We start from the raw sequence: 72,089 nt of genomic DNA on the forward strand, positions 1-72,089 counted from the left end.
TGAAGATGCAAGCGTATATGATTGCATCTAGAGAGACACCCTCACTTCGCATCCGCCAAAAACAGCCCAGACCTTCTTGACCCTGACCCTGTTGGGCATATCCCGCAATAAGTGCACTCCATGAGACAACATGCATTTGAGGAGACACCTGTGCTTTGCATCAACTGAAAACAACCCAGATTGTATGTGATTGCATTTGGAGAGATACCCTCGATTCGCATCCGCTAAAAAACGCCCAAAGCTCCTTGGCCCTAACCATGTTGCGCATAGCTTGCAATCACTGCATTCCAAGAGACGACATCCTAGACACAAAGCTCCTCAAGAACTTTTTGTGCTTTATGAATTCTTTTGCCCGTATCAAGATCTTGTGTACTGCCATATGCCTTCAAGGTGCAAGTCAACATCATTGCATTTGGAGAGATGCCCTCTCTTTGCATCTGTTGAAAATACCTCTCTCTTCCTGACCTGGCTGTATTCAACATATCCTGCAATCAATGAACTACTTGAGATAACATAACCTCGCTTCGCATCCGCCAAAAACAGCACAGAGCTTCTTGCCCAAGCATATGGAGAAACACCTCGCTTTGCACCCACCCAAAATAACCCAAAGATTCATGCTGCAAGCATATGTGATTGCGTCTGGAGAGACACCCTCGCTTTGCACCCGTCGAAAATAGCCCAAAGCTTCTTGAAACTGACCATATTGGGCATATTCCGCAATCGGTGCACTCCATGAGACAACATGCATCTGGAGAGACACACTCCCTTCACATCAGCTAAAAACAACCTAGAGCGTATGTGTTTACATCTAGAGAGACATCCTCGCTTCGCATCCGCTCAAAAACGCCCAGAGCTCCTTGGCCCTAACCAAGTTGGGCATATCCTGCAATCAATGCATTTTAAGAGACGACATCCCAAACATGAAGCTTTTCAAGCACTTTTTGTGCCTTATGCAATCTTTTGCTCATATCAGCATCTTGTGTAATGCCACATGCCTTCAAGTTGCAAGTGTACATCATTGCATTTGGAGAGATGCCCTCTCTTTGCATCTGCTAAAAATACCTCTCTGTTCCTGACCTAACCCTACTGAACATATCCTGCAATCAATGCACTCGTTTTGCATCAAATGAAAACAGCGAAGAGCATATGCGATTGCATCTGGAGAGACACCCACGCTTTGCATCCACCCAAAACAGCCCAGAGATTCAAGATGCAAGCGTATGTGATTACATCTGGAGAGACACCCTCGCTTCGCATCCACCCAAAACAGCCCAAAGATTCAAGATGCAAGCGTATGTGATTACATCTGGAGAGACACCCTTGCTTCGCAAGCTACTTCGCTTTGGTATTTATCCACCCACACTCAATCAATCCATCCACAAACTGACCCTCACACATGTTACCATTCAAACACTGAGAAGCCATGCTGATATTTGATATCTGCAAAATGTAAGAAACATACACACAACCATAGACATATCCTGTAACCAATGCAGTCCTTGAGATGACATTGCATCTCAAGAGACACACTTGCTTCAAATTCACCGGAAATAGCCCAGAGCATATGTGATTGCATTTGCAGAGATACCCTCGCTTTGCATCTGCCAAAAACATCCTTGGCCAAGCGTATGGAGAGACACCCTCATCGAACATAGCCCATAACTTCTAGATGCAAGCATATGTGATTGCATCTGGAGAGACACCCTCGCTTTGCATTTGCCCAAAACAGCCCATAGCTTGAAGATGCAAGCGTATATGATTGCATCTAGAGAGACACCCTCACTTCGCATCCGCCAAAAACAGCCCAGACCTTCTTGACCCTGACCCTGTTGGGCATATCCCGCAATAAGTGCACTCCATGAGACAACATGCATTTGAGGAGACACCTGTGCTTTGCATCAACTGAAAACAACCCAGATTGTATGTGATTGCATTTGGAGAGACACCCTCGCTTCGCATCCACTGAAAAACGTCCAGAGCTCCTTGGCCCTAACCATGTTGTGCATATCTTGCAATCACTGCATTCCAAGAGACGACATCCCAAACACAAATCTCCTCAAGCACTTTTTGTGCTTTATGAATTCTTTTGCCCATATCAGCATCTTGTGTACTACCATATGCCTTCAAGGTGTAAGTCTACATCATTGCATTTGGAGAGATGCCCTCTCTTTGCATCTGCTGAAAATACATCTCTCTTCCTGACCTGACTCTATTGAACATATCCTGCAATCAATGCACTACTTAAGACAACCTAAACTCGCTTCGCATCAGCTGAAAACATCTGAGATCATATGTGATTGCATCTGGAGAGACACGCTCGCTTTGCATTCGTCGAAAACAGCACAGAGCTTCTCAGCCAAGCATATGGAGAAACACCATCGCTTTGCACCAGCCCAAAACAACCCAAAGATTCATGATGCAAACGTATGTGATTGCATATGGAGAGACACCCTCGCTTCGCATCCGTCGAAAATTGCCCAAAGCTTCTTGAACCTGACCCTACTGGGCATATTCCGCAATCGGTGCACTTCATGAGACAACATGCATCTGGAGAGACACACTCCCTTCGCATCATCTAAAAATAACCTAGAGCGTATGTGTTTGCATCTGGAGAGACATACTCGCTTCGCATCCATGGCCCTAACAAAGTTGGGCATATCCTGCAATCAATGCATTCTAAGAGACGACATCCCAAACACGAAGCTCCTCAAGCACTTTTTGTGCTTTATGAAATCTTTTGCTCATAACAGCATCTTGTGTAATGCCACATGCCTTCAAGGTGCAAGTGTACATCATTGCATTTGGAGAGATGCCCTCTCTTTGCATCTGCTAAAAATACCTCTCTCTTCCTGATCTGACCTATTGAACGTATCCTGCAACCAATGCACTCGTTGCGCATCAGCTGAAAACAGCGAAAAGCATATGCAATTGCATCTGGAGAGACACCCTCGCTTTGCATCCACCCAAAACAGCCTAGAGATTGAAGATGCAAGCGTATGTAATTACATCTGGAGAGACACCCTCTCTTCGCATCCGGCCAAAACAGCCCAAAGATTCAAGAGGCAAGCGTATGTGATTACATCTGGAGAGACACCCTTGCTTCGCAAGCTACTTTGCTTTGGTATTCATCCACCCACACTCAAACAATCTATCCTCAAACCGACCCTCACACGTGTTACCCTTCAAACACTGAGAAGCCACGCTAATATTTGATATATGCAAAATGTAGGACACAAACACAGAACCATAGAGATGAGAATCCTCAACCATAGACATATCCTGCAACCAATGCACTCCTTGAGATAACATTGCATCTTGAGAGACACACTCGCTTCTCATCCACCAAAAACATCCCAGAGCATATGTGATTGCATATAGAGAGACATCCTTGCTTTGCATCTGCCGAATACAGCCCAAAGCTTCTTGGCCAAGCATATAGAGAGACACCCTCATTGAACTCTGTCCAAAGCTTCAAGAACCTGACCCTATTGGGCATATTCCGCAATTAGTGCACTCCATGAAACAACATGCATCTGGAGAGACACTCTCCCTTCGCATCAGCTAAAACAACCTAGAGTGTATGTGTTTGCATCTAGAGAGACACCCTCGCTTCGCATCTACTAAAAAATGCCCGGAGCTCCTTGGCCCTAACCAAGTTGGGCATATCCTGCAATCAATGCATTCCAAGAGACGACATCCGAGACACAAAGCCCCTCAAGCACTTTTTGTGCTTTATGAATTATTTTGCCCATATCAGCATCTTGTGTAATGCCACATGCCTTCAAGGTGCAAGTGTACATCATTGCATTTGGAGAGATGTCATCTCTCTGCATTTGCTGAAAATAGCTCTCTCTTCCTGACCTCACTCTATTGGACTTATCTTGCAACGACTGCACTCCTTGAGACAACATTGCAGCAGGAGAGACACCCTCGCTTCGCAAAACATTCCAGAACATATATGATTGCATATATGGAGACATCCTTGCTTCGCATCCACCAAAAACAGCAGAGCTTCTTGGTCCTACCTTGGAGTATCCCACAACCAATGCACTCCAAGAAACATCATCCCGAACATGAAGCTCCTCAAGCACTTTTCGTGCTTTATGAAGTGTGCCACATCTGACATACATGGCGACCAAGGCAGTGCCAAAAGCACGAGTTTTCTTTCGGCCCCGAAATTCCTGACAATATCATCTTGAATTCTTTTGCCCATATCAGCATCCTATGTAATGCCACATGCCTTCAAGATGCAAGTGTACGTGATTGCATTTGGAGAGATGCCCTTTCTCTGTATCTGCTGAAAACAACCGAGACCTTTCTGACTCGGACCCTTGCCTTCAAGATACATCTAGAGAGACACCCTCGCTTCGCATCTGCCACCAACAAGGAGGTCTTGACGTAGCCCACCAGACTTAGTTCATTTGGAGGGACACCCTCGCTTTGCATCCGTCAAAAACAACACGGAGCTTCTTTTCCAAGCGTATGGTAAGACACCCTCGCTTTGCATCCATCGAAAACAGCCCAGGGCTTTAAGATGCAAGCGTATGCGATTTCATCTAGAGAGACACCCTCGCTTCGCATCCGTCGAAAACAGCCTAGAGCTTCTTGGCCTTGATCTTGTTGGGTATATCCTGCAATCGGTGCACTCCATGAGACGACATGCATCTAGAGAGACACCCTCTCTTCACATTAGTTGAAAATAGCCTAGAGCATATGTGATTGCATCTAGAGAGACACCCTTGCTTCATATCCGCTCAAAAACACCCAGAGCTATTTTGCCCTAACCAAGTTGGACATATTCTACAACCAATGCATTCTTTTTTCCATATCAACATCTTGTGTAATGCTACATGCCTTCAGGGTGCAAGTGTATGTGATTGCATCTAGAGAGACACCCTCGCTTCGCATCTATTGAAAAAAACCCAGAGCTTCTTGGCCTTGACCCTATTGGGTATATCCCGCAATCGGTGCACTCCATGAGACAACATGCATCTAGAGAGACACCCTCTCTTCACATTAGCTGAAAACAACCTATAGCTCATGTGATTGTATCTAGGGAGACACCCTTACTTCGTATCCGCTCAAAAATCCGCAGATATGATACAATCAGCTCCATATTCAATAAAGAAATTAAAATGAACTTGGATGAAGCAAAAATAAAGAGAACATACCTCTGATTAGCTAACAAAATCTATAATGCTCTACTAAAAATATCCACATTATCACAAAAGCTTATGGCTACTAAATTAGAAAACATCTCAAGCATCCAGAAAACCTTGCATACATTGTGATACAGTGTACCCTCATCCTCACTCCAAAATAATAGAAGACCAACATAACTTCTAAATAGAGACATAAGCTCTACACAACCTACATACCAAAAACTTGGAACAATACGATTGCCTACAATGTGCGAGCCAAGAGGTGTGTGGGTGTGTGGGTGTGTGAGGACAGAGGCTGTCAGATGTGTGAGGGTGTGTGAGGACAGAGGCTGCCAGATGGCACCAACTTGCAAGAGTGGAGATTTTCTATAGTAGGTAGTAGGTAGGGCTAGTGCAGGCAACACCATGTGCTACATGCAATGATCTAGATCCCATAATAATGGCTTTGCATGGATTTACTTGATACCTTTCTAATAAGCAACTGCTCAGCCCCTCACCAGAATGCCAAAAGATCCCTCTTTTGTCTAGTAGTCCCCAGCTTGTTTGCGCCCTAAAATGCACAAACAACATGGACGATGGGTGGCACCACTATTAGCTCCTTGTCTCAAGAAAACAAAATTTTAAGCACTGTTAGGAAATAAGACGTAGCTAAATAGATAATTGAGTAGATTACTTAATGGAGAGAGACAGATTTAGATACATGAGATTATAGAGTAGAGAGAGAGAGAGAGAGAGAGAGAGAGAGAGTACACACGATATACGTGGTTCACCCAATGTGGGCTACGTCCACGGGAAAGCAGCCAATCAATGGCTTTAGTACTTGAAAACAAGAAGTAGTTTACAAAGGGATTATACCCTTAATGGAGCTCCCGCCTTGCTTCACTCTCACCACCTCACACTCACCTTGTTGCATCAACTTCACACTCTGAAATGTGTGTAGAAATGGCCTCCTTTTATAGGCCAAAAGGGCTACCCTCTCTCATGAGAGGCAGCCATGTGTAGCCGCCCTTGTGTAGATAAGTCCAAATCGGACCCTCCAATCCGCCCATGTGTGGCCGCCCTTGAGAAGACAAATCCCCTTTTGAATTTGGCCACCGGCCATTGACTACCGGCCAACCGATGGTTGTTTTCTGACCACTTTCGGCTGCCCTCCGGCCATAATATTTCGGCGAAAAGGAATATTCCGGCGAGGGGAAAAAAAGTCTCGGGGGCTTCCGCCCCCGAGCCCCATAAAGTTGCCCCTGGTTTTTGACTGTGTGAAAATTTTGGTTTCCAGTGAGTGATTTACCTTTAGGCACGATGGCTTCTCCTCATAATGGGGGCCTTACAAATGTGTGATTTTACCACAGAAAATTGCAAGGGTAAATCGGGCTCCATACTTAACAATCTCCCACTTGGAAATTGATCTCCAAACCAAACCTTTTACTGCTTTCCATTCTGGCTTCTTATCCTTGAATGCCGATTGAAGATGAGCAAAAGCTCAACTTCTCCTTGTTGACCACCTTTGTAAACATGTCTGCAAGATTTTCACTTGTATGCACCTTTCCTAGCTTTAGCTGTCCCTCTTCCAAAAGAGTGCGTATGAAGTGATATCTCACCTCAATGTGCTTTGTCCTTGAATGAAAGGCTGAGTTCTTCGCAAGATGGATAGCGCTTTGGCTATCACTGTACAAGACACAATTGTCTTGTTTGAATCCAAGCTCTTCTAAGAATCTGTGAAGCCACAGAATTTCTTTGCTTGCCTCCGTCATTACTACATACTCTGCTTCCGTGGTAGAAAGTGAAACCACTTTCTACAGCTTTGAAGCCCAGCTTACTGCTGTGCCTCCAACCGTGAACACATAGCCAGTAGTGCTCCTTCGAGTATCTTTGTCACCTGCCATATCTGCATCAGCATACCCTTCTAGAAAAATATCAGTTCCTCCAAAATACAAAGCATTTGTTGTTGTCCCTTTTAGATACCTAAGTATCCACTTCACAGCTTGCCAATGCTCTTTACCTGGGTTGTCCATGAACCTACTCACAACTCCCACTACATGTGCAATGTCTGGCCCTGTCTAGACCATAGCATACATTAGAGAACCTACCGCTGCAGCATATGAAACTTTAGACATATAGGCTATCTCCTCTTGTGTCTTTGGACACATATCCTTCGTTAGTTTAAAATGACCAGCCAAAGGTGTAGAAACTGGTTTTGCATTTTGCATTGCTAACCTTTCTAGTACCTTCTTGATGTAATCTTCTTGAGATAGCTTTATTGTCTTCTTCGTCCTGTCCCTTGATATTTTCATACCAAGTATCCTCTTTGCAGCACCTAAATCTTTCATTGAAAAAGATTTAGACAGCTCCTCTTTTAGGTCTTTGATGTCCTGCATGTTAGCACTTGCAATCAACATGTCATCAACATACAACATTAGGATGATGAATTTCCCATCTCCCAAATTCTTCGCGTAGACGCAATGATCCGAGTTGCATCTTGTGAATCCATGATCCAACATCCATCGATCAAACTTCAAGTACCATTGTCTTGATGCTTGCTTTAAACCATACAAGCTCTTCTTTAATCTGCAAACCATTTTCTCCTTACCTTTTACTTCATACCCCTTTGGTTGAAGCATATAGATTTCCTCCTCTAAGTCACCATGAGGGAATGCCGTATTTACATCCATTTGCTCGAGATTTAGATCATGAGTAGCCACAAGGCTTAAGACAAGCCTAATTGAGTTCATTTTTACAACAGGAGAAAATATTTCATTGAAGTCAATACCTTTCTTTTGAGAAAACCCTTTTACCACAAGCCTAGACTTGTACCTTTTCTTCCCACCATCTTCTTCCTTCACCTTGTACACCCATTTGTTTTGAAGTGGCCCGCTTACCTTTAGGAAACTCAACCAATTCCCATGTTTGGTTGCGATGTAGTGAGTCCATCTCGCAAGCATGCTCTTCGTCCATTCTTCTTTGGATTCATGTTGCATAGCTTCTTTGTATCATTCCAGCTCTCCAGAATCTGAGATCAAGACATGGTTGAAGGAAGGAACAAACATTTCTGGAGGTCTACTTGCTCTTGTAGATCTTTGGGGAATAGGTTGAGGCTCCTCATTTGGTTGACGTTGTTGCACATTGTCACCGTTTGGAGTCCTTGAGTCTTCACCGTCCTCAAGCTCCATGTACTCATCACCGGTTTCTTTTGTTTGTTTTCTTTCCAAGTAATCTTTGTACATATTTTGTTCGTTAAAAATTACATCCCTACTCCTTAAGATTTTACCATCTTCAGGATTCCATAGGCGATACCCAAAGTCACCTTCTCCATAGCCAATGAAGAAACACTTTTTGGACTTTGCATCTAGCTTTGATCTTAGGCTTTTATCTATGTGCATGAAAGCCTCACACCCAAACACTTTGAGAAATGCATAATTCACCGGTTTACCTATCCATGCCTCTTCTGGAACTCCCCCATCCAATGCCGTTGAGGGGGACCGATTGATTAAGTACACAGACGTACTTACAGCTTCCGCCCAAAGCTCAAGCGGTAGGCCTGCATGTAGCCGCATGCTTCGTGCTCGCTCCATGATTGTCATGTTCATCCTTTCCAAAATCCCATTTTGTTGAGGTGTCCTTGGGGTTGTCCTTTGCCTCCGAATGCCATTGCTAGCACAAAAGCTTTCAAAAGCTTGGCTGCAATATTCACCTCCATTGTCGGATCTGAGGCATTTAACCTTGGTACCTGTTTCATTCTCCACAAAGGCTTTCCACCTTTGAAATATCAAAAATACATCGGATTTATTCTTCATGACATAAACCCATGTTTTTCTAGTCGCATAGTCTATGAATGTTACATAGTACAATGAGCCACCAAGTGATGGTGTACTTGCAGGACCCCAAACATCAGAATGAACCAACTCAAGTTTTTTATTTTTTCTTTCATTTCCTGATTTTTGAAATTTTACCCTCTTTTGTTTACCATAAACACAATCTTCACAAAACTCTAAGTCCACTTCTTTCAAACCTGGTAGAAGCTTCTTTGTTTGAAGGATTTGCATTCCTTTGGAACTCATATCCCCAAGCCGGTAGTGCCACACGGCACTGTCACCATCTGTAGTTACTGCACAAGCTGAAGGTTGTTGAGATGTCGAGCTCTACATCTTGAGCTGGCATCCACTACGGGTCTTGGCCGCTTACGATATTTACTCACTGGCGCGTTAGGTGACCGACACGGAGGATCTCTTCTAGTGATTCTACAACTGGACTACACTTATAGTGCCAGCCTAGTACGCTTCTAGCGAGTTCACACTTAGTGACTGCATGTACATATGTGCTACTTTTCAGTTTTAGCACTTAGCCATTTTGTACTCTCTTTTCTGTGAGAAGAAGAAGAAGATTTCCATCTCTGTGTGCTTTTTGTTTGTCTTGTGTAGCTCTCTTGCATCCTCTTTCTTTACATGGTATCAGAGCCTGGTGTAGGCAAGAGAGGCTAAGAGAGCAAGAGCATCACAATCCCTTCGTTCACAATCCACGGCCAGATGTTTTTCGTACAAGTTTCTGAACAGGTCTCCAAAGTGCAGTACACAGAGATTTACTGTACAAGTACAGTGGTTGTATGTACGCTTGATTGTGGACACTCGTTGAGTGTAGAAAGCGTTACAGGTACCACAATAGCAGGTTCAACAGATTTACATGTTTTTGCAGATTGCAGCTATTTTGTCTTAGTGCTTCAAGATGTCTGACGGTTTCAGTCAGATTGTTACTGAGAAGCTTGAGAAAAATAACTACCCTGCATGGAAGTTCAGAATAACAAATTTCCTAAAAGGAAAAGGTTATTGGGACTATGTAGAAGGAGACAATGAAAAAGAACTAGAGATTCCCGAGGCAAATGCTACAGCAGAACAAAGGAAATCTTTGAGGGACTGGCAACAAGGCCAAAGCAAAGTGATGTATTGGATTTCTATGAGCATCACAAATGGCATGATGGGCTATCTATACAGGATGCTGAAACCCCCGCCATTGCATGGAAAAACTTAGGCAGAGTGTTCGAGGTGAACACCAAGGCCATGAAGCTTTAACTAAAGTCGGAGTTGAATCAGGTTAAGAGGAACAACCTCTCCATCAATGATTATGCTTTGAAGATCAAGAGTATCATCGAAGCTCTTAGATCTATTAAAGTCTCAGTGGAAGACGATGACATTGTCCGTGCATGCTTGGATGGTCTAGGAGATGAGTATGTACATTTCAGGTCTTCCATGAATACAAGAGACGACATCCCCGTGTTCCAAGATTTGATTTCTATGCTTATTCTTGAGGAGAAGAACCTTGACACATCTTCTTCTCATGGCATAAATAATTTTGAACAGGCCTTCTATTTTAACTCCAACAGAGGTAGAGGTAGAGGTCGTGGTCAAGGCCCAAGGGGTTGCAAGAGCCAATTTCAAGAAGGTCAATCAAATCAAAACAATACAGGTGGCAGGGGAAACCAGTCTCAAGGCAGGGGGAGTCAAAGAGGTCGTGGTGTAGGATCAAGCAGGCAGCAATATACTGCAGATAGCAGAGAATGTTGGACTTGTGGTGAAAGAGGTCACATGTCACGTGACTTTCCAAAGGGAAAAGCAAGTGGAAAGAGAGAACAGGGCAACTATGCATCTACTAGCAGAGATGCAGATGATAGCAAAAACGAGCGCATGTTTGTTATGCAGCATGTAATGAATACAATGACTGCAGAGAATTCCACCCAAGATGATGTTTGGTATGTGGATTCAGGCGCCTCTAATCACATGACGTCTCATGGAGAGTGGTTTAGAGATATGCGCAAACCAGATGTGTCAGGCTATGTGCAGACAGGAGATGACACAGCTCACCCCATTGCTCATGTAGGGGACATACCTCTAAATACGAAGAGTGGGAAATCAAAGTACTTAGCAGATGTACTTCATGTCCCAAACATTACAAAGAATCTTGTTTCTGTTGGACAAATGGTTGAGCAGGGTTTGCAGGTTCGCTTCAATCCAAATGGCTGTTATGTAGAAGATTTCCAGAATGGCTGTAAGCTGATCACAGAGGGCAAATGTGTGGGAAGAATTTTTACGCTGATTGTAGACATGCCTAAGGTAAAAGCTGCATTATTTGCACAGGGCACAGGTGTTGTGGCTGATGTTGATATTTGGCACAAATGGATTGGCCATGTCAATGAGCAGAGATTGCGCAGCATGCAATCAAAACAGATTGTAAAATGTTTGCCCAAATTCAAGGTCGATGGTATGCATAAAGTGTGTGCAGCATGCCAGTTTGGAAAACAGTCAAAGGGCTCATTTCCACATGAGCGCAATGTATGTAAAAAGCCACTTGAGGTGGTGCACACAGATGTTTGGTCCAACCGATACTGCAAGTATACATGGTTGTAGGTATTATGTCTCTTTAATTGATGACCATACAAGAAAAGTATGGGTCTACTTCATGCGTAAAAAAAGTGAAGTGTTTGGTCACTTTCAGGACTTCAAAGTCATGATTGAGAAGGAGACAGATATGCAATCAAGACATTGAGGTCAGATGGAGGGGGAGAGTACTTCTCCAACGATTTTTTAGATTTTCTGCGAATGCATGGTATACGCAGACAGTTTACATGCACATATACTCCACAGCAGAATGGGGTCGCAGAAAGGAAAAATAGGCACATTGCAGAGGTTGCACGTGCATTGATGAATGAGAATAACATGCCTCATCATTTCTGGGCTGAAGCTATAAATACAGCTCTGTACATTATGAGCAGGACACCTACAACTGCGGTGCATGATGTAACACCTGAGGAAAAGTTTACAGGTACAAAGCTTGATTTGGCACACTTGAAAGTGTTTGGCTGCATAGCTTACATGCATGTACCAGATGAGTTGTGTGGAAATTGGATCCTAAAGCAGAGAAATGTATTCTTGTGGGATATTCCCTTGAACAAAAGGGGTACAGGTGCTACAATATTACTACACGAGAATTACGAGTGAGCAGAGATGTAGTCTTTGATGAGATGAGCAGCTAGTACAGTAATGCACATGGCACTATTGGGGCTGATGTAAAAGATGATGTGGTTGTACAAAATGTGAGGCTGCAGTCCACAGGTTTTGAGTGGACCACAAGAGTCCTCTTCTCGTGGCTCTGTTGAGAAGCCATGGAATGGTAGACTACGTACGCAGGTTACTCCACCAACAGGTATAGGGAATGTATCACGAAAAGGAAAGGAAAAGGTTGATGAACCTCCCCTTATGGCTGATGCATCATCAAGTTTTTCACATGTAGACATGGATTCAGATGGTTCTGAACAAATTCTTGATGAGGAATTTGGAATTCCGGCTGTCAGGACACCTGGTGTAAGGAAAGTACAAGAAGATGCTAGAGGGCAAAGGAGTGACCCATGACCGCGTAGATCTAACAGAGTCAGAAATCCATTTCAGAAATTGACTTATGATGGGTATCTAGCGCATCACCAAGCCTACATGGCTAAGGTGATACAGGATGTGGAGCCCACATGTTTTGAGGATGCAGTTGGAAATGTGCATTGGAATGACGCAATGAATGAAGAGATGGCTACATTGGAAGCAAACGACACATGGGAGTTGGTGCCATTGCCAAGTGGCAAGAAAGCTATTGGCTGTAAATGGGTGTATAAAACCAAGCATAAGGCTGATGGTAACATTGAGCGTCACAAGGCAAGGCTGGTCGCAAAGGGCTATGCACAAACGTATGGCATAGACTATGAGGAGACCTTTGCTCGAGTGGCAAAGATGACGACTGTGAGAGCTGTCATAGCAGTGGCTGCATCTAGAGGATGGATTATGCATCAAATGGATGTAAAGAATGCCGTCTTGAATGGTGAGTTGCAAGAGGAAGTGTATATGGATCAGCCACCTGGTTATGTCGATCCAGGTTACCCAGATTATGTATGCAGACTTCTCAAAGCTTTGTATGGTTTGAAGCAGGGCTCTAGAGCATGGTATGACAGGATTTCCAAGTATCTTGTCAGTATTGGGTTTAGGAGAGCTCATTCTGATCATTCACTCTATGTACGTGAGAGTGATGTGGGGATTGTGGTCATTACCATATATATATATGACCTTATTATTGTGGGTGACAATGCTATGGAGATTGACCATGTGAAGGGTCTTCTCAAACATGAGTTTGAAATGAAAGATTTGGGCGAGTTGCACTACTTTCTTGGCATTGAGGTGATCAGGACTCCAGAGGGTGTATGGCTCACAGAGACAATATGCTTTGGACATGTTGTCAAAGTATGGTATGGCTGATTGTAAGCCAATTTCTATTCCCTTGGATGTGAATGCAAAGCTGAGTGCAGAGAAGGGTGATGTTGTTGAGGATGTCAATATGTACAGAAAAATTGTGGGTAGTCTAATCTACTTGACTATCACGAGGCCAGACTTGAGCTACACAGTAGGCTTGGAGAGTCAGTTCATGCAGCTTCCGAGGAAGCCACATTTGGATGGAGTACGACGCACACTTCGGTATGTGCAAGGGACTCTTGACTATGCATTGTTCTATGCAGCAGATGCGCCATTAGCATTGTATGGGTATACAGATGCAGATTGGGCAGGTAGCATTGTTGATAGGAGATCTACGAGTGGCTTCATGTTCTCTTTTGGGAGTGCTGCTGTTACTTGGAGCAGCAAAAGACAGCCTACGGTTGCTTTATCGAGCACAGAGACCAAGTACAGAGGTGCAGCAGTTGCAGCGTGCGAGGTAGCTTGGCTACGCACATTACTTGAGGACTTGGGAGTGCAGGTGGACCAGCAGATTGTCATCCATTGTGACAACCTCAGCAGCATGCAGTTGGCCAAGAACCCAGTGTTCCATGCCAAGACCAAGCACATAGAGGTCCATTACCACTACGTTCGAGAGCGAGTGGTGGCGGGCGACATCGACTTGGTCTACGTCAGCACAGAGGAGCAGATAGTGGATATCTTTACCAAGGCCCTCGGAGTTGAGAAGCTTCGACGTTTTCGGACTATGCTTGGACTCTGCGACATGCAGAGCTCGAGGGGGAGTGTTGAGATGTCGAGCTCTACATCTTGAGCTGGCATCCACTACGGGTCTTGGCCGCTTACGATATTTACTCATTGGTGCGTAAGGTGATCGACACGGAGGATCTCTACCAGTGATTCTACAGCTGGACTACACTTATAGTGCCAGCCTAGTAAGCTTCTAGCAAGTTCACACTTAGTGACCGCATGTACATATGTGCTACTTTTCAGTTTTAGCACTTAGTCATTTTGTACTCTCTTTTCTGTGAGAAGAAGAAGAAGCTTTCCATCTCTGTGTGCTTTGTGCTTGTCTTGTGTAGCTCTCTTGCATCCTCTTTCTTTACAAAGGTTGCGTCCTCATAGTACACAAGTAAAGTGTACCAACCTTTTCTCCCTTGGCAACCACCAAAGATCCCTTTGAGATCTTCCACCGTTTGTTTCCGAATGCAATGTTGTGACCTTCATCGTCCAATTGTCCTGTAGAGATCAAATTTTTCCGAAGAGAAGGAACATGCCTAACATCTTTAAGCTTCCATTCATTTTCGTTAGCAGTTTTGACAAAAACTGTACCTTTGCCGACAATCTCACGAGCTTCATCATCTGCCAAGTATACATACCCAAAATTACCTTTGGTGTAATCTTGGAAATGTTGCTTGTGTGGTGTTGCATGGAATGAAGCCTCGGAATCTACTATCCAGGAATTAGACACATTGTCTAATGAGAGAATTAGAGCATCTTGCTCTACTTTACCTGCCACATTGGCCTCCGATGTTGGCTTGTTGTCTTGAGACTCAGTCTCCTTCTTCTTCTTGGACCAGCAATCCTTCTTGACGTGGCCCTTCTTGTCGCAATTCCAACATTCAAGAACTGACTTTGTGCGTGACTTGCTTCGTCTTGAGCGATCACAACCCTTCTGGTTTTTAAACCTCTCCTTAGGCCTTCCTCTTGTTTCCACTAACAATGCAGCACTTGATGATTCTCCTGTGCTTCTCCTTCGTATTTCCTCACTTAGGAGAACACCCACAACATCATCAAACTTAAGAGTATTTGTACCAGAGATAGAATTACTTACAGCCATCACAAGGCTGTCCCAACTATCCAGTAGAGATGATAGTATAAGGAGAGCTCGCACTTCATCATCGAAATTGATTTTTACCGATCGAAGTTGACTTAGGTTTGTGTTAAAGTCATTTAGGTGTTCTGCAACTGAACCATTCTCTGCCATCTTTAGATTGAACAAGCGCTTTATAAGAAATACCTTATTGGATGCCGATGGTTTCTCGTAGAAGTCGTCAAGTGACTTCATCAAGTCCTCCGTGGTCTTCATCTCCAAAACATTGAAGGCCACCATTGACGCCAAGCTTAACCGGATTGTTCCCAGTGCCTTTCGATCAAGGACAATCCATGCTTCATCTGCCATTGTTGCGTGCTTCTTCGCAAGACTGCCTAGTGGCAAATAGAGGTCCTTCTGGTAGAGATAGTCTTCAATCTGCATCTTCCAATGTTGGTAGTTTTTGCCGTTGAACTTCTCAATCTTGAGCTTCCCTTCCTCCACCGTAACTCCCACTCAATTCAAGGAATCATTTCCTTGAGATAATTTAGCTACGAGCAGACTTTGCTCTGATACCAGTTGTTAGGAAATAAGACGTAGCTAAATAGATAATTGAGTAGATTACTTAATGGAGAGAGATAGATTTACATACACGAGATTATAGAGTAGAGTAGAGTAGAGAGAGAGAGAGAGAGAGAGAGAGAGAGAGAGAGAGAGAGAGAGAGAGAGAGAGAGAGTACATACGATATACGTGGTTCACCCAATGTGGGCTACGTCCACGGGAAAGCAGCCACTCAATGGCTTTAGTACTTGAAAACAAGAAGTAGTTTACAAAGGGATTATACCCTTAATGGAGCTCCCGCCTTGCTTCACTCTCACCACCTCACACTCACCTTGTTGCATCAACTTCACACTCTAAAATGTGTGTAGAAATGGCCTCCTTTTATAGGCCAAAAGGGCTGCCCTCTCTCATGAGAGGCAGCCATGTGTAGCCGCCCTTGTGTAGATAAGTCCAAATCGGACCCTCCAATCCGCCCAAGTGTGGCCGCCCTTGAGAAGACAAATCCGCTTTTGAATTCGGCCACCAGCCACCATTGAATTCGGCCATCGGCCACCGGCCATTGACTTCCGACCACCGGCCACTGGCCATTGACTACCGGCCAATCGACAGTTGTTTTCCGACCACTTTCGGCCGCCGTCCGGCCATAATATGCCGGCGAAAAGGAATATTCCGGCGAGGGAAAAAAAAAGTATCGGGGGCTTCCGCCCCCGAGGCCCCTAAAGTTGCCCCTGGTTTTTGACTGTGTGAAAATTTTGGTTTCTAGTGAGTGATTTACCTTTAGGCACGATGGCTTCTTCTCATAATGGGGGCCTTACAAATGTGCGCTTTTACCACAGAAATTTGCAAGGGTAAATCAAGCTCCATACTTAACAAGCACATGAAGAAGAATGAAAGGTGCTTTACAACTTTATTTACATGCAATGCTTAGGAATTGGTTTCTCACCATTACGATCTGCGATTCAACTGCAAGCTATTGCCATGAAACCGGCAGGTGTGGCTGTACTGTATTTGTGTGTGTAAGGAAGTCATGTGTCTACTGTGACGGCCGTTCAAACTAAGTGAGAACAACTGCAACACAAAGCAAATGAGGGATTAGAACTGTGTGGCTTCAAACCACCTTGTAGCATGTGTCAGGCCATGGCCACTCACAAACTCACAATAGGCGGTGGCAAGCTTGCTTGCCCAGCTACATGTGAAGAAGGTTTTTTAGAGAGGATGGAGAGCGCTCCCAATCCTTCCCTGCTCTGATGTCGTCCTTTACTTTTATGGAGGGTAGAGACTCTCCACCTTTGGCCTTCATGGGTGGCCTCGCCCAATCTCGTGTTGGTGCTGCACCTTATCATGGAGGAGGCCCTCTCCTATCATGGAGGAGGCCCTCTCCTCCATCTTCTAAATATGCAGACGACTCAGCTACACCAAAATCCTGATGGCTCTGCTCGACCCCGACCCGCAGGCCCCATTGTTGTCCTTCAAAGTCACAGATAGAAAGACTCTGCACCCGTCCTTCAGAGAAGGAGAGAGATGGCGATGGAAGAGAGAGAGAGAGAGAGAGAGAGAGAGAGAGAGAGAGACTGCTCATTGCCACTTCCATGCATCGGCATCGCCCTGTCCCCAGTCTTCGACTCCGCCTCCATCGTTGCTGCATGCCTACGTGTCTGCTCCGTTTCTCCATTACAGTCACCACGCCTCTCAAGTTTGAGCCCTCGGCACGTTCACCTAGGAGGGAAAGAATGCGAGCAGCGACAAAAATTCAAATTCACACATCGCGTGTCTTTTCTCTCTCTCTCTCTCTCTCTCTCTCTCTCTCTCTCTCTCCCAAGCTCAAGGTAGGATATGTTGACACGTGTAAATGACTCCCCCCTCCGCCATATTATGTTAGTAGATAGAAGTAGATTCCTTTTTGACAATTAATTGGTCAGCAAAGTATTTTTGGCCAACGGAGCTTGGCTTATTAGTTGATATGCATGCCTTCTTCACACTCTTACTACAAACTAGTTTGGCCACCATAATGCTTACGGCGATGACGACATAGGAACAATGGCAGAGACTGAAGAAGCAATTCATGCGGAGTATCCGGGCGCCGAGACTGGCTATCAGAGGCTCTCTGACTCCATGTGCGCCTCTCACTATGCTGCGTCGCTGAAGTGTATGCTCTGTTTTATCCCTGTGTGTGTGTGAGAGAGAGAGAGAGAGAGAGAGAGAGAGAGAGATGTCTTCTGAGGGCGAGGAGACATTTTTTATGTGAATTGTGATCAACTATGCCCGTTCCCACACGTTTGAAAGACATTTCTATTTGTAGACCTTTTTAGCTCAGTGTGGATCTTGCAATTACAGATAGATTGCTTGGACTTCTTCCAGACGATTGGGCACATCATCCAAAGATTTGAAGGACCTTAGGAGTTTTGATGGGTGAGGGTAAAGCACCGTTTGATGATGGTCAAACCCCTACCCTTATTCATCCTTCAGCCCTCTCTCATGAAGGATTTACCTTTTGTTCATTTGTATCTCCACTATTCATGGAGGAGACACTTGGAAGAGGGTTTTCTTCATTGGGCTACCTGGACAACACTCATGTAAAGGTAGGACATGTGGTAGGTGAACCGTTCTGAGAGAGAGAGAGAGAGAGAGAGAGAGAGAGAGAGATGATGATGTATTTACCTCCTCGGGGGGCCAAAATGACCCATGGGACCCAAAATCTCATATATGAGACTCTCCCCTTCCCATGTGAAGGAGGGGACGTGTCTGATTCTGTGGTGATTTTGTTTGTGAGTGTGGTGTGATGTTCTAGCACTTTGGTAAGATAGATGCCTAGTGCTACTGGAGAGGGATGTGTTCTTGAGAGAAGCTCCTCAAATGTAGTACATCCTTGAATAAGTTGGGGAAAGTCGACCCGAATGTGTGCATATGTTGGACATTCAAGGGTTACATGTGCCTCATTTTCCAATGAATTCAAGTTGCATTGAGTGCGTCTTCTCATGTTTGCATCAATATTCAGCCATCCTCCCGTTTCACTTTTGAGCATGTGTGATCTTGTCCGCATCAAGGTGATGGCCCGTCTCGCACGGTAGGACATGGGTGTCCTGATATGTATTTGGGTTTCTCCGGTTTTGTACTCTTCCCAGTATCTCGTGTTTATGTGCTTGCAATAGTATTCAAACTTGGACTTGCGCATTGCATTCTTCCATTTGCTGCGAAGGGCCTCAAGTAATTGTAGTTCAAAATTCAGCTCGTGCTCATGCTCGGTACCTTCCTCTACATGCATGTCCACATGTGCTCCCACATTCCATTTAAAGAACCATTTTCTGATGTCCTCAACAAGGCTAGAGGTGAGAAACTTGCTTTTGTGGTTCTTTTGCGACTTACATCCTACCTCCCATGCTACGTGAGGCAAACGGTTATTAGGCATCAACTTCACCTTCAAGAGATATCTATGCATTCTTTTCAAAGCAAGCATTTCCAATGGTCTTTGTATAGTCTCCAATAACATCACTGAGTATGGTGTTGTGGTTTTTATCCCCATATGTCTACATAAGAACTTTTTCTGAATTTTCTCAATGTCATTCCATGTGCTGGCCGGAATACTTGGTCCCATACCTCTACCCTATACAATAGCGTTTGGACCACACACGCATTGAAAGCCATGGACTTTATTTCCCACATTCTAGTGACGCTTTGTTTGCACATGTTTTCAAACTCGTAATACCTTGCTTGTCCCGCCTCAATTCTTGTTTTTGCACATTGCCCCGATCTATGATTCGAGGGTATAATGATGCCCAATTATTTAAAGCTATCCATTGCTTGAATCTCTTGCCCATCGTACATAAGGGTGGGCTGATCCTTTGATTTGTGTGTACAAGTTGCTATACATTTTGTTTTTGTGACATTCACTGAGAGTCCTGTAGCTTCGCAGAAAGCATGTACCGCATCCAAAAGTTTTTGCAAGAGAGACATGCTATGCGCTAAAAGAACCACATCATCAGTATAAATGAGGAGTAGCAAAGTAATGAGACCTATGTTTGGTGCATGTCACAAAACGGGAGCGTACACGAGCACTTAGAAAATCTGAAAATTATAATTCTTTGAAAACATGAGAGAAGGGAGAAGATCGACACAGTATTGGGGACCAGAAGATGGGTTGGTCCCCCCCCCGTTAAGAGTATTCTTTTATTCAGGGAGAATTCTTATACAAGCACGAGAACCCGAGGAAACCCCTCCGTTCTGTAATCTTAGACCCGAAGGTCGTGCTTTCCCGTAAAGGGCTTGGACACAAGGCCGTTCCTTCCTGTAAGGGACTTAGACGCGAAGCCGTACTTTCTCGTAAGGGACTTAGGCGTGAAGCCGTACTTTCCCGTAAGGGACTTAGGCGTGAAGCTGTACTTCCCGTTAAGGGCCTTCCCGTAAGACGGGAGATTCCTGCAAAACAAACCACACAAACACGCGACAACAATTTGTATTGCGAATCCACAATAGATACCTGTCGCTCTTGCGCGGGAAAAAGCGACTTCCGTGCTTCGTAGTCTCGCGATCTCTTGCGGCAGAGTCTTCTCTTGCTGATGTTGGTACCCCCTTTGAGTGAGGGCATGTGGTGCTTTTATAGCTCCCTGGCCACGGCACGAATAGCTGCTCGCGTAGAGATCGCGGCGGTTTTTTTTTTTTTAATAAATAAATTTATGGCGCTGTTCTACCCGAAATAGGGAGAGAGAATTCGCTGGCTGGTTTTGTTGCTTTATCTGCTAAGTGGCTGTCTACTTATTAAGTGGGCGGTCAGCATATTTTAAAATTGGTTTGAACCTGCCCAAAAACTCAATAAAACCTTATAAGTTAAAACCAATGCATTTCACAACACTTCCTAGGCGTCCCTGGATGCAACCACATGCACGAATGCAATGCAAACATAGATTCCTCGCGGGAAAGCGTCTGCCTTCCCGCGATTGTTCCTACTTTTTGTAAAAAGCTTCATTGAACCCATCTTTATTCTTGTGCTTGCGTTCTTACGCGTATTTTCTTACTCAGTTCGGATTTCCTCCTTAGCCTACGGGATGCCCCCTTACTGATGCACCCGTCACCCATCATGTGACGCATCAGGGGCACTCGTAACCCGGCCCTTTCCACCGAACGTACGGAAACTCCTTCGCGATGTTTACCGTCACCCATCAAATGACACATCAGAGTTGTCCGTTCCTGATGGCAGTTCCTGTAGCTACAATCTTTTAACAGTTCTTAGTGCACATAATAAAATATCCTAAAAAAGAAATTAATCATTAAAAATAAGAAAATAGTCCAATTAGCAACATCCCTCTGGCTTCTAAACAGTTGCCTCAACTGTAGTGCTTGGACATATACCCCCAGTATCTCGGGATAAGCTGCTAATTCCTCCTGCGTCATCCACTGAGCATCTAGATTCGAATAGTTCTTAAACTTAACCAAATACTTCCGTGTTATCTTCCCGGATTTGAGAGACCGCTCCTGATGACTTACTATCTACTCCGGTTGGAGTATTTCTTCTGTTTCCTCAACCTCAGGAGGTTCCTCAACACTAGGCTGGCTTGGAGGCGGTCCCACATATGGCCGGAGTAAACTGACATGGAAAGCATTATGGATCTTCCAATTAGGCGGTAGCTCTAATCGGAAAGCGACATCATTCACTCGCTCAGTGATCTTAAACGGCCCATAATAACGGGTAGAAAGTTTTACCACTTTCCCCTTATGAGACGCTTGTTTCTTAAGTCTTGCCTTCTCAAACTTGAGTAAGACTAACTGTCCGATTGTTAAGTCTAGATTCCTTCTATGCTTGTCTGCAGCTTTCTTATGCTTTTCCTGAGAGCGTAGAATAGCTCTCTTCACTTGCCCGTAGGCGGTGTCCAAATCCCGGACAAACTCATCTGCTGCAAAGATCTTATCCTAAGTTAAAAGGATAGGTGGAAGCAAAGGCTTACCATAGAGAATCTCAAAAGGTGCTTTCCCCGTCGATGAGTGTATGGTATTGTTATACGCATACTCGACAAGAGGCAGATATTTCTCCCGGTCAGATTGCCGGTCTGACACATAAGCTTTTAACATATCCAATACTGTGGAATTGGCTATCTCACTTTGCTCGTCCGTTTGAGGATGGTAGGCAGATGAAAAATTCAGCTTTGTACCAAGATATCCATCAAGGCACGCCAAAAATTTCCTGTCATGCGAGGATCTCGATCGCTCACAATAGACTTAGGAATTCCATGATTCTTAAAGATCTGTGCTAGAAAGACCCTAGCCATATTATCTGCTTTGATCGTTTTCTTGACTGGTATAAAGTGTGCTTGCTTGCTAAACCGGTCCACAATGGTCCAGATCGCGTCATTTCCGGTCTGAGTTCTAGGGAGGTCCATGATGAAGTCCATGGCAATACTTTCCCAAGGTTCATTAGACACAGGCAAAGGTTGTAGCAACCCAGGCGTCTTATGCCGATCACACTTCACTTTTTGGCAAACCAAGCATTCCCTGACATACTTATCAATGTTTGCTTTAAGGCTAGGCCAAAAGAAATATCTTTCCATTGCTAAGGTCGTAGGGAGAATACCCCGATGACCCGCATAAGGAGAAGCGTGTGCTTCATCCATGATCTTCTTTCTTAATGGTTTCGCCACACATATGGCCTGATGGTGGTAGAGATAACCGTCCCGAATGGAATAGGGAAACTCATTCTCTCCATGATGTAGCTTTTCCCAAATGGTGGAGAAGTCTGGATCATTCGGATACAAATCCGGTAGTGCTTCTAATTCTTGGTGATACACCGAAGTGATAGCGTTCACCCTTGGCCGCCTAGACAATGCGTCTGCGACCACATTCTTACTCCCAGCCGTGTGAAGGATCTGGAAGTGAAACATAGACAAAAAGTTTGCCCATCTCATCTGCTTCTCAGATAGTTTCCTTTGCGTAAGAAAATACCGCAAACTCTGGTGATCAGTCTTGATCACAAAATCCGCTCCTAGAAGATAGTGCTTCCAGTTGGATAAGGCGTGAATCAACCGTGAGTTCCTTTTCGTAGATTGATGCATGCAACTCTGCATCCTTAAGCTGTCTGCTTTCGTAGGCCACTGCATGGCCTTCTTGGTTTAACACTGCTCCGATGCAATCGCCTGAAGCATCGCAGTGAACCTCAAATGGTTTTCTTAAGTCAGGCACTATCAAAATAGGCCCATGGCTTAGCAAGTACTTGAGCCGATCAAAAGCTCCTTGTTGTGTCGATCCCCATCTGAAAGGAATCTTCTTCTTTGTCAAGTCATGAAGTGGTCCTGCTACATGAGCAAATCCTCGGACAAACCTTCGATAATATGAACATAATCCCAGGAAACTACGTACATCATGTACTGTAGTGGGAATAGGCCAATCTTCTACCACTCGGATCTTGGCAGGATCCATACTCACTTGATTGTGAGAGACTATATGGCCGAGATAGTGTATCTCTGAGAGAAAGAACTCGCTCTTCTTTGCATTCACATGCAACTCATGCTTTCACAATTCTTGAAACACTAAGTTTAAGTGCTTCCGATGTTCCTCTTCTGACTTAGAGAAGATGAGTATGTCGTCAAAGAATACTCCCGTAAAAACTCGATACGGGCTGAAAATGCGGTCCATCATGCGATTGAATGTCGCAGGGGCATTGGTCAAGCCGAAAGGCATTACCAAAAATTCATATAGTCCAAAGGTTGTGCGGAAAGCAGTCTTATGGACATCCTCAAGGGCGATCCGTATCTGATGATACCCACTCATTAAGTCTATGCGACTAAAGACACTTGCACCCTGCAACTTATCAAGTATATCATCAATCCGGGGGATCGGAAAGCGATTCTTGATTGTGATCTTGTTTAAAGACCGATAGTCTATGCACATTCGAAACGTGCCATCTTTCTTCTGCACCAGTAGAACTGGAGAGCAGTAGGGTGAAGCACTGGGCCGTACTAACCCTTTCTCTAGAAGCTCGTTGACTTGCTTCAAAATTTCCTCTTGCTGAGCAAGACTTACCCGATAAGGGGGTTGATTGGGAGGCGAGCTACCCGGTATGAGATCTATGCGGTGATCTTCCGGGCGTACCGGAGGGAGTTCATCAGGAAGTGTTTCTGTGAAACAATCTTTGTACTTTTCAATAAATTGAAGACGCTTCCCTTTCTCCATTTCTGTGTTTCCTTGAACATCTGGAATTTAGTTCGAGCTTGGTAGTGCGGGTTCCTTCCTTGCTTTCTCTTGCCTCGTAGAGGCTTGCTCTTGCCGTTGCTGCTTTAGCGGGCAATCAGGTTTCATATGTCCTTTCTCGCCACATTAGAAGCATCTTCCTTCCTCTCTGAAAGTTTGAAGTTGAGTAGGAGAAAGATACTTAGTTCGCTTGCCAATGCCCTCTGGCTTCTTAGAATGATCATCGTCTCTAGATGGAGGACGTTTTCTTCCTTGGCCCCCTTGGTCATCGTAGACCCCTCTTTGTCTTGTACGGTAAGTGCTATGCTCCATCTTTCTGGGCGTTCCAGTTGAGTGCAAATCCTCAGCAATGATTGCTGACTCCATCATCCTCTGAAGAGTATCATGCGGATACACTTTCATACTCTTTCGAAGCTGCGGTTGGAGACCCGCTTCGAACTTTCGTTTCTTTTCCTCGTTGGCAATCTTCATGAAGGGAGGGACCTTCAGAAGAACCGACGAATACTTGTCCACATAGGTCGTTACTCTTTCATGTTCCTTCTGGGCAAGCCAGTCCCATTCCTTCCGTATGTCCTGCTCGAAGTCAGGCGGAAGAAATTGTTCATAAAATTCAGATTTGAAGCTCCCCCAAGTGCTGGCCTGAGAACCTTCCAGAATCTTGGCTAACCACCAATTACTTGCCGTTTCCTTGAGGTGCATCCCCACATGGCGTAATTTGGATCTTTCTGTGAAGTGCCCATTGGTAAAGGCGACTTCAAACTGTCTGATGAAGGACAGTGCTTTGGAGATGTCTCTCCGTCCATTGTAGGTTTCGAACTTGATGTCTTTGTCGCCCGATTTGAAGACTCTCATGCGATGTTGAGACTTGCGACCATGCTTCTTGAATCGAGGCTTATCTTTAGGTTGATGAAGAGTAGTAGTAGTAGCGGCTTCCTCCTTCTGACGAGATGATCGAGAAGTAGAAGTATAATCAGGAGAGTAAGATGGAGATGAGATAGAGATGTCCTTGCTCTCGTCTAGCAAAGAGAGCGCTTTTTCCTGGCCTTTCCTTGAAGTAGGCCGTTCATTACGATCCGAAGATCTTTTGTGCACCTCGGCACGTTCTTCTTCTCTTGCCTCCTGTGGTCTCAAGCCAACAGTGCTGTCTGGATGCTTGACTGCATCTGTTCCATTCGTTTTCTTCATTCCGCCCAAAAGCTTTTGGACGTCTGGCAACAGTAAAATTTGTTGCAACTCGGCAAGCTGAGCTTGCACTTGTTGAAGCTCCTCTTCAACGCTTCTCCCTCGGCTCGACATGGTTCTTCCCGTTCTTCTCGGAATCGTCCTTCTTTGCAGAGAAAGAGAGGAGTTCGAGCTCTGATACCACTGTCACAAAACGGGAGCGTACACGAGCACTTAAAAAATCTGAAAATTATAATTCTTTGAAAACATGAGAGAAGGGAGAAGATCGACACAGTATTGGGGACCAGAAGATGGGCTGGTCCCCCCTCGTTAAGAGTATTCTTTTATTCAGGGAGAATTCTTATACAAGCACGAGAACCCTAGGAAACCCCTCCGTTTTGTAATCTTAGACCCGAAGGTCGTGCTTTCCCGTAAAGGGCTTGGGCACAAGGCCGTTCCTTCCCGTAAGGGACTTAGGCGCGAAGCCGTACTTTCTCGTAAGGGACTTAGGCGTGAAGCCGTACTTCTCGTTAAGGGCGTTCCCGTAAGACGGGAGATTCCTGCAAAACAAACCACACAAACACGCGACAACAATTTGTATGGCGAATCCACAATAGATACCTGTCGCTCTTGCGCGGGAAAAAGCGACTTCCGTGCTTCGTAGTCTCGCGATCTCTTGCGGCAGAGTCTTCTCTTGCTGATGTTGGTACCCCCTTTGAGTGATGGCATGTGGTGCTTTTATAGCTCCCTGGCCACGGCACGAATAGCTGCTCGCGTAGAGATCGCGGCGGTTTTTTTTTTTTTAATAAATAAATTTATGGCGCTGTTCTATCCGAAATAGGGAGAGAGAATTCGCTGGCTGGTTTTGTTGCTTTATCTTCTAAGTGGCTGCCCACTTATTAAGTGGGCGGCCGGCATATTTTAAAATTGGTCTGAACCTGCCCAATAACTCAATAAAACCTTATAAGTTAAAACCAATGCATTTCACAACACTTCCCAGGCGTCCCTGGATGCAACCATATGCACGAATGCAATGCAAACATAGATTCCTCGCAGGAAAGCGTCTGCCTTCCCGCGATTGTTCCTGCTTTTCGTAAAAAGCTTCATTGAACCCATCTTTATTCTTGTGCTTGCGTTCTTACGCGTATTTTCTTACTCAGTTCGGATTTCCTCCTTAGCCTACGGGATACCCCCTTACTGATGCACCCGTCACCCATCATGTGACGCATCAGGGGCACTCGTAACCCGGCCCTTTCCACCGAACGTACGGAAACTCCTTCGCGATGTTTACCGTCACCCATCAAATGACACATCAGAGTTGTCCGTTCCTGATGGCAGTTCCTGTAGCTACAATCTTTTAACAGTTCTTAGTGCACATAATAAAATATCCTAAAAAAGAAATTAATCATTAAAAATAAGAAAATAGTCCAATTAGCAACAGTGCATCTCCATTATCTTGCGTCGTTTGGCAAATAAAGTCCTCAAGCTCATCTATGCATAGCCCAAATAATGTTGGGGACAAAGGACATCCTTGTTTGACTCCTCTTGTGCTAAAGAACTCTTTGGAGAAGCCTGTTTACATTTTTAGTTTATATCGAACCGCATGGTATAGGCGTGCCACCGCAACCTTCAAATGTATGGGAACCCCAATGGTCTCCATGCGGGACCATAACCCATGACGAGATACCGTAATAAACGCTTTCTTAAAGTCCACAAAACAGCAGTACATAGTTTCCCCTTTGAGTTGCGCCTCTTCCATTGTAATCCGGATTGTAATCAAGTGATCTATGGTACTATGTTTTGCTCTAAAACCTTCTTGACCGATAGCCCTCTTTCCACTATTTTCAGCCTTTGTGCTAGTATCTTTTTCTATCAGACTCCCAAAAAGTTTTGCCATGCAAGAGCCCACCATGATGGTGCGTTAATTCGTAAGTAGGTTACGATCTCCTCCTTTAAATAAAGCTTTGACCCAATTCTCTTGCCAATCTTCAGGCATACCTTGGGGGATAGCTTGATTCATCATGTAGTGTATCCATTTCTTAGCTTCATTACCTGACCATTTCAACATTTCGGAGTTGAAGTGCAAAATGCTTTCCCAGTGGCTAGTTTTTCCAAACCTCTTAAAGCCGTTGCAAAAGTTATAGGTTCCTTAGTGTCAACTTGAATTTCAGCATTCATGATTATTTGAGCATCGATGGGAGCATAGAGTGTTTGTGCATATACATACATTTCGTCCATGCTGAAATTTCCCAGTATATTACCCTTTTTTCCTTTCATGTTGCGCCATGCTTTCTTGGGCTCTTTCTTAAATCAGATCACCTCTTGCTCCTCCTTCAAAAGTTCATGCATCCTTCTCTTTTTCCTTTTCAGCATTTTGTATTCCTTGGTTGCATTTTCCCACTCCTTCGTGGACTTATTGAAGCACTTTAACTTGCGTTTGGCTGCTTTACATTCTTCATCAAACCATGGGTTATGAGGGAGACCTTTCACTTGTTGGTGGTTTCTTTTAGATCGCCCCATAGTGACCTCTGCTGCCTCTTCTATTGCTTGACGAAAGGTAGCCCAATTTCCAGAAATGTTTTGGGACATGCATTGTCTACTCAATAGGCTGTCCAGAAAAGTCGCATAATCAAATTTCTTTGCGACTTGCATTCGATATGCCCAACTTGTCGCCTTTTGGATGCGTTGTGTAGGCATGTGTGAGAGGTCTAGACATACATGAATTGGAGTATGGTCCGAGTTCGGTGACCGAGCCCCAATTTTAAAGTGTCCAATTAAATCCAATGCATTGTGGCTAACTAACTCATAGTCATTAGTGCTTCTTCCATGGTTTGATGTATAGCATGTGTATGTTCCGGAGCTTGCAAATTTCTTGGTGCCATTCATGACTACAAGTTGCATAGAATTCATCATGGATATCAAAGCTGAACCTTGTTCATTCATGAGGTGATTGCATGAGCATCTATCCCACATTGCATCTAAGACGAGATCGCCATCTTTGTATGCGGGATGGATTGAGTAGTCAACCAATTGAACCTGTATATTGGCTATGCGAGCATTAAGATCCCCGAGTATCATCACTGCCCCCTGTGGTGTGTAGGTTGCAATATCTGTATATAGGTCGGCAAAAGGATCATTCTTGGAGAGATTATGCAAATCATAGAACGGGGATTCCCGATGTGGGATGTAGCATCCCGCAATGAACATCGATCTCCCAGATGTACATATGCTTTCTGAGAAAGCGGGATTGCTTTTCGGGAAAGCGGATGCTTTCTCGCGAGGAAGTCTATGTCTGCATTGCAACTGTGCATGTGATTGCATCCAGGGACGCCTGGGAAGTGCTGTGAAAGCATTGTTTTTAACTTAAAAGGTTTTATTGAGTTTTTGGGCAGGTTCAGACTATTTTTAAAATACGCAGCCATTTGATAAATAAGGCAACAGATCGGCCAGCGTTTTCTCTCTCTTTTTCTGACAGAACAACGAAAAAAAAAAAACAAAAAACGGTCGCGATCTCTACGCGAGCAGCTATTCGTGCCCGTGGCTAGGAGCTATAAAAGCATCACATGCCCTCACTCAGAGGGGAGGACCAATCTTTGCAAGGAGGAGATGCTGCTGCAAATTTTAGCCGTAAAGAAGACGTTGCAAGTGATGCCCATGGCTGCCCCAAGTGTACCAGATGTCGCCAAGACCCAGTGCGCGAGTTCCCTCGCGAAGAAGTGCCTACGAAGCGTGTTTCCATCGCGACAAGTTGCTGTTTTTCTCTGTTTTCAGCCCATAAACGTCGTAGACGGGGCTGATTTACAAGAAGGAACCCGGGAACACACCTCTTGTGTGTGTAGGATTGGAAGAGAGGATTTTCTATGGAGAGATCTCTTCCGGGGGATTGCTTTTCGAGAATGGAGTTGCGTTTCGAGCGTCGAGACTTTGAAGGTAACGATTTTCATGTTATGAACTCTGAGTATTTGTTTGCAGGTGTACTTCCTCTTAGTGAGGGAGTAGGAGCAGAGGAAGGTATGAGCCTCTGCAGGAGAAAAGCGCTCTGAGGAACTAGAGCCAGATCAGCCCAAGGGTTTCGTACCCGAGTTTGGGAAGTAGATCCACGGATCGGAGAGAGGTAGTCTCTCAAGTTGTGATCTGGAAGTTGGGATTCCCAAGTAAGGACTTCGTGTCCGGGAAAGCAGAGTTGTTCTGCGGGAAGAGGACTCTGGAAAGAGAGTTGGAAAAGAGTTGCAGGGATGCTGTGCCCTGAGTCTGGAAGGTGAGATCCAGAGGCCAGAACCTTAATTCTCAAAGAATTGGAATAAGGAACGGAAGTTCCTTGAAATAGGGTTTTGCCCTAGGAATCGGAAGCTGAGGCTTCCGGGAACCATCAAGTCTTATTTTAGAACGACGTGGTAATACGTTCGGCTCAAGTGCTTGTATAGACTTCTCCTCAGTAATAAAGATACTATTACGGGGGGGGACCAACCCATCTTCTGGTCCCCAGTACTGTGTCGATCTTCTCACTTTATCTCTCTCTCTCTCTCTCCCAAAACGGGAGCGTACACAAGCACTTAGAAAATTATAATTCTTTGAAAACATGAGAGAAGGGAGAAGATCGACACAGTATTGGGGACCAGAAGATGGGCTGGCCCCCCCCCGTTAAGAGTATTCTTTTATTCAGGGAGAATTCTTATACACGCACGAGAACCCGAGGAAACCCCTCCGTTCTGTAGTCTTAGACCCGAAGGTCGTGCTTTCCCGTAATGGGCTTGGGCACAAGGCCGTTCCTTCCCGTGAGGGACTTAGGCGCGAAGCCGTACTTTCCCGTAAGGAACTTAGGCGTGAAGCCGTACCTTCCCGCAAGGGACTTAGGCGTGACGCCATACTTCTCGTGAAGGGCCTTTCCGTGAGACGGGAGATTCCTGCAAAACAAACCACACAAAGCAGCAATTCTCAATGCGTATCAACACCTTATTCCTGTCGCTCCTTGCTCGGAGAATCAACCTCCGTACTCAGTCGTCACACGAACACTCGCAAATTCTGTCGCCAGGCTCTACTTAATCCCAGCGCTTGCACTTCCTGCTGCTTCCGGCTCTTCAGAAACTGAACGCTCGCTACCCTTTTATAGGGTCTGGCACTTGGCAGGAATAGGGGTCCAAAAAGCAGAGCTGGGCGCTCCTAGGGAGAGGAGAGAGAAAATCGCGTTTTCTAGAGAGAGGAGAGAGAGAGAGATCGCAATTCAGCCCCCTTGCCTTGGTTTTAGCGCTGGCTTTTTCTATAAGAGCCTTGCCTGCTTTATTTTATTAATAAAGGGGCCGGTTTAAGTGACCGGTCACTTTATAAAATAAAGTGTGAATCTGTTCAAACTTTAAAAACTCACTCAGTTAGTGAAAACAATGCTACACGGACACATTCCAGGCGTCCCCGGGTGGAGGACACTACACAGATGCAATGCAGACACAGACTCCTCGCGGGAAAGCATCTGCCCTCCCGCGACTGTTCCTGCTGTTCGTAAAAAGCTTCATTGAACCCATCTTTATTCTTGTGCTTGCGTTCTTACGCGTACTTTCTTACTCAGTTCTGATTTCCTCCTTAGCCTACGGGATACCCCCTTACTGATGCACCCGTCACCCATCATGTGACGCATCAGGGGCACTCGTAACCCGGCCCTTTCCACCGAACTTACGGAAACTCATTCGCGATGTTTACCGTCACCCATCAAATGACACATTAGAGATTAATCATTAAAAATAAGAAAATAGTCCAATTAGCAACATCCCTCTGGCTTCTAAACAGTTGACCTCAACTGTAGTGCTTGGACATATACCTCCAGGATCTCGGGATAAGCTGCTAATTCCTCCTGCGTCATCCACTGAGCATCTAGATTCGAATAGTTCTTAAACTTAACCAAATACTTCCGTGTTATCTTTCCGTATTTGAGAGACCGCTCTTGATGATTTACTATCTGCTCCGGTTGGAGTATTTCTTCTGTTTCCTCAACCTCAGGAGGTTCCTCAGCACTAGGGTGGCTTGGAGGCGGTCCCACATACGACCGGAGTAAACTGACATGGAAAGCATTATGGATCTTCCAATTAGGCGGTAGCTCTAATCGGAAAGCGACATCATTCACTCGCTCAGTGATCTTAAACGGCCCATAATAACGGGTAGAAAGTTTTACCACTTTCCCCTTATGAGACGCTTGTTTCTTAAGTCTTGCCTTCTCAAACTTGAGTAAGACTAACTGTCCAACTGTTAAGTCTAGATTCCTTCTGTGCTTGTCTTGCTTTCTTATGCTTTTCCTGAGAGCGTAGAATAGCTCTCTTCACTTGCCCGTAGGCGGTGTCCAAATCCCGGACAAACTCATGTGCTGCAAAGATCTTATCCTTAGTTAAAAGGATCGGTGGAAGCAAAGGCTTACCATAGAGAATCTCAAAAGGTGCTTTCCCCGTCGATGAGTGTATGGTATTGTTATAGGCATACTTGACAAGAGGCAAATATTTCTCCCAGTCAGATTGCCGGTCTGACACATAAGCTTTTAACATATCCAATACTGTGGAATTGGCTATCTCACTTTGCCCGTCCGTTTGAGGATGGTAGGCAGATGAAAAATTCAGCTTTGTACCAAGATTATCCATCAAGGCACGCCAAAAATTTCCTGTCATGCGAGGATCTCGATCGCTCACAATTGACTTAGGCATTCCATGATGCTTAAAGATCTGTGCTAGAAAGAGCCTAGCCATATGATCTGCTTTGATCGTTTTCTTGATTGGTACAAAGTGTGCTTGCTTGCTAAACCTGTCCACAATGGTCCAGATCGCGTCATTTCCGGTCTGAGTTCTAGGGAGGTCCATGATGAAGTCCATGGCAATACTTTCCCAAGGTTCATTAGACACAGGCAAAGGTTGTAGCAACCCAGGCGTCTTATGCCGATCACACTTCACTTTTTGGCAAACCAAGCATTCCCTGACATACTTATCAATGTTTGCTTTAAGGCTAGGCCAAAAGAAATATCTTTCCATTGCTAAGGTCGTAGGGAGAATACCCCGATGACCCGCATAAGGCGAAGCGTGTGCTTCATCCATGATCTTCTTTCTTAATGGTTCCGCCACACATATGGCCTGATGGTGGTAGAGATAACCGTCCCGAATGGAATAGGGAAACTCATTCTCTCCACGATGTAGCTTTCCCCAAAGGGTGGAGAAGTGTGGATCATTCGGATACAAATCCGGTAGTGCTTCTAATTCTTGGTGATACACCGAAGTGATAGCGTTCACCCTTGGCCGCCTAGACAGTGCGCCTGCGACTACATTCTTACTCCCAGCCGTGTGAAGGGTCTGGAAGTGAAACATAGACAAAAAGTTTGCCCACCTAATTTGCTTCTCAGATAGTTTCCTTTGCGTAAGAAAATACCGCAAACTCTGGTGATCAGTCTTGATCACAAAATCTGCTCCTAGAAGATAGTGCTTCCAGTTGGATAAGGCGTGAATCACAGCCGTGAGTTCCTTTTCGTAGATTGATGCATGCAACTTTGCATCCTTAAGCCGTTTGCTTTCGTAGGCCACTGCATGGCCTTCCTGGTTCAACACTGCTCCGATGCAATCACCTGAAGCATCACAGTGAACCTCAAATGGTTTCCTTAAGTCAGGCACTATTAAAATAGGTCCATGGCTTAGCAAGTACTTGAGCCGATCAAAAGCTCCTTGTTGTCTCGATCCCCATCTGAAAGGAATCTTCTTCTTTGTCAAGTCATGAAGTGGTCCTGCTACATGAGCAAATCCTCGGACAAACCTTCGATAATATGAACATAATCCCAGGAAGCTACGTACATCATGTACTGTAGTGGGAATAGGCCAATCTTCTACCACTCGGATCTTGGCAGGATCCATACTCACTTGATTGTGAGAGACTATATGGCCGAGATAGTGTATCTCTGAGAGAAAGAACTCGCTCTTCTTTGCATTCACATGCAACTCATGCTTTCACAATTCTTGAAACACTAAGTCTAAGTGCTTCCGATGTTCCTCTTCTGACTTAGAGAAGATGAGTATGTCGTCAAAGAATACTCCCGTAAAAGCTCGATACGGGCTGAAAATGCTGTCCATCATGCGATTGAATGTCGCAAGAGCATTGGTCAAGCCGAAAGGCATTACCAAAAATTCATATAGTCGAAAGGTTGTGCGGAAAGCAGTCTTATGGACATCCTCAGGGGCGATCCGTATCTGATGATACCCACTCTTTAAGTCTATGCGACTAAAGACACTTGCACCCTGCAACTTATCAAGTATATCATCAATCCGGGGGATCGGAAAGCGATTCTTGATTGTGATCTTGTTTAAAGACCGATAGTCTATGCACATTCGAAACGTGCCATCTTTCTTCTGCACCAGTAGAACTGGAGAGCAGTAGGGTGAAGCACTGGGCCGCACTAACCCTTTCTCTAGAAGCTTGTTGACTTGCTTCAAAATTTCCTCTTGCTGAGCAAGACTTACCCGGTAAGGGGGTTGATTGGGAGGCGAACTACCCGGTATGAGATCTATGCGGTGATCTTCCGGGCGTACTGGAGGGAGTTCATCAGGAAGCGTTTCCGTGAAACAATCCTTGTACTTTTCAATAAATTGAAGACGCTTAATTTCCAGACTAGAGAGAGAGTCCCTACTAGTTTTATCCTTTGCAAAAATCAAGTAAGCAGAAACACACTTCTTCATTTCTTTCTTAATGGAGGTATGGCTTACAATTGGGAACTGCCAATCTCCTGCATCAGCTTGAATCTTTATTTTCTTACCCCCATGATCAAAAGTGAGGGTCTTTTCCACATAATCGGGAATAGGTGTCATGTGAAAGTGCCATGGCATACCCAAGATGATATCACATCCTTCGATAGGTGCCATCAAAAATGATTCGCGGTCCTTGTACTCGCCAATCCGAAGATTGAGCTGTCCTTACACGGGAGTTGCATTGGTTGTCAACCCCTCGAATGCCGATCCGGATGTAACCGGTGTGCCAAGCTGAGCCGGTGTGAGGCACAAACGTTCCGCAGTATCCATGGAGATTAAGTTATCCGTGGATCCTGGATCATAAAGAATCAGTACTCGCTGGTTGTTCAAAGACCCCCAGCCCTTCAGAAGTTGACGCTTTCCTTTCTCCGTTTTTGTGTTTCCTTGAACATCTGGAATTGAGTTCGAGCTTGGTGGTGCGGGTTTCTTCCTTGCTTTTTCTTGCCCTGTAGAGGCTTGTTCTTGCCGTTGCTGCTTTAGTGGGCAATCCGGTTTCATATGTCCTTTTTCGCCACAGTAGAAGCATCTTCCTTCCTCTCTGAAAGTTTGAAGTTGAGTAGGAGAGAGGTACTTAGTTCGCTTGCCAGTGCCCTTTGGCTTCTTAGAATGATCATAGTCCCTAGATGGAGGACGTTTTCTTCCTTGGCCCCCTTGGTCATCCATCGTAGACCCCTCTTTGTCTCGCACGGTAAGTGCTATGCTCCATTTTTCTGGGCGTCCCAGTTGAGTGCAAGTCCTCAGCAATGATTGCTGACTCCATCATCCTCTGAAGAGTGTCATGCGGATACACTTTCATACTCTTTCGAAGCTGCGGTTGGAGACCCGCTTCGAACTTTCGTTTCTTTTCCTCGTCGGCAATCTTCATGAAGGGAGTGACCTTCAGAAGAACCGACCAATACTTGTCCACATAGGTCGTTACTTTTTCATGTTCCTTCTGGGCAAGCCAGTCCCATTCCTTCCGTATGTCCTGCTCGAAGTCAGGTGGAAGAAATTGTTCATAAAATTCAGATTTGAAGCTCTCCCAAGTTCTGGCCTGAGAACCTTCCAGAATCTTGGCTAACCACAAATTACTTGCCGTTTCCTTGAGGTGCATCCCCACATGGCGTAATTTGGATCTTTCTGTGAAGTGCCCATTGGTAAAGGCGACTTCAAACTGTCTGATGAAGGACAGTGCTTTGGAGATGTCTCTCCGTCCGTTGTAAGTTTCGAACTTGATGTCCTTGTCGCCTGATTTGAAGACTCTCATGCGATGTTGAGACTTGCGACCTTGCTTCTTGAATCGAGGCTTATCTTTAGGTTGATGTAGGGTAGTGGCAGTAGTAGCGGCTTCCTTCTTCTGACGAGATGATCGAGAAGTAGAGGTATAATCAGGAGAGTAAGATGGAGATGAGATAGAGATGTCCTTGCTCTCGTCTAGCAGAGAGAGCGCTTTTTCCTGGCCTTTCCTTGAAGTAGGCCGTTCATTCCGATCCGAAGATCCTTTGTGCACCTCGGCACGTTCTTCTTCTCTTGCCTCCTGTGGTCTCACGCCAACAGTGTTGTCTGGATGCTTGGCTGCATCAGTTCCATTCGTTTTCTTCATTCCGCCCAAAAGCTTTTGGACGTCTGGCAACAGTAAGATTTGTTGCAACTCCGCAAGCTGAGCTTGCACTTGTTGAAGCTCCTCTTCAACGCTTCTCCCTTGGCTCGACATGGTTCTTCCCGTTCTTCCCGGAATCGTCCTTCTTTGCAGAGAAAGAGAGGAGTCCGAGCTCTGATACCACTGTCACAAAACGGGAGCGTACACGAGCACTTAGAAAATCTGAAAATTATAATTCTTTGAAAACATGAGAGAAGGGAGAAGATCGACACAGTATTGGGGACCAGAGGATGGGCTGGTCCCCCCCCATTAAGAGTATTCTTTTATTCAGGGAGAATTTTTATACAAGCACGAGAACCCGAGGAAACCCCTCTGTTCTGTAGTCTTAGACCCGAAGGTTGTGCTTTCCCGTAATGGGCTTGGGCACAAGGCCGTTCCTTCCCGTGAGGGACTTAGGCGTGAAGCCGTACCTTCCTGTAAGGGACTTAGGCGTGAAGCCGTACTTCCTGTGAAGGGCCTTCCCGTGAGACGGGAGGTTCCTGCATAACAAACCACACAAAGCAGCAATTCTCAATGCGTATCAACACCTTATACCTGTCGCTCCTTGCTCGGAGAATCAACCTCCGTACTCAGTCGTCACACGAACACTTGCAAATTCTGTCGCCAGGCTCTACTCCAGAATCCCAGCGCTTGCACTTCCTGCTGCTTCCGGCTCTTCAGAAAGTGAACGCTGGCTACCCTTTTATAGGGTCTGGCACGTGGCATGAATAGGGGTCCAAAAAGCAGAGCTAGGCTCTCCTAGGGAGAGGAGAGAGAAAATCGTGTTTTCTAGAGAGAGGAGAGAGAGAGATCGCAATTCAGCCCCCCTGCCTTGGTTTTAGCGCTGGCTTTTTCTATAAGAGCCTTGCTTGCTTTATTTTATTAATAAAGGGGCCGGTCACTTAAAAGTGACTGGTCACTTTATAAAATAAAGTGTGAATCTGTTCAAACTTTAAAAACTCACTCAGTTAGTGAAAACAATGCTACACGGACACATTCCAGGCGTCCCCGGGTGCAGGACACGACACAGATGCAATGCAGACACAGACTCCTCGCAAGAAAGCATCTGCCCTCCCGCGACTGTTCCTGCTTTTCGTAAAAAGCTTCATTGAACCCATCTTTATTCTTGTGCTTGCGCTCTTATGCGTACTTTCTTACTCAGTTCGGATTTCCTCCTTAGCCTACGGGATACCCCCTTACTGATGCACCCGTCACCCATCATGTGACGCATCAAGGGCACTCGTAATCCGGCCCTTTCCACCGAACTTACGGAAACTCCTTTGCGATGTTTACCGTCACCCATCAAATGACACATTAGAGTTTGTCCGTTCTTGATGGCAGTTCCTGTAGCTACAATCTTTTAACAGTTCTTAGTGCACATAATAAAATATCCTAAAAAAGAGATTAATCATTAAAAATAAGAAAATAGTCCAATTAGCAACACTCTCTATCTATTTATCTCTATATCCTCTGGCTTCAATATTAAGTGATAAATTTTATTTATCCGAGTATATTTTATATTGCTATGCGCTCCCGTCTGTGACACTAAGTGCATGGTCCGCTCTCAATGAGTGAAAAGAGGCACAAGGGGAGGTTGGACAACCCTTCTTTCTTGGGTTTCTTGTCACTCTTCAAAAACACGATTAGGAATTGACACACCCAAGAGGACTTGGGTTACGTGCGACCTCAAGAAGCAAAAAAAATTATGTGGTTTTTGTGGTTCTTCCTTGAGTGATACAGAACATTGCCAAAGCTCTGATACCAATGTAGGGTGCTGCTGAAGTGAATGTTGAACTTTGCTCAAGATGAGTGCTCTAAACTGTGCTGAAGGTTCCTTTTACTTATGGAAGGGAGACCCTTCCGTTCCTTTAGTGAGAGAGTGCAATGGACACAAACAAAGTGGTGAACAATGTGAAGGTGCATGAGTCTGAGAGATAGAGAGAGAAGAATACGACACCAGAATGTTGTCAAACCCTCCTCCGAAGGCCCCACTCTCTATGGCGAGAGCGGTCTACTTATGATTGCACAAATCTCTACAATGCTTTGGACTTGCTGACGATGTCGACGACGACGAGACGGGCTGAAATCTGAGAATGCTAAGGGCTGAAATCTGTAAATCTTTATCTGCTGAATTCTGACTCTATGTTGATGACGATGCAATGACATGCTGAAAACGTAGATGCTGAAATCTGCGTTTTCCGGGCTGAAAGTGCAAACTTCGCGGGATCTCACTATGCGGCGAGGATCTGCTCTGCGGGAAGGTGAGATCTGCGAGGTTTGGGACTTGTTCTGCGATGTCTAAGTGCTGAAAACTGAAAACGCTGGTGCTTGTGTTGATTCCGTCGTGGTAGATCTGCAAAACGTTGAATTGCCTGGCAAATGTAAAAACGCTAGGGCTGAAAATGGTTTGGCTGCGGGTAATCTACTAACGCTGGGAGTCTTCTGCTTCTTGCTGTCGCGAGGAATCTGCAAATCAAAAACGTTGGCTGATCTGGTCCAAAAACGCTAGGTGTTGTAGTCTCTTGTAAAACGCTAGGCCTCTGTGGGGTTCTGCTGAGAAGTTGTCTGTTGAGCGAGGTGCTCTTGTTGCCTCTTCTGCCAGAAAGTGCTAACTTTGGTTTGCTTATATATTATCTTAGCAAAATTGCCCTACCTAGTTCCCAACAAAAGTCACTTAAAGTGAAAATTGTCAAAAATAGGGAAAATAGGTTTAAAATTCCCCTGATGGATTCTGATGGGAATGCTGATGATTATGCTGTGTGCAACCGGAGGATATGCATCTAATCTAAGTGTTTGGACATGCACAGTCTGCGAACAGACTCACAAAAGTGCCAGATCACTTCCTATTCTAGACTGACTTGACTGAACTGAACCCTGGTCATGTTGTAGCTTGTCCACGTACACATAGGGTTAGATGTGTCACGTGACAGCGAATTGGGTGTCTGAATACTTTAGAAGAACTTTACCGCCCGACCTCTTGAGGTACTCACTCCGAACCAAGTTGTGATTGTTGATGAAAGTAACAGTCTTCACTGCATCAGCTATGAGTGGAGTGATCCAGTCTAGCTTGCCGATGTCTTTTAGAAGGTTGTTCAAGCAGTGTGCCATGCAAAAGCACACTGTCACATGCGGATAGTGACCCTCTATAATAGCTGCTACTGCCTTGTTTGATGCCTTTCCATCCGTGACAAAGGCCACCAGGTGTTGCTCACCAATTTGCAAAGAGGACATCGGTGGACTTGCCACTCTCAGTGGCATCATGAGAGTGCACAAAGTACATCTCTCCACTCGAGTATGCGACAAGACTATGGATAGATCTCTTCCTTGTCTCGCTCTATCCATCGGCAATGAGGGAAACGCCATGTTAAGTGTTGCTTGCTCCACAACAGCCTTCTCTCGATCGAGCAAAGTGGTTCGGAGAGCCTCTGAAGATGGCGGCACATAGCCGGTGCCATACTCTCCTATCCGTTGCACCATGACTTTCCAATACTCTGACCTATTTTGATCAAACATAGAAGAGATCAGTATCAAAAAGGCGGAAACGACGATAACGGAAGAAATGAGAGAGAAGATTGATAAATCATAAAACATACCTCACCGCGACAAATGGGATATGGTCGTGATAGAAGAATCGGGCCACAGCCGCATCCACCTCTTCCTTCTTCTTTGGGTCCCAAGAGGTTTTTTGGCGACGAATCGGACCCGATGAAGATCCACCGGCACCTAAATCGGGTAGAGAGGTGTCACATGACACATCCAGCCCTATGTGTTCGTGGACAAGCTACAGCATGATCAGGGTTTAGTTCGGTCCAGTCAGTCTAGAATAGAAAGTGATTTGGCACTTTTGTGAGTCTGTTTGCAGACCGTGCATGCCTAGACACTTAGATTAGATGCATATCCTCTAGTTGCACACAACATGAACATCAGATTCCAGTCAGATCCCATCGTTAGCATTTTTACAGTGCATAGGCCTATTTTCCCTATTTTTGACATTTTTCACTTATTATTTTTAAGTGACTTTTGTTGGAAAGTAGGTAGGGCAATTTTGCTAAGTTTGTATATAAGCAAACCAGAGCTAGCACTTTCTTGCAGAAGAGGCAGCAAGAGCACCTTGCTCAACAGGCAACTTCTCAGCAAGATCCCCCCTTGGTGGCGTTTTTCCTCCAAGCAAGACACCCCTTCACCTAGCGTTTTTCATCAGCAAGGCATCCTCGCCATCAGACCTCAGTACTTGGCGTTTTCAGCAGAGCATAGTAGCAGATTTTGAGTGTTTTGACCGCCCCAAAACAGTGGTTTTCAGCCAGCAAGAATTCAGCCAAACCAGCGTTTTTGATCCCAGCAGATTTCAGTCATTTGCGTTTTTGGACAGCAGATAGATTGCATCAGTTTTCAGCCCTTGATTCGGTCTCGTCATCCCCGTCGTCGACATCGACCTAGCCTAGACTTGCATCAGTCACATGCATCCACTTTGTACCAGTTTGTGCAATCAATAGTAGACCACTCTCGCCAACGAGAATGGGGCCTTCGGAGGAGGGTTTTACAACGTCTCTGGTGTCGTATTTTTCTTCTCTCTCTATCTCTCAGTCTCATGCACCTTCACGCACAACGTCCATTCACTTTGTTCGTATCCATTGCACTCTCATTAAGAACGAAAGGCTCTCCCTTCCATAAAACAAAAGGAACCTTGTGCACAGTTCGGAGCACTCATCTTGAGCAAAGTTCAAACATTTATTCCACTGCACCTTACATTGGTATCAGAGCTTTGGCAGTGTTCTGTATCACTCAAGGAAAGAACCACAAGAATCACAATTTTTTTTTTTTGCTTGTTGACGTCGCATGAACCCAAGTTCACTTGGGCGTGTCGATTCCTAATCGTGTTTTTGAAGAGTGATAGGAATTCCAAGAAAGAAGGGCTTGTCTAGCCTCCCCGTGTGCCTCTTTTCACTCATTGAGAGCGGACCGTGCACTTAGCGGCCGGTCAATCGACGTGAGGTGGGAAAAAGCAACCTTGGTGTGAGTGCAAGGCCGCCAAGGGGTGCGCCCGCGGAAAAGAGCAGAACTCGGGTGAAGAGAAGATCCATTCTCTAACACAGATTACAAGTGAAAGAAGAACCTCAAGAACCTCAAGACCCGCAAGAACCTCAAGAACTCAAGAACCCCAAGAACCAAGACCCGCAAGAACCCAAGTTCCTAGTGAACTTAAGAAGCCAAGACCACAAGAACCCACGACTTCAGTGGATGGTCATCACTCGAAGCGGAATGGATACTTCGCTTGGAGGTGATGAGCATGAGAGAGGCGAAGAAGAATTTTCCCCACCAGGAGGTTTTTCCGACCCTCCCTTTTTCCCATCTACGACAAGGATTGCACTAACTCCTATGGAGGAGTTGACGCAATTGTTTATGGACAACAAGTTCGAACGCAAAGTAGAAAGAAAGGCCTACGAAGAAAGTATGGCCGCCATAGATCATGAATACGACGCAAAAATGGAAGCCATAGAGCGTGAGCACGAGCGTGAGAACAAAGAAAGACTAGCAGAATTTGATCGCGAGAACAAAGCAAGAATGCAATAGATGTTGCGACTCTTTTCTCAAGTGCAGGCACAGATGCAAGAGATTCGGGAAAAGGAGACTCTCTCAGTCTCTTCTTCTCCAAAGCATGACATACAGGATTTGCATGATGATAAGCATGATGATTTGAATGATACTGATGAGCATGATGATCACGATGTGATTTCTCACAGGCATGATGATTTGCATGAAGATGATGTGATTGTTCACAAGGATGATGTGTTAGTTGATACTTTCTCTAGTGAAGCTAACCTCGTTGCAGATTCCATCAATCACGAAGGATCGATCTTGGCTCTCGAGCCTAGGTCCAAAGAACCCCCTCAAGAAGAACCGATCTTGGCTCTCGAGCCTAGGTCCAAAGAACCCTTACAAGAAGTACTATGTGTTTGCATGATTAGTCAGCACACATTGTTCAAGTGTTTCATTCGTGATCGTTTCCTGTATTTTAGTGAGCGTCTTTATGTGATCCCTTTTCCTAGGCATGACATATTGTACGTTGAGCACGTTTCACTCATGGATGAGCACGAATGTATGCGGATTTCTCATGAAAAGCTGAAAGGTATGCATTCAAGGAAGTCACATTCCATGTCTCTTCCTTGGCATGACACATTTGTAGAAAGAGCACAAGAAAGTATGAGCACCAAGCATGGGCATTTCCATTGTGAATTGCCATAGTTGATTGCTTTGGATCAGAAGAGAAAGATTCGATCTCATTGTTTGCGTGTGTGTGGTGAATAGTTTGACACTCCGTCTCTTTGTTCATCTACATTGCATGCACAGTCTTTTATGAAGACAAGATTTTTTCCATTCACTTTACATGAAATGGGTATGTTCATGTTTTTGTGTTGGAAGTGGTTTCAAGAATTTTCAGCCATGGAGATTCTTGAAGAAGAAAGAAGCATGACTCTTGACGAAGTTGAAGCATTGAAGGAGCCACATAAGACTTTGTGTCGCTTTCGGCGCGGCCCAAAGAAGCAAGCGTTGCAGACCTTTATGAAGTTCAAGTACCGCACGACCCACACATCAGAGTGGGCCGGCGAAGAGTCCCTTCCAGGCTTTCGGATGCTATTGGCGATCTCCCTCGACGCCATACAGTTCGGTACTAGTACCTCACTTTGAAAAGGAGGGGATGTCACGTGACACATCCAACCCTATGTGTCCGTGGACAAGCTACAGCATGATCAGAGTTCAGTTCGGTTCAGTCAGTCTAAAATAGGAAGTGATCTGGCACTATTGTGAGTCTGTTCGCAGACCGTGCATGTCCAGACACTTAGATTAGATGCATATCCTCTGGTTGCACACAGCATGACCATCAGATTCCAGTCAGATCCCATTGTTAGCATTTTTACAGTGCATAGGCCTATTTTTCCTATTTTTGACATTTTTCACTTATTATTTTTAAGCGACTTTTGTTGGAAAGTAGGTAGGGCAATTTTGCTAAGTTTGTATATAAGCAAACCTGAGCTAGCACTTTCTGGAAGAAGAGGCAGCAGGAGCACCTTGCTCAACAGGCAACTTCTTAGCAAGATCCCCTCTTGGTGGCGTTTTTCCTCCAAACAAGACACCCCTTCACCTAGCGTTTTTCATTAGCAAGGCATCCTCGCCATCAGACCTCAGTACCTGGCGTTTTCAGCAGAGCATAGCAGCAGATTTCCAGCGTTTTGACCGCCCCAAAACAGTGGTTTTTAGCCAGCAAGAATTCAGCCAAACCAGCGTTTTTGATCCTAGCAGATTTCAGCCATTTGCGTTTTTGGACAGTAGACAGATTGCATCAGTTTTCAGCCCTTGATTCGGTCTCGTCATCCCCGTCGTCGACATCGACCTAGCCTAGACTTGCATCAGTCACATACATCCACTTTGTATCAGTTTGTGCAGTCAATAGTAGACCATTCTCGCCAACGAGAGTGGGGCCTTCGGAGGAGGGTTTTACAATGTCTCTGGTGTCGTATTTCTCTTCTCTCTCTATCTCTCAGTCTCATGCATCTTCATGCACAATGTCCATTCACTTTGTTCGTATCCATTGCACTCTCTCATTTAAGAACGGAAGGCTCTCCCTTCCATAAGAACAAAAGGAACCTTGAGCACAGTTCGGAGCACTCATCTTGAGCAAAGTTCAAACATTCATTCCGCTACACCTTACGTCTTTGGTTCGATACCTTTGCGTGCGGGCTTGGCTTTATGGTTGAATTGTCGATCCTTTTCCTCGAGCTCCTTCCTCTTCTCGATGGTTAGGTTGGTGCAAAATCTCACCTCATGTCCTGGCACTCGAAGAAAGTGTGCCCTCAGTTTGTCATGCCCCCCTTTCCGCGTGTAAGAGCATAGCTTGCATGCCCATGCCCGAGAACCTCCCGCCGCCGACAAGGTGCCCTCCGAGGTCACTTCATCCCACCACGACCATTCCTTCGCCTTTTGAGTGTTGCCCGCATGAACGGAGGGGGTTGTGCGAGAAGAAGAGGCCATGGAGTGATGGATGATGAAGACAAAAGAGAGTCACAATAGAGAGCTTGAGATAGAGAGCTTGAGGGAGAGCGTGAGCCTTGATTCTTGAAGCCTTGAAAGTTGAGAGCAAGAGAGAGCTTGAGCCTTGAGAGCCTTGAACTTTGAAGGCTTGAAGGCTTGAGGCTTGAGCCTTGAGCGCTTGAGAGCAAGAGAGAGCTTGAGAGCCTTGAAGGCTTGAAGGCTTGAGAGTCGAGACTCGAGAGACCGTAGCACCGAGGGGAAGTTGAAGGCTACCCACTGGACATAGTGGACAAGGTGTCTCTGCAGGTACAAGACTTCACCTTTAGCTTGGATTTTATTGTGGTTCATCTTCCCGAGGTTGAGGGAGGATTTCCTTTGCTTATCGGTAGACCATGGCCGCGGCACACTAAAGCGCTACATGATTGGGGCAATGACGCCATGTGGATACATACTCTTGGCTCCTCAATAAAACCCATTCGCCTTGAAGGAGGATAGATCTAGTGCTGCATCATAGTTTGTCTCTGAGGAGGTCAAACCCCGAATTGGAACAGCCTACTCCATCTGATGGGTCAGAGGAAGACCTGCTTGAGTGCTTGGAAGCTACCAAGTCTTTGCCTTGTTATGGGGTCTCTATTCAATCTTTGTTGGAGGATACCCCATCTGCCAACGTCCTTAAAGTAGCTGGCCCTAGCGTGCCACCTGTGACCTAGCCAAGATGCATGGTTTGGGGTCAGAGAGGTTGATGCCTCATATGCTCCTACAATGGAAGCGGGAACGCCCCCTAGCCCCCGTTCCGGCGTTCCGGGGGGCAGTTCCCTTCCCGAACGTTCCGGAACATCCCGGAATGTCTGACGTTCCGGGTGGCCAATGCAAACCGGAACGGCCGTTCCGGAACGTTCCGAAACGCCCCCGGACCGTTCCGGAATGCCCCTGGAACGGCCAACGGCTACAAACAAATTTGGCAAAAATTTAAAAAATTGAAGTAAATGTTTGGGCTTCTTTTGAAAGTGTGCAAGGCCTCAAGGACTCATAAAATGCACCCCCCTCCCCCTTTCTCTTCACAAGCTAATCCTCAAGGCTCAAGCTCTCTCCCTCTCACTCTCAAGACTCACTCTCTCAAGGCTCAAGGCTTCAAGCCTTCAAGCTCTCTTCCTCTCCCTCCCACTCTCTCAAATCTCTCCCTCTCCATCTCACTCTCTCTCTCTCTCTCATCATCTAGTCATAGCAAGGTTGAATGGTCTTCAAAACGAGTTTTTTGTGAGTATTAGAGTCAAAACACTCTAATACTCCTTGTATTTAAACACAAGGAGCTAAAAATTGCACTATTTGGGTGTTTTTTATACCTCCCGTTCCGCGACGTTCCCGTTCCGGACCCCTAGCGGTTCCCCCGTTCCGCGGGGATCCCGTTCCCGTTCCCGTTCCGCGTTCCGGGTAACTATGGTTTGATGAACCCCTAAAGGACCATAGAGGAAATATCCTGTAGAGGAGTTAGCCGAGCCCTCAACCTCCTCTGTGTCTGATGAATTACCCTTCAACCAGCTTCCTTAAGGATGGCCACAAGAGGCAGCTCATGATGTCTCTATGCTCCAAAAAGCGGCAACCTCTACACGTAAAGAAACATCTTCAGCCCCGTGCTATCTCCAGACCTAGTAAAATAAGTCAACTTGGTCGACTCTGGCCCCCAGCCTGTTCTTTTGGCTGCATGGCTGTGGGATCAGTCGGTGTTGCTAGACCAAGTACATTCATCAAAGTGGGAAATCGAAGATCCATATTCACATAACCTGTTTTCGGTTAAAGTGGACCAGCCTGCTCTTCTCTACGTATTCCATTCATAGGAAAAATGAATACAAGATTCAAAATTCAACAATCTTTAAAAGCTCTAATTTTACGACATGTTTTCATCAATCAAGAAGGTAATTGTATCATAGTTAAGGTGTCACAAGACCGGCACCACGTGCCAATAGAAAAGAATAGATTGAACTGACTTTTAGGACTTCAATAACAACTAAACTGAGAGAAAGAGACGACACGGGACATGGAGTGGCGGAATTCCACCCCAGAGAGTATTGGCCCCAAACCTTGGCGCCCCTTTCGGTATTTCTTTATATTGCATCAACACAGTACAAGCCGGTACTCACCTTCTCCAAGAAGCACGCCAGAGAATGAGCCCATGGCCTCATATTCAAAGGCCCTAGGCCCCAAAAGCACTTTACATGAAAAGCCTTCAAACTCAAAAGCTTCTGGTCTAAAAGCAATGCCAAAAAGCTGCCAGCATAAATCACGGAATTCCGTACAACTACCGCGTTAGCATTGTCAGCGCGTTTTGCGAAAATCTGCCACGTCAGCACTGTCAACGTGAAACGCGAAAATCCGTATAGTTCTGCCACGTCAGCAATCGACGGAAAATCCAGGCTGTGCATTGGTGGGTCTTGCTTTATTTTAATCCTTTATGTCTCTTGAGCCCCATCGGACGGGGTCCCATAAGTTGGTAGGACTTCTTCTTCTGTTGTTGCTTGTTCTTCTTAGGGGTTAGGCCCCTCGGCCGTGATGTGAAGGTTGGTTCTGTTCTTCACTGACTTGACACGTCAGCAGTTTGTGACATAAGGGGCTGGTGGTGCCGAGCTTTGGATGTGGCCAGATGAAGACTCTTGCTATTGCCAAGAGGTTTATGTCAGCCAATCTGAGTCCTGTTGCTAGTGTAGCTGCAGTTGTCACACGGGATGGTTCTTTGTTGGTGGATTGCAGGCTGGAGCAATTTTGGGTTGCTTCATTGTTTCACATGATGGATGTGGGCATGTGTTTCCAACTTTTCAGCAAATGAGATTCCTGAAAAATCCCCCCAAGCAAACTCTTCTAGCCCCTACCCACCCCCTACCCCCTCAACCCTACCCACCCCCTACCCTCTCTCCCCTCGCAGTCCATTTTCAGCTTACTTAGTACATGCAGTTTCCTTTCACGTTTCAATGTTTTCTTTCGCGGTGAGTGGTCCTCACATGATGGATGTGGGCATGTGTTTCCAACTTTTCAGCAAATGAGATTCCTGAAAACCCCCCCAAGCAAACTCTTCTAGCCCCTACCCACCCCCTACCCCCTCGATCCTACCCACCCCCTACCCTCTCTTCCCTCGCAGTCCATTTTCAGCTTACTTAGTACATGCAGTTTCCTTTCACAGTTTCAATGTTTTCTTTCTCGGTGAGTGGTCTTGTAGCGGGCAACCTTTAGCAGGGCTACAGTGTTACTTGCAAAGGACAGGCAGTTTAGTTACAGTTTGTTTGGGGTTCACACTGGACAGACTCACTCGCCTGGGCAGTGACACATGGCAGAGATATGGGTGGTGGTCTAGTGGATACGTGGCCAGATCAATACCACCACAGTTTGGAGATGGATGTAGGTGGACTTTCAGGGATATTTTTATAGCCGTTGGTGGCTCTTTATGATTGTATAGATGTGTAGTTGGTTCTAATTATCGTATGCTTCATCCACTTTCTATGGTCTAGCGTATTGAGTCTTGTGTCTTGGGTCTAGCACCGCTCATTTGTACTCTCCTTGCACATTGGAGCCTCGACACCCTCTTTGTACATGTGAGTCATAGGCTTGGAACTGAGTGTGCTGCCAGCCAGAGTTTGTACTTGTTCTATGAGTTAATTGAGTTCTGAGTCTATTTTTGTGTTTGTGAGTTGCTCGTCCTATTGTTCTATTGGGTTTTTTGTTTGTTGGAGTGAGGTTTCATGCATACTAAGGAGCGCCCATGGTAGAGAGCATGATACACTTTTCTTGCTACATGGACGAGGGAGGCTGTTTATGATACCATATAGGAACAAACAACGGTTGAGGATGGATATCAGACAGTTTGCAGATTTGTTTGAGAATCAGTTTAGTAGTTCCTTGGGGAAGTTGGTGTGGTCAGAGAGATGTGCATCTTGGTACCTTCCCTTGGCTTTCGTGGTGGACGATGAGTGGGTCTCTCTTGCCTCTCCTGCAGTATGGCTGTGCGGTTATCTGCATCCTTTTTTTAAGCACATCATCAGGAAATGTTAAGAGTGGATGCGGATAGCACAGTCTAGGTGTTTCACAGTCCCTTTGCTTTTGTGAGCTGCTATAGAAGGTTTTTGTAGTGGATGCTTTATATCAATCAGATGCACAGCATTGGACTTTGTGGTTTTCTCTACATCGCCTGAGGTGGAAACAACTTTGGCAGATTTGTGTAGGCTTTTCACAATCTCGGTAGCTACATTTTACTACCTGATTAGAGTATCTTTATACCAAGATGTATTTTGTGGCTTGTTTTGGGTTTTTTCCCCACGATCGCATTGTATATCTTTTAGCACTTTTCCCAGATCTCTTGTTTATGGACCTTTGGTCGATTTTATGTAATGCAAAGGGTCAAAAGCCCCACTTTTATTGCCCCACACACACACACACACACACACACACACACACACACACACAGAGAGAGAGAGAGAGAGAGAGAGAGAGAGAGAGAGAGAGAGAGAGAGAGAGAGATTTTATTATCCTCCTCGGAGGTCAAATATGACTGCTGGAACGGAAGATACATGTGAGTACTATGTATGGGGCTGATAAATGATTCTCGATGCTTCGGGATTGTGGTGATACGAGAGAGAGAGAGAGAGAGAGAGAGAGAGAGAGAGAGAGAGAGAGAGAGAGAGAGAGAGAGAGAGAGAGAGAGAGAGAGAGAGAGAGAGAGTTGACTGATTTAGATTTTTCAAGCCGATTGACCAGGTCTAGATGATGCTAACTACAATAAAAGGCTTTGCCGAACCCAGTTTGAAGCATATAGAGCTTGTAGAAAGCGTGAGGTAACTTTTCATTCTCACATCTTGTGTGAGTAACAATGTGCGTGCATGCTTTTGCATGTTTTTGCAGGGTTGGTTGGGGTCCAATGGGGGATGAGGGGGTTTGGAAAAGTCTCAAGCTGTGATTTTGTTTTGGTACCAGCATGAGTTACGAATTGAACGCAATCGTGCCCAAGCAGATGAGAATATACGCCGTTTTTTTGCGAAACTTATGTTCTGGCGATAATGCATCCAAAGTTTGAAGAAAGAAGGTGCTTTTTTGACAAGCGAAGGGTGTACCTCTTTGAGAAATTGACAGAGGTAGGGATTATTATTTTGTTGAGGGTTGATGAGTCATTGATTTACTTCAACCTTAAAGCTGAAAAAACTAGAAAACTGAATGACTTCTGTATATTGGAGCTTTCAGATGGACAAGCCTGTAGAGGCTTCTTGTCGATAACTCTTGCCTTGTGAGATTGTAATTTTGCAGAACCAAACTTTGTATATGAAGGCAGTTGAAGGAGTATAGAGATGGTTCTTGTTTGCGCAAATAAAAAACTCAGTGTGCAAAAGCATTAGCAAAAGAGCTTGGTCTTTTAGAATGACATACCTGGATGAACCTCACTTCTCTTTCTGGTTTGATCGTGTTTCTTGGCATAAGCATATGGTGTATTGCTAATTGAAACAGAAAACTTGCTATATATTTCATCCCTTGGAGCGTTTAATTTGCAGTTTTTGTCATAGAAAGTAACATAGTAGCTTAAGTGTGGACTCATTTCTTTGTGGTTTATTTTTATAAAATCTTAATAGATAAGTTACTGCTGTGTACCACCTGCGCCGCTTGTTTTCTGGAAGAGTTTTAGTTCCCCCTTTCTATAGAGAAGAGACTCCGTCAATTCAATCTGTTTCTTGTTAATTGTAGTGAACAAGCTTTTTGTTGAAGTTTTCAAAAAAATGGGGTGATTTATATCATTCATGTACCTAAAAGTAATTGAATTTTTTGTTAGAAGATACAAGCCTGATAAAATTGCAGCATACATTTGCAGAGATAAATGAGCATCTTTGTGGCCATCTCCATTTTTAGACTTTTTTTTTTTTTTTTTGGGGGGGTGTTTGATTTAGTTCAAACTCTCTAGACTTAGATGCAAGTGATGCTTATGTTTTTTCTTTGAGCTAGTTAGATATCAGGCCCCCTAAAATAAACACGATCGTCAATACTGGTGCAACCAATGGAAAAAGTTTCCCCAAATCCTTTAGACCCCAAGTGACACATCCAATGATTTCTATAAACTACGCTCGAGGTTGAAGTAAATACCGTGGAACTTGAGCCAAGATTCCCGAACACATCCAGACAGTTATCAAGTTCAATCACACTGCATTCCCTTATTGTGCATCCTGTCCTAGTAATGTGATATGCAAGTGGGTTCACTAAGCCTCATATACAGGGAATTTTTGCAATCACAAAGAAACGACCATATATACCAATAGCATATTATAGGATATGGCAATTTTACAAAAGAGTGAATCATTTAACACCTATGCCAAGCTAATTGTGTGCTAAAATTTTAGTCAATCAAATTGAAAACATTGCACTGCATGAAATTTTTTGCTTCGTGTATCAAGAAGCGTTTATAGAGTTACATTTGCAAAAATTGACCATGAGCATGTGTAACAACATTGAGAATTATTGCAATTGGGTCTTTAGTCTACCCAATCTAAGTTTTTGGAAAATGAAGAAATTTGAATGCAAAAGATCAAAACTTTCAATAAATACATCAATAACGACCAAGCGTGCGGGACACTCCAGTTTGATTGTAGGGTAGGGGGGAGAGATAAAAAAAGAGGGGGGGAGAGTATAGGACCAAATGCGTTTCACTCTTTCAAGAGTTCATCAGTGGTGTTTCAAGGGAGCTAGGGAACTTTGTCATTTAGATTCTTTGGGAGCAAAAACATCGTCACCAAAATTAAACATTTTTAATCAATGGATGATATAAAAAGCTTGCATGAAGTGGTTTAAGACTTCTATTAAGAGCTAAAAATTGTTTTGGTCGTTCTTCTTCTCTTTCAATTTTTGACCTTTCTCGTTTTCCTTGCACATTCAAACTTTCCTATTGTTGAATGTTTTTGCATTTTTTATTATAGTTTCTTGATTTGATAGGGTTTTGGGATCTAGAGTTTCATGTTCTTGCTAGTTTTGCCAAAGTCGTTTCTCTATGCACTCTACATGTTGAGAAGCTTGATAGCTACTATACCACCCCTATGCGTGGGTAGCCACACTTAGTACCTTTGCCCTTTGCATACCCTTGTCAGCAACTATGTGCCACACCTGGTCATTTTCCTTGGGTTCTTTTCTTGCCCTCAAATTAATTCTTATTTGTGAAGCCTCTCTCGGGTTTGTGAAGATTGAAAAGACCCCTCTCATGCACTCTACTCATTAGGCTCCAATGCCGGCTATGGTACTACTGCTTTTGCAAATTCCTATGGTAGGCCATTATCTTATACCTCATTGCTGGGTTGTGCAATCCTCCACTTTATGGGTTGTTGGGAAGCTTGGGCTCCCCTAAGCTGGTAAATGATTCCTATATAATGATTATCTAGACAACTACTTTGGACTTTTCCCTTTCCATTCCACTAGAGGCTTGTTCCCACTTGTGCCTACCTATAGGTGATGTCATCATATTTGGCAATGTAAACAATCATATAGAAATACAATGATTGTTTGTTTTTGTGTGTGTGTGTGTGTGTGTGTGTGTGTGATGCATCGTAAAATTTGCTGGAGGGTATGGCTTAGGGTGAGCCTTGTGGTCTTTTGATTGCCGCCAAAAGTTGAATTTCCATAGTAGATGTCCACTACACTCAAGGCTTTATGTTGTTAAAGCTGTCATTTTGTTTTGAAAGCTTAGAATCTAGTATCTATTGTAATCATGAAAGAAGTTACATATCTCACATCCAATAGTGTAAAACAACAAAGCAAACAAATCTTTGGGTGTGGCTACATCAAACTTTCTATGATCTATACAGTCCCTAGATTTCATGTTCTTTTTTAGGACGACCATGTCAAAGACAGTTCTATTACACTACTATTTGGATAGATGAATCTTATTCTCCATAGCTTGTCAATTTCTCTTTTTCTTGTTAGGGTGCATCCTTGACAAGGATAACATCTTTCTTTAAGTTGATCCTATGCTAACAAAATTGAGTATCCACAACCTTGATATTAATGTAGTTGCAAACAAGACATTTTTTAAAGTATAAATCGTTATAAATGACTCTTGAATTGACCAGTGGTCATCTGCTCTTCACCTGCTTGTTTGACTTTCATAATGACTCTATGTGTTTCCTCTTGAGTTTCACTATTGCTTCGCTTGTGATGGCATCTCAATGTTTGATCTATTTGGATTTTTTCTTTGTTTTTGAGTTTTTGAAAATGCTAATACCCTACACTTTCTACATCTAACTCAAAAAAGGATACTACCAAGGGAATTTTTGGCTTTCTGAAATTCTTTAGAAAAGAAGTGAGATAAAATATATTTGCATACAAATTGTTTTAAACACTTAGTGGACCTATCTTTGCATGCAAGGCATTGGATTCTGTTTTTGTTTTTTGTTTAAATAATTAAAAGGACCCTCAAAACATAACATTTGATGTACCATTTGTCTTGTTTTGGATTGCCTATATTAGACTGCACGTGGTTTTCAAGAATTGTTTTTGGCCTACATAAGGCCTCAATAAACCATTGAAGTCTAGGGACAATTTTGGACCATTGGACAAGGTTTGTCAATTAGTGCCACATGGCAAGGTAATGATGACAATCTTTGGACTACATAAGGACTTCGCAAACCATTGATCTATCGGAGCGATTTTGGACCGTTGGATAAGGCTTGTCAAATACTGCCAACATGGCCAATGTGTTTGAGTAGCTAGCTAAATTTTTCATTCTAATTTTTTAAAGGTACATCAATCCAATAGGGATTGACGTGCTAGATTGGTGTATTTCTCAAAACCCTTTTCATATTTACATGAATTTCAACGTACCCTTGCCATATTTGCAACAATCTAACAAGGCCATCGTTATAAAAAAACTTTCTTTGGCCTTATACTTTATCACTTTGTATGAAGCTTAGCATGCCAACAAGAAGCCTTCTATTAGTCATGTGTGTCGTTGACTGTTTGTGGCCTAAGCAACAATAAAAAAAAATTGGATGATAAGGCTATGATGTATTTTTGTTGGCCAAAAATCTAAGCAAGGGCTAAAAGTTGTATCATCTATAATTAAAGCATTTCTTGATCAGTAAAGATGGTGAAGAATTTCCCCTTGGCATTTCTATGATTTGCCTCTTTTCATAAAATGCCATTGGTACCAAGTGGGTTTTCAAGTTGAAACGTAAGGCCAAATGGTAGAATTGATTGCTATAAGGGTGGACTTGCGAAAAAAGGGTGGCCTTGCGAAAAAAGTGTAAGAAAAAGGAATTATGCTGATGAGACTTTTGGTCGAGTGGTTTTATGAGACTTTTTGTAGCCTTCCTACAATAGCATCTTATAATGGTTGGAATATCCATTAAAAGGTATTACTAATGGCTTCAAAAAAATTAAAGGTATTCCTAATTCAAAGATTCCCTCAACAACAATAAGAGTGATGCACTAGTCTATAGCCCATAGCCACGGGCAATGACGAAGCACGTAGATCTGTAGTGTTAGCTATAAAAGACGGATGCAACATTGCGCGCACGAGAGAGAGAGAGAGAGAGAGAGAGAGAGAGAGAGAGAGAGAGAGGACACTTTGAAGAGAAGAAAACGCTAAAGGAAAAAAAAAGAGAGAAACACCTATTTATATGGACACAAAAATCTTTTGACTTTCTATCTTCATGCGTCTTTTGACTTTCCATCTTCATATGTCTGTTGACTTTTCATTTTCATCTGTCTTTTCATTTCGTAAACTCACCCTTCACTTATGCACTTAATATGTTTTGAGAGAATATTTATTTTTCTAAGATTGGGGAGACCTAATGGTTGGAATATCCATTAGTTATACATAAAGATTGCATTTTTGAAGGGTGATTTGCATGAGCAATTGAACATAATGCAATGGCATGATTTTGTTTCAAAAAAACAAGAAAACAAAGCATCTAAATTGAAAAAGAGTTGATATGCTTTAGAGAAATATCGTTGAGAAGCTACATGCTTATTTGATTACATGTGGTTGTCAAAATAGTCTAACTAGGAGCACCTTTGTACAAATGATATACCTTTGATCATTGTTCATTATGTGGATGCCATGCAACTTACTAGACCAAATGGCACATATTTAGCTCATGCTAAGGCTGATTTGAATGCTTCTTTTGAGATGTCAAAGATGGAAACCTTGCATCATTATTTGGGCATACACTTTAAGCAACGTAGTAGAGGTTTTGGGATGTGGCACACAATATATATTGAAATATTGTGATATAGAATTGGTCTTGAAGATTGCAAGCTATCTCTATGGAGACAAGTTTGAAGCTATCTTTATGATGTTGAGAATTCTTCAATGACATTCTTCAATGTTGGCAAGCTCTTGCTTGTCGTCGTTATGTATGGATTTTAGTATCCGATAATCAACTTGTAGTCTATCCAATCTCTAAGCATGGGGAAGCCAATAACATGATCTTATGCAGCTTGAGTGGAACCACATATGTTGCGATAATTCATGCCAAAGGGGATCATCGTTGCCAATTACTTTCTTTGAGTCAAATTTGGCTAATTACTATGCCACATGCATCCATGTGGTTTTTGCTTCGTGCTTGGTAACTTGTACATATCATGATTGAGCAAGAAGAAGCCTACTTTGGCCGCTTAGTTGTGTAACTGAGTATAGAGAAGCTTTCATTTAGCTATGGTTGAGTGCATTTGACTTCGATACCTCAAGATTAATTTGGGTGTTGGACTACAATTTTCAATCACCGTCTTCAATGAGGTACATCTATACATATATAATAGGGGGAGGGATTCTGCCTCCCCCCCGGACACGTGGCAAGCGCTCCTTGATACGGCTTGTGTGCCATGCAACTCCCCGCAACACAGCGCGCGACAATAAGAGAGAGAGAGAGAGAGAGAGAGAGAGAGAGAGAGAGAGAGAGAGAGAGAGAGAGAGAGAGAGAGAGAGAGAGAGAGAGAGAGAGAGAGAGAGAGAGAGCGAAGACTGCCGGCCAAACTAGTTTTTATTAATTTAAGGAGGGTCTCCATGTACGATGTGTCAGTAGGTGGTGCCAACGTTTTTCCACTAGTATTAACGAGAATAAGCGAAGATGCTCATAGGGAAAGGGAAAGGAAATTAAAAGATGAAGCAAATTGGGGGGGGGGGGGGGGGGGGGGAGCGCATGAAAAGATGAGCGAAAGGGTTGGGAGGGAGCTACGATGCACGGCAAAGCAATGAGCCGTGCCGCACAAGATGGGGAGGGGATGAGGGAGCAAGGCGAACACACCAGGCCTAATGAACACGAAGGGAGATGCAAGGCAGACACCATCTAGGGCGACAGGTCCACGCGAGGGGGAGTTATTTTTAATGTGTATCGAGCAACATTGGAGCACCAGCCGTGTTTGGTAAACACCCTAAACCCCTAAAATTCAAAAAATTCCCAAAATACCCTTTATCTATTTTGGTTGGATTGTTCAAAATTTTCTAATCTTTATTCAATTTTTGAGTGCTTAGCATGTAATTGCAAAAAAGGTAATTATGTGTAAAATTAATCAAGCAATTCATCTCCAAAGTCTACATAACCAACTCAAATTCTAATTTTAGCATCTTGTATTGATAGACAATCAATCTTCTTATGGAAAGCTACAATTTTTTTGATCTTTGGAGATATTTAATCTCATATTTGGGTAATTTTGACAATTTTGAAGGGCATTTTGGGAGTTCATGACAAAATATTCGGGGTAGTTTGGCAGAGAGACACAAATCGATGGCCATGGACATGAGTTCGATTCGCAGTGTGTCTACAACCGAAGTTGAGCAAGCGGAACTTGGAGCTTGTTTTTGCACCATAAGGTCATAATTTCTAAAGTTTTTGGCTTTTGGGGTGGCAAAGGGACCATTCCCATAACACAACATGGTTCAAAAGTAAGACTAAGGCACTCAAGCTTCATACATGCCGGAGACATCCTGATAACTAGTAAATATAGTTACATTCCAACAAGGTAGTAAGAATCTTAAACGGACCTCAAGCTTTGCATGTTTTTTGGCAAGGCAATTTTGGACTTGGAAAAGGAAATTGCCACCAAGAAAAAGACTCTCAAGCAAGGTAATTGCCATTAAGTAAGTTCAGCAACAGTGAAGAAGCGCTTCAAATTTGATCAACAAGCTTGATGGTAATCAAGGCAAGGCCTTGTATTCACCAAAGCTTTCTAATATGAGAAATCAAAGCTCGTAAGGTTCCTCCTTGATTTAGTAAGGTAATTTGGAAGAAGTTTGGAGTTGGCATTGGCATTGGCATCCGAATTGCCATTGAAGGAAAGATGGGAGAATGCCAAAAGCCCAGAACCGTTTGTGGAAAATTGCCAGGGAAAGCGGAGGTGCATTCATGTTGCTATGTGGTCAAGGAAGGCCCTGGTGAAACGACAATCCCAAAGCAAGCGTCTGACACTCTCATCACGGGCTCAACATATGACACAATGAGAAGAATTGATGTGACGCGCACTAAGGAGAGCTCGTTCTAACAGGTAGATTTTCGAGCAAGCAGCACCATAGAAGTAGATCTTCCTGGCCCAAAAAATGCATTTTTGGCCATCATTTCCTCATATGGACCAGATGTGCGCAACCCAAGAGTTGTTTAAGGGGTTTGTCACATTTTGAATGCAATAGAGGTGTCCATTTGACCTAATTTTGATCTTATTTTTTGTGACAATGTGCAAGACATCAATATCCTCTCTCTCTCTCTCTCTCTCTCACACACACACACACACACACACACACACACACACACACACACACACACACACACACACACACACACACACACACACACACACACACACATCGTATTACCTACCTATTAATGAATCCCTAGCATGTTTGGCACCTTGGATTCTACTAAAACTTGCCTCCTATGGTACCCACCATGGGACATGGCCCTTTTAAAGCATAAGTGATACATTGTGGTACTACCTCGGGTTAACGCGACCGTGAAGGCATTAGGGTAGTTTCTTCATTACACTTTGTAGGCGGCCTCACTGTCTCAGCTGGGGATCTCTCCACTCATGACGATCTGCGCACTATGCAGTAATGACGACCTTCCTCCCTCCTCTATTTAAAAGGTGAGGGCGCAACTCTGCCTCTCACTTAGCTTTGTTTGTGCTCCTTTTTGATTGCATAAAATAGGATTGCGTGTCTGTTTCTCTACTGCACCGAAGTATGGAGCTCACAACACAAGTAACACAGGTCGGCTACTTTTACTCATAAGTTTTTCATTACGCACCTACGTTTTTAGGGCAATATTACCGCGTTGCTTTAATGGCATGGCACCTTGAGTGGTTTTCACACAGTATAATATAACTTATTTAAAGGTACGTTGGTGTTTTTTGCAAAGCTTTAATCCCACTACTGGGATTCTGGTTGCTATCGATTCGATGTAATTTCTGTTCTAAAGTTTTTTTTAAGGTTTTTGTATAGGTGGTTTGGGGTATGGCTTACTAGCTGCTGCCGCTTTGACTCCGGGTTTTTTTTTGTAAAAAACTCTCCTACTGGCTACTGTTCGTTAAATTGATCACTCGTTTTTTTGCTGTCGCTTAGCACGGCTAACGGGTAGGACAAAACTTATTACTGGGATCTTGAAAAGGGTGGTATTTTCCCACCAACTGCACACTGTTATTGAATGTTTTTAAGGATAGTTGGGCCCGGAGGTACGCTATTGTTGTATCTGGTCATCTCTTTATGGTCGGGTTAAGGGTAATACATTGCATTATCTGCATGCACACTGGAAGATGTTGCTCCCTTTGTTGCTTGGTAATTGATTTGGTATACTGCCTACCATTGCTTAGGTTGGTTATGTGAATATAAAGGGGCTGAACTGTTGCGCACTAATATTGGACATTGTTTTGATTGGTAAGGGAGGTTGCCTTGACTGCATTCCATGACGTTACTGGTTCCGTTCCTAGATTTTGGTTGAAATGCTGCAAATCGTTATTTACATAGGCAGAAGCCATTTTTTATTTATGGTGAAACAGGGCTTGGCCCAGCTGCATACGGGTGTTAGATGTTTTTTTCTGGCCCGACTACTTACAGTTACTGGATATATTACTAAGTCGTCATGTTAAAGTATTACAAGGATCTTTTTTCATTCACATGAGGAATTGGAAACTTAAAAACATATTTCCTTTAAAATTCATGGTTAGACTCGTGGTCTAGCTTGATTCAGCAAGGGCTCCTTGCCACCTGGTTGGCCAAAATGATGTGTAAGGTAAGTAACATACAAACTAGTGGATTTGGATTCCATGTACCATGATGGGCGTAAACTATACCCGACTTAAAACAAACATTAACTAGCTTAAGGCCTGATTGAAACTATAAAAGGAATTTTAAAAAAAAACTTCTTTCATAAACTTAATATGATGATGCTTTCATTGATCTAGGAAGATAAACTGAGATAATAAATGGGGGGATTCAGACACTTGGATTAGAAGGGGTGATGGCCTTCTAATCGGAATGATATAAATTTTCTTGCTTAAAAACTTTGGGTTCCTTTTTGAAAAAGAGAGAGAGAGAGAAAAAAAAAAACAATTGTCTACATAAATACTATGGACTTAGCTTGTAAGGTTAAAAAAAGTTTGTCAGATGGACATGGATAACAACTGGTATAGTCCATTGATACCTGTAAAACACATTGAAGGCTAACATATTTGTTGTCTTGTTTGGATGGATGCAGGTAAGGACTCTAACTTATCTTGGAAAGTTTTTTTGGCTTTGGCAAGCTGTCCCTACACCGGATTACACATTGACCTACTGCTTGAGAAGTTCTTCTGTTATTTGTATACTGGAATGGGGCCTCATTCTTACAAAGATTGTACAAAAATAATTCTAAGACTGAGTTGTTTTTGTACTTATCATTTCCTTTTTTATAAAGCCAACTGTCTTTTGAATGTAAAAAGTATAATTATGTCTTATTATTTATGGTTAAACAACTACACACACACACACAAAAAACACACACACACACACACACACACACACACACACACACACACACATTTTTGTTGGCTCTGTTGTCTCCGATATCTTTGAGCAAGTGAGACACTTTCATCTAGTGGTGGAAGTCGGCATTGACACCCAATTTTCTTGGTGTTGACAACCCGTTTTCCTAGTTTAGCATTAACTTCTCCTCTAGCATCGAGTGACACCCGGCATCGCCATTGGCATCGACTTTGATGACATTGACTATAGATTTCCACATGCTCTCTAGCATCGTAGAGAGAAAGACTAAGAGACAATTTGTTGGTAGAGGGAGGCAAGTTAGAAATTGTTGTTATTAGTAGTTCTATGCATTTTTGAGAGCACATTTGGATTTGCATGTGTGTGTTTGGCCATGATGTTCTTTGTGGTATTAGAGGCTAACTCTCTCTAATTGTTCATACATAGCCGTAGATGGCTTCTTAGAGACAACTCTCAAATTTAGTTTTTACATGCATATAGATAGTCACAGGTTCTCTTGACACAACACATTTGTGAACATCTTTGACAATGATAGCCATTACAGTTCTAGTGGGAGTTTGGATGCATATAAATTATTCCTGACTAGTACCTGAGAGTTTCCATAGGGAGTTGGTTATTTGATTTTTCTTGCATACTTATTGGTGCCTCTTTGAGTGTGTGTCCTACAATCTTGTAGTGACAGTTTTACATTTTTGGATGTACATTGTATTGTAGATACTGCCATTGTACCTCATTGTGGAGCCAATCGTTTTTGAGATTCGGTTTGGAAGAGCCCTTTTTGAGTTTGTGGCTAGTGATTTCTGTGTAACTTTTTGTGAGGTCATTGGATGAGGGTTTTTTGAAACCAATCATTGAGGGCCGGGTTACACAGTGTGAGGTGGATTAGGGTGCTAGAGGTCCCCATTGAAGGCCTTGCCATAGGACATGTATAGATGAATATAGTTGTGATGTCAAGTTAGTAGTCTTTTGATAGTTTATATGAGCGGTATACGCCAATTTACGCTAAGTCAGCACTTTTGTTGGTTTATGCATTGTTTTTTTCTCGGTTTTTCTTGAGACATTGATCTCTATACTACAAAGAAGACTCTGCTAGATTTTTCCCATGGGTCCTCTAGTTTACCTACTATAACACTCTTTCGCATTGACTTTATAATGATTTTGTTGAGTTTCTAGTCAGATTTTGATCCCTCTTGTAGTTAGCTCTTGTTAGTATGGCTTGATCTTCTGAGAAAGAAGAAAACTATATTAAGAAGTTTGATGGCACACATTTCACTATATGGTAGCACAAAATGCTTGGTGTGCTAACCAACAAAGGACTTACAATTCCATTGAAAGAGTCTTGGGATAAAATGAGCCAAGATGTAAAGTGCCACTCAAGTAGCAAAAAATCCTCTTGATAGCCTGCCAATGCTTAGACCCTAGGCTATGCATAAATGTTCTAGCTTGTGAGACTATGTTAGCGAATCATTGTGATCAAACGCCTGTAGCATAGCTATGTGGCGCTAATATAATTTCAATACTTAGGTAGCGAATCGGACAGGGCACGGAGACTCTTTGAGGGTGTCAACCTAAAGTGAACCTACGGAACGAAGCTATCTTTAGCACTAGCAAATCTATCACTCTCTATTCAAGCATCCTACCTATGTCCAGTCTCATTGGTCCCGGTTGTCACACCATTTCGACACTCAAACAAAGTCAAAATGCAATGAAACTTTAGGAGGAAGTCTAAGATATGATTAAAACACCTAGGGGCACTATCCTACCAAGTTTGGTTGCAATCTTACAAGGTACCAAAATCATGATCCATCATGATCAAGGTCCTGAAAAGTGCAATAGTACAGTCTAGAATGGTTGCCCCATTGTATAGGAACACTCTCCCATGGTTGAAACGTCACAAAATGATCATTAACGCACTCAAAACAACAGATTTAGCTCGTGAATAGGTCTTTGCAAACCACAACAAAATTGAGAATGGTTACACCTAAATTAAAGAGCACAAGACAAGGAACACAAAGTAATCATTAGAAATGAATTCAGATTACTAGAGCTCAAGAAAAAATGGATTACAAGTCGCATGAGAGTAAACGCTCTCAGTTGTGCGCTTCAGACTCTCCTGAAACCTTTGATAATGATAAATGATGCCTTCAGACTTATAAAATTAGGCTTTATACCTAGGGCTTCTTTTGGCCAGTGGCCAGCTTACAAGGCTCAGTCTCAAAATTAGACTTTGCAACTGAGATTTTTACGGAAGTTGGCTCAAAGCTCACTCGGCTAAAATTAGAGTTCCTCACATTTACAATGCTTTCTTGGAGAAATAATATGGGATTACAAAATTGGTGGCTTTATGAAGAGGTGCCCGACTAGGAGGATGCCCATCTGGTTCATCTGCAAACATTCCCTCCTTCCTAGCCATTGCAATTACTCGTGAAATATTAGTCTTTGGCTTGATTAGCACTTGGTCCTCAGGTTGAGTTGCACTTTGTCTTCACTCTGTCCATTTCTCTAGGTCCTTGGTGATGTTTCTGAACTTTTTGGCCCTTGCTGTTAGGAAATAAGACGTAGCTAAATAGATAATTGAGTAGATTACTTAATGGAGAGAGACAGATTTATATACACGAGATTAGAGAGAGAGAGAGAGAGAGAGAGAGAGAGAGAGAGAGAGAGAGAGAGAGAGAGAGAGAGTACACACGATATACGTGGTTCACCCAATGTGGGCTACGTCCACGGGAAAGCAGCCACTCAATGGATTTAGTACTTCAAAACAAGAAGTAGTTTACAAAGGGATTATACCTTTAATAGAGCTCCTGCCTTGCTTCACTCTCACCACCTCACACTCACCTTGTTGCATCAACTTCACACTATGAAATGTGTGTAGAAATGGCCTCCTTTTATAGGCCAAAAGGGCTGCCCTCTCTTATGAGAGACAGCCATGTGTAGCCGCCCTTGTGCGAATAAGTCCAAATCCGACCCTCCAATCCGCCCATGTGTGGCCGCCCTTGAGAAGACAAGTCCGCTTTTGAATTCAGCCACCGGCCATTGAATTCGGCCACCGGCCACCGGCCATTGACTTCCGACCACCGGCCACCGGCCATTGACTTTCGACCACCGGCCATCGGCCATTGACTACCGGCCACCGGCCAACCGACCGGTTGTTTTCCGACCACTTTCCGGCCGCCGTCCGGCCATAATATTCCGGCGGAAAAGAATATTCCGGCAAAAAAAAAAGTCTCGGGGGCCTCCGGCCCCGAGGCCTTTAAAGTTGCCCGTGATTCTTTTCCATGAAAATTTTGGTTTCCGGTGAATGATTTTCCTTCACGCACGATGGCTTCTCCTCATAATGGGGGGCTTACAAATGTGCGCTTTTACCACAAAAAATTACGAGGGTAAATCCCACTTGCAGACTGATCTCCAAACCAAACCTGTGACTGCTTTCCATTCTGGCTTCTTATCCTTGAATGCCGATTGAAGATGAGCAAAAGCTCAACTTCTCCTTGTTGACCACCTTTGTAAACATGTCTGCAGGATTTTCACTTGTATGCACCTTTCCTAGCTTTAGTTGTCCCTCTTTCAAAAGAGTGCGTATGAAGTGATATCTCACCTCAATGTGCTTTGTCCTTGGATGAAAGGCTGAGTTCTTCGCAAGATGGATAGCGCTTTGGCTATCACTGTACAAGACACAATTGTCTTGTTTGAATCCAAGCTCTTCTAAGAATCTATGAAGCCACAGAATTTCTTTGCTTGCCTCCGTCATTGCTACATACTCTGCTTCCGTGGTAGAAAGTGAAACCACTTTCTGCAGATTTGAAGCCCAGTTTACTGCTGTGCCTCCAACCGTGAACACATAGCCAGTAGTGCTCCTTCGAGTATCTTTGTCACCTGCCATATCTGCATCAGCATACCCTTCTAGAAAAATATCAGTTCCTCCAAAATACAAAGCATTTGTTGTTGTCGCTTTTAGATACCTAAGTATCCACTTCACAACTTGCCAATGCTCTTTACCTGGGTTGTCCACGAACCTACTCACAACTCCCACTGCATGTGCAATGTATGGCCTTGTCCAGACCATAACATACATTAGAGAACCTACCGCTGCAGCATATGGAACTTTAGACATATAGGCTATCTCCTCTTGTGTCGTTCGACACATATCCTTCATTAGTTTAAAATGACCAGCCAAAGGTGTAGAAACTGGTTTTGCATTTTGCACTGCAAATCTTTCTAGTACCTTCTTGATGTAATCTTCTTGAGATAGCTTTATTGTCTTCTTCGTCCTGTCCCTTGATATTTTCATACCAAGTATCCTCTTTGCAACACCTAAATCTTTCATTGAAAAAGATTTGGACAGCTCCTCTTTTAGGTCTTTGATGTCCTGCATGTTAGCACTTGCAATCAACATGTCATCAACATACAACATTAGGATGATGAATTTCCCATCTCCCAAATTCTCCGTGTAGACGCAGTGATCCGAGTTGCATCTTGTGAATCCACGATCCAACATCAATCGATCAAACTTCAAGTACCATTGTCTTGAAGCTTGCTTTAAACCATACAAGCTCTTCTTTAATCTGCAAACCATTTTCTCCTTACCTTTTACTTCATACCCCTTTGGTTGAAGCATGTAGATTTCCTCCTCTAAGTCACCGTGAGGGAATGCCGTATTTACATCCATTTGCTCGAGATTTAGATCATGAGCAGCCACAAGGCTTAAGACAAGCCTAATTGAGTTCATTTTTACAACAGGAGAAAATATTTCATTGAAGTCAATACCTTTCTTTTGAGAAAAACCTTTTACCACAAGCCTAGACTTGTACCTTTTCTTCCCACCTTCTTCTTCCTTTAGCTTGTACACCCATTTGTTTTGAAGTGCCCGCTTACCTTTAGGCAACTCAACCAACTCCCATGTTTGGTTGCGATGTAGTGAGTCCATCTCCACTTGCATGCTCTTCGTCCATTCTTCTTTGGATTCATGTTGCATAGCTTCTTCATATGATTCCGGCTCTCCAGAATCTGAGATCAAGAGATGGTTGAAGGAAGGAACAAACCTTTCTGGAGGTCTACTTGCTCTTGTAGATCTTCGAGGAATGGGTTGAGGCTCCTCATTTGGTTGACGTTGTTGCACATTGTCACCGTTTGCAGTCCTTGAGTCTTCACCGTCCTCAAGCTCCATGTACTCATCACCTGTTTCTTTTGTTTGTTTTCTTTCCAAGTTATCTTTGTACATATTTTGTTCGTTAAAAATTACATCCCTACTCCTTAAGATTTTACCATCTTCAGGATTCCATAGGCGATACCCAAAGTCTCCTTCTCCATAGCCAATGAAGAAACACTTTTTGGACTTTGCATCTAACTTTGATCTTAGGCTTCTATCTATGTGCATGAAAGCCTCACACCCAAACACTTTGAGAAATGCATAATTCACCGGTTTACCTGTCCATGCCTCTTTTGAAACTCCCCCATCCAATGCCGTTGAGGGTGACCGATTGATTAAGTACACATACGTACTTACAGCTTCCGCCCAAAGCTCAAGCGGTAGGCCTGCATGTAGCCACATGCTTCGTGCTCGTTCCATGATTGTCCTGTTCATCCTTTCCGAAATCCCATTTTGTTGAGGTGTCCTTGGGGTTGTCCTTTGCCTCCGAATGCCATTGCTAGCACAAAAGCTTTCAAAAGCTTGGCTGCAATATTCGCCTCCATTGTCGGATCTGAGGCATTTAACCTTGGTACCTGTTTCATTCTCCACAAAGGCTTTCCACCTTTGAAATATGAAAAATACATTGGATTTATTCTTCATGACATAAACCCATGTTTTTCTAGTCGCATCGTCTATGAATGTTACATAGTACAATGAGTCACCAAGTGATGGTGTACTTGCAAGACCCCAAACATCAGAATGAACCAACTCAAGTTTTTTATTTTTTCTTTCATTTCTTGATTTTTGAAATTTTACCCTCTTTTGTTTACCATAAACACAATCTTCACAGAACTCTAAGTCCACTTCTTTTAAACCTGCTAGAAGCTTCTTTGTTTGAAGGATTTGCATTCCTTTGGCACTCATATGCCCAAGACGGTAGTGCCACACTGCATTGTCAACTTTTGTAGTTGCTCCACAAGCTGAAGGTTGCGTGCTAACAGTACACAAGTAAAGTGTACCGACTTTTTCACCCTTGGAAACCACCAAAGATCCCTTTGAGATCTTCCACCGTTTGTTTTCGAATGCAATGTTGTGACCTTCATCGTCCAATTGTCCTGTAGAGATCAAATTTTTGCGAAGAGAAGGAACATGCCTAACATCTTTAAGCTTCCATTCATTTCCGTTAGCAGTTTTGACAGAAACTGTACCTTTGCCGACAATCTCACAAGCTTCATCATCTCCCAAGTATACATACCCAAAATTACCTTTGGTGTAGTCTTGGAAATGTTGCTTGTGTGGTGTCGCATGGAATGAAGCCCCGGAATCTACTATCCAGGAATTAGACACATTGTCTAATGAGAGAATTAGAGCATCTTGCTCTACTTTACCTGCCACATTGGCCTCCGATGTTGGCTTGTTGTCTTGAGACTCTGTCTCCTTCTTCTTCTTGGACCAGCAATCCTTCTTGACGTGGCCCTTCTTGCCGCAGTTCCAACATTCAAGAAGTGACTTTGTGCGTGACTTGCTCCGCCTTGAGCGATCACGACCCTTTTGGTTTTTGAACCTCCCCTTAAGCCTTCCTCTTGTTTCCACTGATAGTGCAGCACTTGATGATTCTCCTGTGCTTCTCCTTCGCATTTCCTCGCTTAGGAGAACACCCACAACATCATCAAACTTAAGAGTATTTGTGCCAGAGATAGAATTACTTACAGCCATCACAAGGCTGTCCCAACTATCCGGTAGAGATGATAGTATAAGGAGAGCTCGCACTTCGTCATCAAAATTGATTTTCACTAATCGAAGTTGACTTATGTTTGTGTTAAAGTCATTTAGGTGTTCTGCAACTGAACCATTCTCTGCCATCTTTAGATTGAACAAGCGCTTCATAAGAAATACCTTATTGGATGCCGATGGTTTCTCGTAGAAGTCGTCAAGTGACTTCATCAAGTCCTCCGTGGTCTTCATCTCCGAAACATTGAAGACCACCATTGATGCCAAGCTTAACCGGATTGTTCCCAGTGCCTTTCGATCAAGGACAATCCATGCTTCATCTGCCATTGTTGCGGGCTTCTTCACAAGACTGCCTAGTGGCAAATAGAGGTCCTTCTGGTAGAGATAGTCTTCAACCTGCATCTTCCAATGTTGGTATTTTTTGCCGTTGAACTTCTCAATCTTGAGCTTCCCTTCCTGCACCATAACTTCCACTCAATTCAAGGAATCCTTTCCTTGATATAATTTAGCTACGAGCAAACCTTACTCTGATACCAGTTGTTAGGAAATAAGACATAGCTAAATAGATAATTGAGTAGATTACATTATGGAGAGAGACAGATTTATATACACGAGATTATAGAGTAGAGAGAGAGAGAGAGAGAGAGAGAGAGAGAGAGAGAGAGAGAGAGAGAGAGAGAGAGAGAGAGAGAGAGAGAGAGAGAGAGTACACACGATATACGTGGTTCACCCAATGTGGGCTACGTCCACGGGAAAGCAGCCACTCAATGGCTTTAGTACTTCAAAACAAGAAGTAGTTTACAAAGGGATTATACCCTTAATGGAGCTCCTGCCTTGCTTCACTCTCACCACCTCACACTCACCTTGTTGCATCAACTTCACACTATGAAATGTGTGTAGAAATGGCCTCCTTTTATAGGCCAAAAGGGCTGCCCTCTCTTATGAGAGACAGCCATGTGTAGCCGCCCTTGTGCGAATAAGTCCAAATCGGACCCTCCAATCCGCCCATGTGTGGCCGCCCTTGAGAAGACAAGTCCGCTTTTGAATTCGGCCACCGGCCACCGGCCATTGACTTCCGACCACCGGCCATCGGCCATTGACTATCGGCCACCGGCCAACCGACCGGTTGTTTTCCGACCACTTTCCGGCCGCCGTCCGGCCATAATATTCTGGCGAAAAAGAATATTCCGGCAAAAAAAAAAGTCTCGGGGGCCTCCGGCCCCGAGGCCTTTAAAGTTGCCCCTGATTCTTGTCCGTGAAAATTTTGGTTTCCGGTGAGTGATTTTCCTTCACGCACGATGGCTTCTCCTCATAATGGGGGCCTTACAAATGTGCGCTTTTACCACTGAAAATTACAAGGGTAAATCGGGCTCCATACTTAACACTTGCCACTATGTTTCTTAGATTCTTTGAAAGGGTTGTTCATGATTATACTTTGATAAGCAATGTGGCAAGGTGGTAGATCCTTCGTCATGGGTTGACTATGGTTGAATCCATCTCAAAAAATCTTGTCATGAACGCCTCCTCAAATGTTTGCAAATAATGTGAGAGAAAGAACACGACTCTTGGAGATTGCCATCCATGTTCAACAGCATATGAATTCTTCAATTGCAACGATGGAATGGCGATTTCAAATGCAACATTTTGCACCACTTATCTGAATTCTGAGGTGGGGGATCCATGTCCCACCCCTTCTGGCAACTGTGATTGCATGGCCAAATTTTGCTAAGTGAAGGGACCATTCTGATGAATTTGCTTTTTAATTTTTAGTTCATTTCCCTATCCAAATGTCCTTTGACAATTTGCCCAAATCCCGTAACTGATTTGATTGATATAGTTTTTCAATGAAAATGTTTGTTGTTTTGACAATCCATAAGTGTTCTAGCATTGAATAGGATCATACATCATTCCAATCTGGTGAAGTGTGGGTGTCTAGTGTGGTTGTAGCAGGCAGAACTCTGACGGAGTGCTCTAGGTCAAAAAAGCTTTCTAGCTCTCTCTCTGAAAATGACTGACTGCAAATGAGGTCTACTTTGCCCATTTTGCCTATATGTGTCTGGCTTACCTCGAATGCTATGTGAATACTTATCTTTCTTGCTACCATTTCCTATGACAAACCACCTGTGACTCAAACAACTCATCATTTGGACACCTCATCATTAACTGCTCTTGATTTTGCAATTTTGGTCCGTTGTAAATTGGCCCAACTTTTGACATGTGCCAAATCCTCCCATATTTGTCATGCTTGAATCTCTTTCTTTGTAGATTTTCCGTTTGCTTTCAAAACTCAAATTTGACATTCTTGGCTCTGTTTATTAATTTTTAATCCTTATTATGTTAAAGAGGAGAGAAAATTAATATTACTTTGCCAAAAAATTAGCCAAATTATTCCTCGCACTTGTATGTACATACTCTCCTTCCAAAAATCTTTCTCATCAAAATTTGTCATTATGATTTATTACTATGCTTGATAAGAGTCAAATTATGCTAAAAGTGATAAAAATACAAAACTTTAAGCGGCAAAACACACTTTATACACTATACACATGATTATTCATCAGCTTGCAGCTTGAGGTCTTGCAATATGCTGCTTCAGCTATTGTCACTCCACCCTTCCCATTGTGAGTCGTCCCAAACAAAGGCTTGTGCAATGTGCATAGGCGCGAGCAACGTGTCTATGCAAGACCATGGAATGTGGCCCTATAATTCTTATGGAAGAGATGCAATGGCTAATACTATGTTGTGCAAGATTTGGGTATTGAACGATTTTCTCAATATTTTTCACTGTCAAGGTATCATCAAAATTGTGTTCTTCAAAAAAACGTTTTTGAAGGTGAATCGGGTCCCATCACAACCTATTAAATTTAATAGCCCTTCCACTTTTGAGATAGCATTAAGCGACCTCTCCATAGGCTTCATTGTAAAGGCATAATCAATATGAGGCTTTAATAAACGATCAAAGACGCGCATAAAAGCATGAAGTGTGCAAAAATACACATTTTTAAGAGGGAAATTAATTATAGGGTTCCATTCATTTTCTTTTGTGGCACGATTGGGCTCCTCTAGCATAGGACATCATAGCATCGAATTCTCCCACACACATTGTTAAGGCGGTTACGCCGCTAGCGGAAGCTAAATAGCGAGAACTCAACCAACAACAGAATTTGTCAGACGAGGACGAAGCTTGACCCGCAGGCGCATGGAAACAACTAGGTCCGATCGCGACCAGATCCTCATAATCATCTTTCTTTTGCTGAACTGGATCTATCCTCTTTTCCTTGGTCCCGGCCTCCGGTTTTTCCATAATTTCTGTTTCCATTTCTATTGTGGTTTCCTCCACAATAATTTCCATCTTCTTCGAGCTTGGTACAACAGTAAAAGAGGGCTGATTGTCTTCAGTCACCTTGGCTTTCCCTTTGGTTGCTTGCCTTACTGTCTCTTTAGGTTCAGTAGACTCATCTACTTTCTTCTTCCCCTTGTCGTCCTTTTTCAGCTCAGCTTTTAAAAGCTGTACTTCCTCTTCAGTATAAGGCTCGACAGGTTGCTGCTCCAGTATGGCCTCCGACTCCTCATAAGATCTAATATATTGATCATATTGATCAACATGTGGCCTGGCTGAGCTGGTTCCGACTTTACTGGGGTCTGGCACCCACATTTCTTCAAAGTCCCCCTTTAGAGCTCTTTCCGCTCTAAATTGCTCTACCAGCCTTTCCATTCTTGCGGCTTTTTGACTTTTGGTTTGCTTGGGATCGGCCTTCTTCTTCGCTTTCTTCTTGAGCGGCTCGTCCACAGCCTCCTCAGGTTCTGAAACTATTTCTAGTTTTCGGCGTGCTCTTGTGGATGCCCTCTTGGATACTTCTTGCTGTTCTTCCTCCTCATCGGCTTCTCTAAGCCACTCATTCTGGGAGGGAATCTGTGGCCCTTGATCCCTAGCTCCAATAGCTTCATAAGCTATTCTTGTTAGGATTTCTCCTCCTCCTATGTACTTTGGCTTCTGGTTGTGCATGGCGATTACTTGCTCGTGGATGTATTGAGCATAGTTCACCTCTTTTGGCATGTTGCTCTTCAGTGCCCATGTGATGGTTGTCGCAATGGCATGGGGTGGTGTAGTATACTTCTGCGGTCTTTTACTGCACACATGGAAAAACTGGTTGTATAACCGGCAAAGGGTTGCCGCTCGTTGATCTGCCATATCTGCGTAGGTTGTATTTTGTTTCTTTGATCCATAGACCTCTATGGCCTCCCTTCTTTCTCTGACAAAACTCCCTTTGTTGTGCAGATTCAATGCATCTGCAATGAGCTGTGGAGTGATCTGTACTTCAACTGTTTCTCCATCCATGGCTGTCAACGTGGCTTTCCCATCCTTCTGAATGGATGTTGCTAACTCATACGCTCTTCTTGTGTCTACACCTGATGGTCTCGAGGTGAAGAACCTGTGTAAGTCAGCCTTTTCCAGGTATCTGCCGATGTTCTCTGATCTGCTATAATCCACTAATTCTCGTGGGATCATAGGCACATCGACCGATTGCCCTTGAGGATCTCTGAAAGTCCCCTGGTAGATCTTTATTCCCTCTTTTTCTAGTACTGCTTCCTCCACCCAAGTCTTCGTTGGCTTGAGGGTTTCTGTTGGAATATCAAAAGGTTCTGCTTCTGCAAGAGCGTCCTTGATGGTTGGTCTTTTTCTCTTAGTTGCCGATGACTTAGCGGACTCCATGGATCCTGTAACTCCAATTTCAGAAGTTAGCGTCTTTTTAGTACTGAAAGCCGAAATGAAGCTTTTAACTATTCAAATGACTTGAAAATTGAAACATGAGCTATTCAGGGCCTAAGGATGCAATGTAGGTGAAAAAATATGCAAACTGGGCTCAAAAACATGCTTGAGACCTCATACGCGTATGATGTCTTCTGTGTCAGAATGACTTCATATTGGTTGTGCTTGTAGCTGATAGTGTATACATGAGTATCATATGCTTGGATTTGAGTTTGGATCCCATTCGGTCAAGTTTTAGCCAGTTTACTCCAGTTCAGGCTCTTGGCAAAATTTTGAAAGGGAATTGGATTTTATGATCCAAATTGGGTAAAACTTGGTGGATTACTTTCAAATGGCCTGTGGAACACTTCTGTTTGGTGGTTGAAGCCCTGAGGTGCCAAAATCACATAGTGAGACATCATACGCGTATGATGTCTTTTAGTGCATTTTTGGACCAATTTTTTCTATAAGCTTGGATTTGGCTTTAGATAGGCTTATTTAGTGGATTTATGAAGTTTGGATAGATTTTGGGCTAAAAATGGCTCTGGAGACATCATACGCGTATGATGTCTTTTTCATCAATTTTTCATGGGATTGGTTCTGTGGACTCTCCATGTGCTAGTGAAGGACTGTTTATACTCAAATCTTGGTTTGGACTTGAATATGTTGGATTTGGGACAAAAATAGGCTTTGTATGAAGGATTTTCTCTTAATTGGGCTAATGGGGTGATCCACTTGACCAAATGGTTCCAAACTTCATATGCAGCATGTATTAGATATATATAATGGATGTATGATGACAAATGAGCATTTTTGGCTCTGTAAGTGCAAATAGACATTATACGCGTATGATGTCTTTTGTGTCAAAATGGTGCTTTTTGGTTCCAGATAGCTTGTAGAGGTGTTAATCAACAATCCTACAAAGTTTCAATGAGTTTGGAGTTATTTTGACAAAATTAGGACCAAAAATCAATTTTATGGCCTACTTTGCGTCTTTTTGGTTTTCCTTGAGTTTTCTAACTCCAATTCTCATGATACTTGGTTCATAGGATGTGATTAACATGTGGAATGAGGCTATACACTCAAATGTTGAAATGGATGTGAAAATTATGCTGTGAGACATCATACGCGTATGATGTCTTTTCTTGAAATGTTGGTCTTTTTGTGCAAAGAATGCTTTGTGCTAGTGCCCTAAGCCCTGCTAACTAGTTTTCAACTTAAAAAGTCATCATTTTAGCTAAAAAGCCCCCTTATAGGCATTTCAGTCTCCGAAGTCGTCTTTTTGCCTTGGAGTTGAATTTCTTCAACTTTTCTTCTGGAGAGTTGCATTTCCAGCTCATTGGATATGTTGTGAAGCCACCTATTCGGTTGAGCTTGACTTTGGCTCCCCGTTCTCCATCTTTCTCCATTTGGTTGCCCGAAAGCGTCTTTTTCACCATCGGTAAGTGAATCAGCTTTCTTTTGGGTTTTGCTTGCAAACATAAGTCATCCATGTATATTTTAAGATGCTTGTGAAGTTTCATGTCATTTGGTCGTCAATTTTAGCTGTTATGCCAAAATGACGCTTTGTGTGTCCACAGCCGAATCGGTTGTTCCGACCTACTTTTGGTGGTACAAACCTGGAGATACTCCATGGTTGCATTGCCCTCGATGTTGTTAAGCTTCTTGAGAAGTTTTGTGTCGTTCCGACAACTTTTTGCTGTTTGCCTCTTGCAGGCTCTGTTGACCTAGGGTTTTTCCAGTCGTTCTTTCTCGAGCTTTGAGTGCTAGAAACTCATCTCCTATACTAGGGTAACCCACCTCTAAGTTCTTGCAAAGTTTGGTTAGGCGGTTGTGCCCCTATCTAGCGTTCTTCCCCATTCCCCGTCTGCTCTTGTTTCTTGGTTTTGGTGAGTTTTCGCGACAAAAGTTAACGATAAGCATCAAAAGCTTATGGCAACGAGTCTACCTCTCATGTCTGGTGTCCTCTGAGCTCTCGT

At 43.7% G+C, this 72,089-nt stretch overlaps 1 protein-coding gene and 1 pseudogene across 1 annotated transcript; one reads left to right on the plus strand and one right to left on the minus strand.

Moving 5' to 3' along the window:
- Positions 1 to 5,655: 5,655 nt before the first annotated feature.
- LOC147452956 (uncharacterized) lies at positions 5,656 to 17,086 on the minus strand (annotated as a pseudogene).
- A 666-nt stretch (positions 17,087 to 17,752) lies between these two features.
- On the plus strand, positions 17,753 to 48,921 carry LOC147452957 (Cox19 family protein (CHCH motif)). The gene is made up of 5 exons (XM_086518507.1): positions 17,753 to 17,932; positions 48,262 to 48,338; positions 48,478 to 48,502; positions 48,580 to 48,635; positions 48,742 to 48,921. Exons 1-5 carry the CDS (start codon positions 17,824 to 17,826, stop codon positions 48,772 to 48,774), a joined length of 300 nt encoding a protein of 99 aa, XP_086374633.1. The 5' UTR covers positions 17,753 to 17,823; the 3' UTR covers positions 48,775 to 48,921.
- The last annotated feature ends 23,168 nt before the right edge of the window (positions 48,922 to 72,089 follow it).

Source organism: Adiantum capillus-veneris, chromosome 8 (genome assembly GCF_014529385.1).
Source record: "Adiantum capillus-veneris isolate H3 chromosome 8, ASM1452938v2, whole genome shotgun sequence".
Lineage (NCBI taxonomy): Eukaryota > Viridiplantae > Streptophyta > Polypodiopsida > Polypodiales > Pteridaceae > Adiantum > Adiantum capillus-veneris.

Bases quoted from the DNA above. Each gene is read 5' to 3' on its own strand.
- LOC147452957 (XM_086518507.1), top strand. From the start codon at position 17,824: ATGGCAGAGACTGAAGAAGCAATTCATGCGGAGTATCCGGGCGCCGAG. The intron at 17,933-48,261 runs GTATGCTCTGTT...CCGATTGACCAG, and splicing joins CTATGCTGCGTCGCTGAAGT to GTCTAGATGATGCTAACTAC. The intron at 48,636-48,741 runs GTAGGGATTATT...TGGAGCTTTCAG, and splicing joins TCTTTGAGAAATTGACAGAG to ATGGACAAGCCTGTAGAGGC.